Below are 72,089 nucleotides of genomic sequence, written 5' to 3'. Positions count from 1 at the left end.
GTAAATTCCCAGAACTAAGTTCCCAGAGTTCAGGATCCAACCAGAAGACAGACAAACAGCAAATAAACTGTCAAAACACTTAGCATAACATAATACATGAGCACAGGAGCAAAATTCTTCCCTCTTTGGTTTATGCCTTTATTCATCAGGAAGGAAAAAAAAAAGTGAAGGCTATTTTCAATGACTTATACAGAATTTCTCTTAGCTAAGGGAAACTTTGTTGTCTTGTCACTCTCAAGACTTCTTTAGGTAAAGATAGAGATAACCCAGAGATGTACAAAACAATCTGAGTGTGGGTAGAGTGTGTTATTCCCATCAGTTCAACCACTTTTGTCAACAAAACAGTGGGGTCCTTCCTGCATTTGTCACATCTGCTCTATATGCCAACAATGAAGAGAATATGAACACAAGGTTTTATCACTATTTTCCCTAATCTTCTTTTACTAGAACGTATTCATGTATTTTCACAGACTAGAGTCAGGCAAGATCTGTTGAGCTCTGAGTCACACTGTCACTGGTCTTTACACTTAAGTGTAGAATATAGAGTAAAAATAAATTATTTGCACCCAAATCAGAGATTAGGCATTAAACAGCTCAAAGTACCATATGCCAAATATGCTTCAGTGCCTGATGAACAGTTCCTGTGGGTGCTGCCCTTCAGACAGGCAAGTCACTATCCTGACCCCCTGGAACTCATAAGCTTTTGATGGGACAAGACAAATTAAATACAACAGGCAGGGAACTGTGCTTCAAACTTTCTTCATCATGCCTGAAATCTCATGAAGTTCATTACAGAAATGAGGTTCGGGGGTTTTATTGTGTTTTTTTTTTTTTTTCTCTTCACAAACCACAGAGAGACACAATTAGTTGTTGGCTAGGCAGACACTGCCCACAGCTAGAGCCTTCTTGGCAGAGAATACTTTCTGTATGGGAGTCAGTTAATTACAGCTTTGTTTAAATTTTCAGTTCATCTCTGCATAGTAGGTTAGTTAATTGTGTTTTGCAAGTGGCAATTTACAGTTGGAGACAACACACTTTTTCCTAAACAGAAGTCACCGAGCCTCAAGGCACTGTATTCAACTCTTATATAGCTAGTATATTCAGCCTGTATGGTCTATCCTCAGTGGTTAGTGTTGATTATTTCAAGCTTGTTGTACAGAAGTTCCAGGTTCCCTGAAACAGAAATTTATCCTCAGCAAAAGTGACAGTGTAGCAACACAGGCTTGGAACAAAAAGGGCAGAGAAAATAACCTGTGCCTGGCAGTCCCAAGGAAGAAACTTCTTTTTTCTGTGCTCATTACTCATGAATCTTGTCACATTTTAACTGTGAGAACAATGTGGGGATGTAAGTATGATAGGTATTCCCAAATGAATGGCATAGTAAGTCCAGAGTGTGATTTCCTGAGACAGTCTGCCCTAAATTAAAGCTTGGGTATCTGTCTGAAAGTAAAATGATGAGATCATAGGAGGTCTGAGAAGCAGCTGGATGGGTATATCTGTGTGTGTTGGCCCCTGGGAGAGACTGAGTATGCCAGAGCCAAACTGCAATTAGTCCAACTGAAGAGCAGAACTGATTTAACTCTATAAGATACAACTCATGCTCAAAATGAAACACCTGTGCTGAAAGGAGGCTTTCCATGGAGCAGAAAACAGACCGGATAAACACTGAAATTCTGTTATCCGAAGAATTACTTTTCTCTTATTCATGTGAAGAACTAAAGAGAGTTTTTAACAATCAGTTATGATACCTCCTCTTCCCTCTTCTCCATGAGATGTCATCATCCATCTCTTGCCAAAGACATACTCCTAACTAACCCTGGGCTCAAGTTTCTAAAAATGCACAAATGTTCAATGGAAATGGGGCAGAAATACAGATTCTCCCTCTCCTGAGTGGCCTTATTACTACCATACAAAGTCACATTTTCACATTTTATCTCCTTCTTATGAAGAACGTTTAGCAAGACTATGAAAAGGACAGCTTCAGTGATGAAGCCCACGGAAGACTAAGTGGCAGTTGTGACATTCACTAGGGTATAAGAGAGTCTTTCAGAAGGTCATTGGAGTCGAATCTTCCAAAACCAGGACATCATCTTTGGTGAGTGCCCTAAATTCTAATTTTTCCAAATGGGAAACTGGGTTTGAAGCTCCAGCAATCAAAATGTAGGTGAAAATGTAGGCATCTTTAAAGCACACCAGGAGATAAACTGGGGTTATAATGGCTGAAGTTTAAGACCTAGGCACTTACAGGTGGTATTTAGCACATATATTGGAGGAGTTCATTGTCTGATTTACTTATTTGCATGTGTGGAGGAGGATGGTGTTTGGTATGCAGGTGCTTCAGCTGTTTTCTATTAAGTGAATACTCTACACAGCTGTTGCCCGATGCCCTGCTAATAGCCAATATATGTTTTTGTTCTAGTTTACTGCAAACGGGTACAAAGGTGTCATGGCTGCTGGCTTTAGTCTTAATCCTTGAAGAAACAACAGGGTTTGTGGGAGGGAGGGAGGAAGGAAGGATGGATGGATGGATGGATGGATGGATGGATGGATGGATGGATCAGGGGATCACAGTGATACTCTTTGACTACAGACACCTCAGCTGGGAATACCTTGTCCTCTCTCAGTGCAATTTCTACATTCAGCAGGCTATGTCACCATTGCTGATCAGATGTTTTCTTCTTCCATTACTTGCTCTGTGAACTCTCTAGCATGCTTTCAGTGAAGCAGGTCTCCTTCATGAGCTAGGGCCCTCTGTCTAGAAAAGAGTGTATGTTTCTTAAAACAACTCTGTGATTAAAAAATGTTTATCACCACATAGTTCTGCAATTTCTCATGCATCTCTGATGAGCTCACCTGCCCCCTGTTCATTAATCCATCTCCCTCAGGCTACTCTCAGCATGCCAGATCTCTGGGGAGTTTTTTGCAGCTGCCATATGTGGGGGAAAGAAAAACAAAAAAAATCTATGGCTAAAATGTTTTCTTCTTCTGCCTCTCAGTGTAAAACTCCCTCCAAATAGCTATTCAATGCATGTCAATAACTGGTACGAAAAATTTATCTGACAGAGCTCAAAAGAAGAACAGTTTTAACAAGTAAGAAGGGAGAATGACATATGTTACTTACTTCCAGTCCTAGGCATACCTAAGAAGTTAGTTGCTAAAATTGAAATATATTTAGGTCTCTAAATTTTGTTTTTCTTTTTGGCTCCTGATGAACTCCAAATAGCTGACTTCATAAAAGATAAAGAAGTTTATAAACCCTATAAAACCTTAGGTTTATTGAGTTAGTGATGCAACTAAAAAAAGAAATTATAATGTAAGAAATCCAACTACATTAATATGTGTGCTTGCATTTAAAACTCTACAACACTTTTAAACCATATTTTTCTGTTAAATATCCAGGTAAATACATAATATTTGCTGATAAAATGAAGCATAAATGATCTACTGCCCTTTCTTTGAAATTTTTTGACTACTTTACAACCAGTTGACCTGACAGCCATTTCCATCTAATCAGAATAACCTATGAGCACTGCAGTATCTACAATCCCAGATTTGTAATCCAGTTAAAGAGTTGCTGTTTTGCAGCAACTGGAGATGATCATCAGGCTAGAGAAATTATCTCTTCTTACTTTGTTTCTTGCTCACTATCTTCTTGTCCAAGGTGTGTGAAAAACGGACTTCAACAGAAACGAGCTCAATCCTGGGATTTGTGGACTGGGGCATTGCTATCTTTATCTCCCAGACTGAACTGCACCAGTAGTAGCTACTTGCTTTATAGCTTTTCTATGTACTGGTTACAATAAAGAAGCTGACCCATAATTTTCAGTTGACACTCGTATGTACAAGCTCTGATTTTCTGTAATGCTGTTTACTTCAAAGAGTCATTTCAAGACAGAGTGGTAGAAAATACATATTTGCAAACAGTATACTGCAGAAGGTATTTATTATTGAAGTGGCAGAATATTTGCCATTATTGTCTGACAATTATTTGTGTTTATTTGTAGTAGAATACCAGTCAGTGTTTCACACTAACTGTGCAAATACTGGATATCACTCCTAGTGGGTGTCCACTAGCCAGGTGGTTCCTACCTCAAATGGAAGTTGTTATTGCTTTGCAGCTTTAGGCTCCTCAAGGTATGAGAGTGACTTGAAATGTTTTCCATACAAAACACATTGATAGAGCTGAAAAGACCATTTTAAGCCTGATGAACAGATCCATTTAGTGGAAACGTAGATTGCATTAAACTAAAACTAGTGATAAGAATAGTAAAATCCACGTATGCATAAATGGATATGAAATAAATTTAGGACACACACATAGAGTAAAACTTAAACAATGCTATGCACTGCGCTACTGTATTCATTATAAGATAGCTGGCAATTTTTGATTAAAATTCACAGCCCCTTGTAACACATATAGGAATCATTACACAAAATCTAGGGATGGATTTGTCAGGTCTTTTAAAAGTAAATATCAGCACTCCATTCTTTGGACCCTTTGTTGTGCAAGATAGTATCTATGTATTTACCTGAGTTTGTTTTGTTTCCTCTTTTGCTCTGTGTTTTGTTTGTTGGTTTGTTTGTTTTGGTTTTTGTTTTGGTTTTTTTTTTGTTTTGTTTTTTGGTGTTTGTTGTTGTTGTTTTTGCTAAGACTGCAAAACTTTCAAGAAAATTTAGCTAGCAGTTGAATCTGTGAATTAATATCTAGACTTTCTGCCTACATTAAAACCTGCTTCCTTTCACCTACTGGTGACTTCCAGCCTGCTCTTCTTTCTGCCCCCCTAAATCAGTCAAAATGACATCTCTGTTTTCCTGGTAACTCTTTCAATCCTTTATCTGTTCAGAGAGGTTTTAATTATATTGCAAAACTTAAATGATGTTTGTCTTTCCACTAGGTAGAAATAACACCCAAGGTGATACTGCTTGAGATTTGATGTTAATATGATAAGTACAATAACCTCAACAATATCCACAAAGGATATATTATGTGGCTTTAGGAGCTTGTTGAAATTTCACAATTTGCCTTAATGTTGTGTATTTGAATAGCACAAGCAATTAGATTCTTAAATAGCATTGGTAAATAAAAATAATATTAAAGATACAATAGCTTCAGTGGTATTGAGTTTGCAATTGCAGCTATTACAACAGCACACATATTTGCCAATTGAAAACTCATCTGTGTTGGAAAGACAGAGGATGAGAGAAAATCCATGATTCAAAGAAATTCCAACTCAAATGTCCAGGGTGTGTCACTTTTCCCTGTGTTTTCTCTGCTACATTATGTAGCAATTTGGAAAGGTTCATAAAAATCTCACCCATTTTGGAATCATAAAATGATAAATAAATGACAAGAAGACTGATGACGTTGAAGTTCGAGGATAGGAGCAGGAAAAATACAGCATATTTGAAATGAACTAACATTGTAAGAACTCATCTGTTGCCCTATTAAACATTTATATATTAAAATAACATACAAACTATTTGCACAAACTTTCATTCCCTTTTCCTTCTCTTTTCTACATAGTTTATATTAATAGTAAACTATACTATACTGTACTATACTTTATACCTGAGTGTGGGGTTGATTCTGTGGCACCTCTCTCAAAAAGCTACATAAATTTAGCCAAATACCCAGTCCCTAACACAAAAATTTGCATAATTACAGGACAGCATCAATAAAGTTTTAAGAAAATGAGTATATGATTCCCATGTACAAGAGTTCTTTATTTTGTTGCAAGCAGTTGTCCTAGTTTTGGATGAGACAGAGTTAATTTGCTTCCTAGTAGCTGATATGGTGCTGTGTTTTGGATTTAGTTTGAGAATAATGTTAATAATACACTGATGTTTCAGTTGTTGCTGAGTAGTGATGGACTTCTCATCTCACACTATGCCAGGTGCATAAAAAGCTGGGAGGGGGATTTTTTAAGAGAAAGCAAAACTAGCAGCTCTCTCTAAACTTATTAAGGGGTTCCTGCTACAACAGTTGACTGAAAAAATACCACCACCCCAAGAGCCTACCTCTCTACACGCACACTGCCACTATAATCTGAAACACCCTAGAAGACAGCAGTGCACTCCTCAAACTCTGACCAGGATCTGAACTGTGCAGTCAGGGCCTATGTCCATTTCTAACCTTTGCTGTTAGCAGTTCCCATAAGAATTTTCTAGATTAAATTTTCACTGTTACACGAAAGTCCCCCAGCACAGGTCATTTTTTTAATATTCAGTTGTCTGAATTAGACCAGACAAGAACACACAACTTAGAGAGTCCTGTCTGGTGTACTCATAGCCTCTGATGCAGGATATCCCCTTACCAAGGGCTGAAGGCAGAGCACTGCTCTGTCTTGGGGTACAGTGAGCAGTTTGAGAAGATATGATGCCTCCACAGCATGAAGGACATGCTGCCACACATTCAGATAGTCTTCTACAACCTCCCTTCTTCCCTGACCCCTGCATAAGTTAATCTCCACCAACTCTAGAGATACTGCCTGGTGCAGACTCTGCTCAAAGTACTAGAAATATAGCAGCAGTGTTGGTAGGCTCATACCTCTTTGCAAAGACAACGAAGGATGCAATTCATAAAGTCATTTTGCTGCTTATTTAACAATTTTAACACTGACTTGAGAGTTTTTCTTACTGTTAATTTAAATATTATTATGATTGTTCATATATATTATCAGTTCAGTACTTCTTCCAAATGTGAAATGAACAAGTGGAAAATTTCCTTCTGAAAAACTGCAGGTTGTAAAGCTGGTGTGGTAGTCTCTGCTTTATTCCTTTCAAATTGTCCATAAAAGAAAGAGATTGCAGGAGATAATTTAGAATCACACTGCTACTTAGGCACCTTGTTGGGACATCTCTGTGACTGTTTCTGCTTCTAATTAATGAGTAACAGCACTTAGAACTTAAGAAAGCAAGTCTTTTTGACTACATGAGAAGAATTCATGTCTAATACTTTAATGCAGAAGTGCACAATGGGAATGAGGTAAATCACAGTAAGTCATTTTGATCATAGCCTGAATGTCTGCATGGACATAAAACATCAAGCTTACAGGCCCACTGTAAAGATTTCTTTTCATTGCCATCCTCTTCTTTAAAGCATCTTTCATCTGGCATTACATTAGATGGGAGTTAAAAGCAATGCTGATATTTGTATCACCAACAGAAATCAATCAAATATAGTTTATTTCCAATAAAGAATTAAATTCTTATTTTAGATGGTCATATCCATCTTGGATCCATTAATCAAAAGTAAATGTCTAGGAAACCAGCTGAAATTAAATTAATGTCACACACTTTATAGCCACTGGCTAATATCCAGAGTGCTAAAATGGCAATGCAGAATTATAAAGGTGCAGGCATATTGTTTATATGCATTGGCTGAAATCCAAAATGGTTACAGTAAGTAGGAGAATAAAACATTAGTAACAGGACCCTCTACTCCTCACTTCAGGCCACACCAAGTATAACACTTTAGTTGAGAAGAGGTGATAATTATGAAACATAGGCACACAAACCTCCAGGAATAGATTCCTCATGATCCTGGTGCTCAAACCTGGCAGATAGCAGAGAAGAAAGAACAAGAGACATAGACACATGCTGACAGTCTCACAAATGGACCAAAGCAACAGTGGTTTGGCTCTTCTCCCTGCATTGTGACTTTCAGATGAGTAAGGGTGTTGATGGCTTTTCAAGGGTGCTATGCTGGATTGTATTTCACAAAATTACAGGCTGAGCACGTTAGCCTCTAACACAGTTCTGGTCCTCAGTAGGAGCCTAGAGATGCTGCATCTCAGAGAGGCAGCCAGTCTGATAGCTGGCCTTCGTGAGAAATGGTGCTTAGGAGGAATTCCCCGTCACCTTCAATGTCTGGAAAAAGTTGTCTGCAGCTTGATGAAGAGCTTTTCAAGACCTTTTATGCCTCCCCAACCTTTTTCTAATGTAACAGAAATGTAGCAAGGGCATGGACCTCATTTAATATGTTTTAATATTTTATTTTTTAGAAAAAAGAAGTCCTCAGATGTGATGCTTCACCGTGTTTCATGGCTATGCAGTGCTGACAATGCATAATGAAAAAAGCATGGGTAACCTAGGCAGCTTTCCAAAGGTGGGAAAGACATGTCATAAGACATTGAGATTCTTGAGATCTGTATCTGCATCTTAGGGAGATCATCCCAAACTCCAGCTGAGTACATAACTCACAGAAATTACAATGATTTTGTAGTCATTAATTTATTTTTCATATTTATTTGCCATTGGAAATTATTCCGCAAAAGCTTAATAATAGATTTGGCCCAGAGAAGCAGAATCAACATCCCATGGAAAATGTTGAGACACTGGAAAACAAGTTCATATTGATTCACAATAAACAAAACAAAATAGAAAAACCCAGGCGTTGTTCATAGGATGGGAATTCTAAAATATTCCATTTTGGGAGTTTGGTAGCTTGCTTGCTGCCCAGCTTGAAAGCATCACCATTTCTGATTTCTTGAGGCAGGAAGAAAACGGCGATAATTTAAATTAAAACAAACAAACAAACAAAACAAACAACCACCACAACAACAACAAACCCACCACACCACACTTTCAGGTTCCATTATCTATGAACCCATATACTTTACCTTCTTGATCATCACTTTTTTTCCTACCTTCAGGCTCCTCTGCAGGCAGCACTGCAGTCTTTACTTTTCCTCAATTAAAATGAGAGAAATAGACAAGAGTCTTCAAGGTAAGCTGCTGGGAAAGACACCATTTTGATATTCCTAAGAGAAAATTGCAATATTTCAGTAAAACTGTAATTTTCCAATACAGGATCTAATCTGTTCACAACCAGAGGTTTTTCATCAGGAAAATAACCCTCCAATGAGTCGGCTTTATCCCAAACAGTCTAGACAAGGTCTGCAACTAGCTTCTGGCTGTTAGATAGTTTACACACAATTCACTACCAAAATCTGATATGTAAAACTCAAACTCTGCAGACATAGATGTTACAGAAAACAAATAAATGAAAGTATCTCTGACAACTATCTGAACACTATCAACACTTTTGTATTTTTATTTCAAAGCTGCAATTCAGTTGTGTACACACAAGTATCTGGTGCACTTTGAGACACTTGAGGGTACCTAAGACATTCATGTGAGCTAGACAGAAATGACACAGGACTTGTGGAAACCTTCTGAAGCAGCAGCTCCAGACAAACAGGATATCAAAGAAGGTGTTGTTAGATACTGATGTTTAGACAGCTGAATACCACTCCAAACCTGCTTTCTATATATAGCTTTTAAGATTTGCTTTTTCATCTCTACCCCTAAGTGTATTCATGAGAAACTTGCCCAAAAGTAAACCTAGTTTAAATAAGTTCCAGCTCAATGACTTAAAACCAAGAAGATGAATTTTTTGAAAAACAATTTCTTCTGTAAACTGCTGCCTTTAAAAGGGGTTCTCAGGGACATCTGTGTACTGTCAGTACCCATACAGACTTTCCAGAAGAGCAGTAATAGTCAGTTTGATAGAGCAGTTGCTTAATATGCTGCAGAGGGGAGTTTATACACATATTTGTATGTACAGGAGGGAGATCCCACTCTATTTTGGCAGTGCAAAGAGGGATAAAGGCTTGCTCCTGAAGAAAATACATCTGGCTGACCACATACACAGTACAGCAGTGTTCAGCTAAGGGGAAGGATCGAATCCTCAATGATCACTTTTCAGAACAGAGGCAAACATTCACTGTCATTTACTGTTACTAACAGGATCACAGAGCATTGATGAAGAGAACAGTCCTTGAAAGCTGTGATGGTGTATCAATCTTTTGATTAATTTCATACCTTTATCGCTACTAACATAAAGGTAGTAATAACAGATCTAGTCCTGGGTTCATAGAAGCAACACCCAGACTGTGTTGCAAAAACTAGTTCAGAAGCCTTACAGATTTTTACACTATTATAACATCAGATATGTGCCCAGGACACAGCCACAAAAAGATTGTGGTTGTGTTTTCTCCATTTAAATAACCACTATAAGATAAAGAATATTTTATCTTTTGGAGAAAATATAATGAAAGAGAGATTTAATTACACACAGAGACAACAATGTACAATTTGATCATTTTAAAAGAAAAGCAGATAAAGAGGAGGTATTGTGAGACAACAAGAGAAGGTTCCTGCATTTCACTGGAATGATGTTAGGAAAGTAGTTCTTCAGAAACATGCAGTATCCTGGGGCAAGAGCTGTTTGTGATACATTTGTGATGACAGCAGTTTCTTAGAGACCCAGATTATAGGGATATGTTCCAGCATGCAGAAGACTTTAAGGCTTTAACAATATGAAAAGAATGGCAGTTGGCTCAACAGAGCAGAAATCCTAAGGGCAGCTGAAGTCAAAGTTAAAGATATTTGGGGTATGGACTAAGCAGCTAGTTCATCTCACATCCCAGTAGAGAGAGCACTTCTACGTAAACAGATGGTATAAACTCATGGCAGGGGCTCTTTATTATTACAACTTGCACTTCAAAGCTGCTCTGCTTAACATCACTGTAAACCTCCCCAGAGCAGCTCAGCTTCGCGCTGCCGTTCCCTGCCTGTAAGTTTGCCATGGCCCTGTCTCACATTCATTGACCCATAACAACAGGGACGTTCAGCTCAGCTCCTGACACAGCAGTAAATGAGCTTGTTCTCCTCTTCACAGCAACTGCTCATGCAGCCATGCTTTCAGCATTCCATTGCATTGCCATCACCTGCGCGTCTTGTCTTTCTGCCCCACTCTGCACGTGTCTCTGCTACTTCCCCTGCAAATGTCACTGCATCTGCCCCGTCTGGAGCTTCATGGGCCATCTCCACCTGCAGCCCCTCCCTTGCAGGAACAGTGCAGCACCACCACTACCATGTTCCTTGTGGCAGTAGCTCAGCACCTACTTTGGTCCCCTGGTGTCTGGGGAACCCCTGTTTCTTCCCACTACATGTACACTTCTACAGTCTGATAACTCAGGGTCATCTTCCATCCATACAATGCTACTATGGGAAAAGGCAGATTCACCAGTATTCTACAAACCTTTCAACCATATCTTCTTCCTGAATTGGGGGTAAAACATTCCTTTAAACACAAATGACATCACACCTAGGCTCCTCCAACGATTGTCTTTGTACTTCATAAAGAAGTAAACACATAAAAAAAATGTATGCACATGGGTCCAAGATGTTAATGACACTTTACAAACAGCTTTCTAAAATATTAAGGAGACATCCTTTCTTTGGGGACAAAGGTTTGCTGCATACCTTCAGGAGAAGAAGAAGGAGAAGGAGAAGGAGAAGGAGAAGGAGAAGGAGAAGGAGAAGGAGAAGGAGAAGGAGAAGGAGAAGTCATACTTTCATCTATTCTGGTCTTGACAGTCACATGACTTTGTTTCTTCTTCCTGACGTGGCATCTGCAAAAAGAGACCATAGATGAAATCAGAGAATGTTGCAAATATCACCCAGCCTCATGTAAAACCATAATCCCAGTAGGTGTGAGATGGAGTAGAACTAATGATTCTGTGATAGGAGTAGCCAAAGTTTCAATCCAGCACACAGATGTTGCAAATTCCGCATACAGAAAGAAAGTAAAAACTCCCAATCAAAGAATACAATGTAGTGTATCTGTTCATCCTGCTATCCAGAAACTCATATGACAGTGCTAGAGAATGCCAGACCTTTAACTAAGACTTTTAAAACTACCTTTAATACCATAGCAAATACCTACAAAGCTTTCAGTTTAACTCAAGCTGTGACGAATGAACTCAAATATGAAATGAACCAAGACTCATTTTTACAGCTTCTGTAAAGAGAAACATGCAAAAGAAACACTTGATGAGTTGCTGCTCTCTACTGGAGAAAGGATGTAAGAATGGCTACCCAACAAGAATCACACGGCACATGCATGATTTAGCTGCATCAATTCCCTGTATTGCAAGTTATACTAGTCTTATCTGTGAGTTGATTTATTAATAGTAAAGTGATTTTAATAGTGACTTCCCGAATTATGCCTACATAAGTAATTTCATACATGATTTCATATGCATGTTTATACCTATCTTAAATTTTTTATAGACCAATTTGCCAGAAATTTGCTGCTGCTTCTTCCTCCTTCTTCCAAACACATACATCACCATATTATGTCGTAGTTCATCTAAAACACATCTTTTCTATCAAGGAATGATCTGATTTCCCTTAGGGTAGCAAATTCAGGTTTTATCAAATAATCTAAAACCAAATCTGGTATATGTGGCACAGGATATAATGATTGACACTAGGGCACTGTGTTGATAACAAAAGAAAGAATTAGGAAAGGAACAAGCTGTCAGGGTAAACCCTATGTGTATGATTACCTTTGGGAACGTGCTTGAGCACAGGTTTGAAGAGACTAACAAAAACAGAAGATAGGGTTACTGAATGGCAATCTGGTTGCCTAGTTAACATGCTTTGACTGGAGCAAGAAACACTTCATTCTCATTAATGGCCATTGATAGAGCTAATGGAACAAGACAGAGATCAGTGCCCCCTCCCCTCCGAAGAGAGAGTTGTGAAAGTTATATCTTGCTAAAAGATAGTGTTACTAATCCCCTCTCTCCATACTCTAAGTACTGAATTGGGATTTAGCCTGGGTGAATCACCCTGAGTCTGAAGTCTGACAGGATGGAGGTGACAGTAGCGGAAGGGTGAAATCTATTCTGATGCTCATTTTGGGCTCATGCCAAAAAATGTCCTCTTCAAAGCATCTGCCTTCAGACTGTTAGATCACTTCACAGCCCTGGTGGGAGAAACACTGCTGTCTGCACCTGACTTGCAACTTAGGGGATGTGTACTTGGCCACTGTATTTATAACCTCTTGCCTAGGTTTCAGTGTAGTTCCAGGAGACAGAAACTGAATTTCCCCTCGTAAGCTGCAGCTGCTCCTGATTACAGAACCCACCTCTTCCCTATTCAGAAACACAGATGAGTAGGAACACTTTATCCTCATTCACTGCTCCTTCCACTGACCCACAAAGCATCAAGTCCAGTTCAAAGCCCCTTGTGCAGCTCTCAGAGATATGACTGGCTGTGGCTGTCACTAACTGCTAGGCTAATTGCTTCCACTTCCTGTGGAAAACAAGTAAAGACTAGGAAAGTCAGAGGACCAGTGTATGACTCAAATGGAGACTGAAGAAAGAGGAGGAAATGTGTATCTCTGAGTGTTTGTTTAATTGTTTATATCTTCTTTTTTTCCCAATACCAGAATCAGTAATTAAAAGGTTGTGTTAATTGGCAGTAAAATAAAATTCACCAAGTTGAGACTGTTTTGTCTCTGACATCTTGTACAGCTACCTATTGCGAGGTTGTAGAGAAAACAGGATCAGACACACCTCAGAATTGCACAGTAAAAGAATGAGAAGCAATAGAAATGAGCTGGAAGACGGTAAATTCTGGCTTAATATAAGGAAAAAATATTATGAGCACAGCCAAACACTTGAGTAGGTGCCTAGGAAAACTGTGGAATATCTTGAAGATACTCAGCTGGACGAGCCCATGAGCAACCCACTATAGTCAGACCTGCTTGGAGCAGATGGCTGTACTAGACAATATGCAGAGGTCCTACCCTATTCTATGAACACAGGAAAACCACATTTGCAAAAGCTGTATCCAAGATAACTACCCTGCTGGGATGGTTCAGCCAAGCATAACTAGCACTCTGTGAACATGACAAGACTACTGTCAGCATTAAGCAAGGAATCCAGCAGAACTGCACAGAATGGTGAGGATTTACTGTCTCAGACTCCTCCAGCTCATGGGACTGTGCTCCACTACTTAGTATGAAGGTGCTCTACGAAACCACACCGAGAGGCATCTATACAGATATAGAGAAATACAAATGACTTCTATTAAGAATATATCAAAGAAACAATAGGTAAGTATTTAAACAGATGCATGTAAATGTGTGGTTATTTATGTGTGTGTGCATGTTGTGCATGTGTGTATGTATGCATAGGTATATGATTTTCTTCATTCTGGTATCTTTACACAACTCTGACAGTAAAAATTTTAAAGATACAACAGGTCTTAGCATAAATGAAGCAGTGAGTGTGCATATCTATTGTTTATATCTATGAGAATCTCATCTATGAGAAAACACATACACTTAGCAATAAAGGTGAAGGGTGAGTTCTTGTCTCCCTTGCAGCCAGACTCCCTCAGGTCCCCCTTTCAGGTGGTCTGTGAATCACTTTGTTGACACACACTGTGTGTTAACACACACTTTGGATCAAATTTGGTCAGATGCTGTTTCAAAAAAGAACTAGAAAGAAGGCAGAATAGCTCTTTATCTCCCTGGTAGAGTCTGGGTAAAGCCCCTATTGAGAAGTTTCCATTTCCTCCCAGATCTATGAAAAGGTAACTATGAACAGGGAGGGAGGGGGCTGGTGAGGCTCTGCCATGGTCTCTCTTTGCTGATTAGCCAGTCTAATTTAGGAAGTAAGTGTAGTGTGGTGCATCTTATGTAAGCATAATATGACTGCCACACTGTTATACAGTGTCTAGAAGCCTCCAAGCAACGCACTAGTATTAACAGATTCATGAGTAGTTTGGCTGCTCTACAGCTATACTGCATCCTCTCCGATGCAAAGGCCAACATTTCGGCCCAGGAAGGTAGCCAGTCACTTGGCAAAGAAATGAAATTCATAATACCACTAATAATACAGCACATCTGGAGTGGAGACAAAGCACAGCACTCTCAAGAGACAGCTGGGGAGTATTCTAGTATACATTCAAGGTTTGTTTTTTTTTTTTTTATGTTGGCCCCTCACTCTAATTGAGAACAGGCTTGTGTTGAAGACCTCAGGTGATCTCAGCTCTTCACACATTTCTGCCTGTCAAGAGAAGGAAACAGACAGAACTGCTTCTTGTGCCTTCTTTCTCCTTGTGCAGAAAACATATTTCTTCCACTAAATGATTTGAGATTTGAGGACCCTTACAGTCCTGACCCGTCCTTGGCTTGGTCAATCTTAAATGTTGCTACAACTCAACACAGAGAGGTAATCATCTCTAAGAGAGCTCCATCCTAATTTTTTTCACGTCAAGCACTGGTATCTTGAAATGAACGTAGTAAAAACCCACATTCCACGCTGCCCTGTAGACACAGCATTCAGGGAAACCTTGTCCTCTGCCATTCCAAAAGCACCAGCAGCCACCTGCCCAGTCCATGGCCAGCTAACAGGACCTGTGCTCAACATGACAAATTGCCTTTGGGAGTTTGGCTTAAAGTAAATGTAACAATCTCCCCATCCTCCTTGTCTTTATTACTGCAGGAAAAACACTAGTAGCACAGAAGAGAATCACAGCTTCTGGCATTCCTGGCATTTTGATACTGCACACAGGTTTGGTTGTTTGTTTTGTTTTGTTTTGTTTTTCAGTAGAGTAGAAGTAATTGAAAAACTTTCAAATGTTTTAGTTACCTTATACTATGACCAGCATTAGACATTTCTCAGACAACACCCTGAGCAGGTTTCTGCTTTTGTTCTGGACTTGGTGAAACGATGATTTCTTATCATGCTTCACCCATATGGGATGTACAGGATGATGGAGAGCTCTAGAGTGAACACATTACATTTGTGAATCCCTGTATATACATACCAGCATGTTATAGGTCTCCTGACACATAAATCACCTGTGGACCAGATGCAGTTTGGTTACAAGAGTGAGGCATAATTTGGAGGTGATATCTTTAGGACACTAGAAGAAATCTGAGTACAGATTGGTTATTAACATGGACTGCAACCTGGTCTAACTGAAGAAATTATCTTCAATTAACCCATTTTTTCCAGAGATTTTATAAAGCTCAGACATTACAAAAAAAGTAATCATAGCATTCCCTAAGTGAGGCATAACAGCTATAAGAGCAATAGAGACTAATTAAAACCTACTTTCTAGAAATGGTTTTGAATTGAAACATATCTAATGTGTATGTTAAGTAACTATAGTCCACACACCTGGCTTGTGGGTGGGTATGTACATTAATTCACCACCTTAGAAATGTATTAGAAGAACAGTGTTAAGGTTTCAAGGTCAAGAATTTAAAAGATAGACGATGTAAAAAATGAGGTAGTGCCTGAAGAACTGTACTTCAGCTCCTTTGTGAGATTGAAATGTGATAAATTCTGGAACTGAGTGATCCTAGTCTTTTTATTATCTTTTCCTTTTAAAGTACTTCTCTCTCTCTCAGTGCTCAAAGTCTGGGGCTGGTCTGTACTCATTTACAGCCATTTTTCCTTATTCTGTATATGGCCTCAGGACATGCTTATTCAAATCCTGCTCTGAAGACAAATTTCCCCATGGGATTTCCCACAAGTAGCAAGTGCAAATCATCTGCCTGAGTCCTTCAGTGCTACAGTGAGGGAAGGTGAAGTGACACTTGACTGTCTAGTACTTCATGCTTGGTTGACAGCAACATGTCTGAAGGCTTCATGAACAAATATTGTTATCCCCAAAAACATCCTTTACCTCTGAGTACAAGAAATAGAAGTTAAAATAAAAAATATTGCTCACATGACAACCCAGTTTGAAGGCCCCAAATATTCAGACTTCTTAGCAAAGTTAGTATGCTCTGTATCTAATAACCAGGTTCTGAGATTTCATAAAATCATGGAATCATTTTGGTTGGAAAAGATCTGAGGACTCAGAGTTCCTGCAAAGCTGAAGCCAGGATGCAGAGCCATCCACTGTAGCACCCAATCCTGGGGATGATTCAAAGCCCTGAAAGATGGTGTTATTGTAAAGCTCCTCAGATCCACCCATTGCATGGACAGCAGCCACTGGGAGTCCATCCTGAGTCTCATATTTGGCAAAGGGGAGCAGAGTTCATGTGTGTGTACTACCATGTTTCTCACATCACGTCTGCTCTAAAATTGCCAAGTGAATAAAATGGAAACTTAATCATATGCATTTTACTGACACTCATGTGTGTCACCTCAGACTAATTTCAGTTCATGAAGTAGATAACAGCTGCAACAGTTTAGCGTTTCTAGTGTGGACCATTGCATTTTGCCAGTAAGTTGTAGAGCTGTGTGCTGGCAAGGTTCCTGGGTTCCCTTCCAGTTCTAGCAGGGAGTATTTTGTTGGCTTCAATTCCTCTTGCAACTAAAACGTGTCCACTTGTTGCCTTTAGGTCCTTTTCTCCTTTTCCGGCTACTTCTAACTACATAATTTGCCTCTGGTCTCTTCCTTATCACGCCTACCCCATTTGTCCTGCTATATCCTTGCTCTCATCAAACCCCTATCCCAATGCTCACCAAATTTACACTTAGTTCTCCTAATTCTTAAACCATAGCTTTCACCCTTGATTGAAGAAGTCAGTTACATTTTTAGTTCTGGTTCCTGTATCAGAAATTGTTTCTGTGCTGTATAGGAAAAAATCCTTGAATAAAAGCTAGCAGCTGCCTTAGAAATCACCTGGAAATAAGGCTACATGACAGTAGTTACTACACAAGCATATAAGGAGTAAATAAAGCTATTTATCAGTTCAATTCAGATTTATGGACAAGATCAGCATTATGCACAAGGAGGTAAAATCTTGCCCCATGTGAAATTTCTATGACCTTCAGTGAGACAGGGATTTTTTCCTGTAGTCTCTACTTTTAAGTTACTAAACACAAAAATCTGTAAATTAGGAGTATCTAAATGCCAGACAACAAGAATTAATCAATCTGTGCTCCTGCCTTCTGTACTGCTTTCCTTTACAAATCTGAGGTTCATATAAATTATGTTATGTACCTCGCAAGTGGAGTGTATGTTCCTGTTCTATGCCATTTAGAAATTCCCAGTAAATTCTACTCATTTTGGTAAGGTTACTTTAAGAGAAAGGCACTATTTGTTGCAAATCCACCAGATATGTTCTTAATCATAGTGTCTCTTGGAGTGAGAGTTTTACTCTACTTCCCATTTAGAAAGAAGAGGAAAAGTAAATCATCTTGCACTTCAAAATGGCTTTTTTAAAGTCTTAAAGTCATAACTCCCCACTTTTATTGCATATGCAACATATTTATACCCTCTTATTCTTGGCTTACAATATATTCATGGCCCAAGATAATTAATGCCTTCAATTCATACCAGTTTCCAGGCTCAGGCTTAAGAACTTTACCTATGCCAAGAGTTACCTATAATAAAAATCATTATTTTTTTACAGTGGAAAAATAAATTGCTGGCATTTAATACCTGAGGCCTAATTGTGTGTTCACTCACATCTATCTAAAACGAAGGAGTTCAATGAAATCAAAGGAATGATACAAGGAGGAGACCGAGATGTAATCTTGATCCTGCACTGATTTGTTACTTCAGTAGACATAGGACAGCTTGAAATAAGGAAGTCAGGCATGGTTGTCCTTCAAAATGTTGTTGTTTTTTTGTTTGTTTGTTTATGGAGATTGTTTTTGGTTTTTTTCCCTTTTGTTCACCATTGTTGCTATCCCCAGGCCATTAAATGCCAGATGACTGTTAAATGTCTAACCTCAGAATAGTTCCCAAAACAACCAGCACATTGACCGAAGACCTCAGCAAGTCAGCATCTATCTAGAAGGGCAGAAGTAGATGACTGGAAACCTTTTCCTCTGTTTTGCAGTTCGATCCATGACTTCAGCTGCAGCCAAGTGCTCCTTCCAAACAATCCTCAAAATCTTTTTCTGAAAGGAAAGTCACTGAAGTAATTTCTCCCCACAGGCAAGCATGCAAATCTTAAACAAGATTCTTTGTTTCCAGATGAAAGGAAACAGATGAAGGACTTTTGTCAGCAGTAACGGCTGTTTACATGGGCAGTTTTGTTCCAAAAGGTACTTAAACACCCCTTGTACCCAATAGCATGACAGAATCTTGTTCAAGACTCAATTTCCAGAACTTGAGCTCTACACTCCAAGCATATTGGGACAGCACTCTGCATTTACAAGCAGTCAGACCTGGAAGTCAACACCAAAAAATTATTTTCTTACCCTCATGCACACACACACACATTTCATTGTATCCCCAAGACATATTTTGCCTAACCTTACAATGACCCAAATTTCCAATGTGCTTCCAAAATTTGTTGTTTTCCTCAATCTATCTCTCTATCTACCAGCAATCTTTCAGCACTCTCTTCTCCTACTCAAACCAGAATGTAAAGCAAAGTTTATCTGTTTCCAAGATATTTTTTCTTCTGCCTCATAAAGTTCCTGAAAACAAGAAGCTCATTGTTCATTGTTATAACCTCAGCAGAGACCCTGCTAAGAGAGCTGCCACCCTCAAAAATCTGTTCAATTGCACGGTGTCTGAGGGATATACATTGTCATATTTGCAAAAAATGCACACAAAAATACTGAAACATATTTCAAAAAGAGAATTTACTTAGTTTTGTCAGAAGTCCTCAGACTTAATAGTCTGAAGTGGTTTGCAAACCTGATAACCTGAAGTCTTGAAGACCATTTTCTTCTTGGTAGAAGCAATTGTGACTTGTTTGCTACATATAGAACAGCATGTCAGCTGAACACAAAATTGCTATGAGAGCTAGAAAATCATCTGACAGGTGGATGGGCCTCATGCACAAGAGAACTAATGATGTAGATGCAAAGTTAGTGTTCTTGTAGGTAACAACTAAGCTCAGGTTTTGTATAGCCCAACCATGTAGACACCACCTTTGCCGTGTCACCTGTGGTGTCACATAGGGCATTAATCTAGAAAGTAAGGAATTAGGTATAATTTTCTTCCAAGTCTGAGGAGGCTTAAAGCCCCATCCCAACACTTAAAAAGCAGATCACCAATTAATAACCAGGGAAAGCAGAAGAAGTGATGTAAAGAGCAGTGTTGCACTGAATCGCTTTAAAAAAAAAAAAATCAAGACTCATTACCTTGAAAGCAACTTCACTCCATGGCATTCTGTTTAATCGTGACCACTCTTCCCTGTCATCTAGCTAGTTGTGTTTTCCGCCATGTCAATTACTTTCCTGTATCAAATCACACCAGGGAGAGCTTCCACATGATTGTTTCAAAATAACAGCAGGAAAACCTGGATTTTTTTCAGTTCACTGTCCATTAATATAGTTAGTTATCTAATAGAATACAAACATTGGACTTATCACAAAGACAGGGAACAAAATCAAAATAAAGCCACTGTGGTGAAACCTGTAGAAGTTGTGGCTGGAATAGCTCTGCCTTTGCCACAAAATATGGACGGGCAAAATCTCTGGGATGCTATCTATGTAAACTGATCCAGGCCTAATCCTCCTTTATGTGAATGCTCAATTTGGCAACATGAAAGAACTTAAAAATAGGTACAAATAACAATCTGGTTTTACTGCCAGGACAATATGACTGGGAAAAGAGGACCTTAGCATCAATGTGACCCTACTCCTAGGTGAACAGAGTTGTTTCTTTCACAACTGTTTGTAAATGCATGTTTACATGGCTCTCTGCAGGCAGCTGAAAGTGTTTGCCAAGGGCTGGACGTGCCCCCACAGGGTTTTAGCAGGGACTTAATCAGATTACTTGACTTTGCTCCAGTCTGAGATTCAGCAGTTCTGTTGTGTTTCAACTTTTGTTATGCTTAACTCAAGAAAAAGGTCCCACTTTTTAAATAACTTTGTTTCTGAAAACAACATTTTAACCTTCCTTGAGTCTTCCTTGTCGGTTTTCTAAAAAGTGCCTGTTACAAGGAGCTCTCTAGTCATACAGTGATAATGAGCCATCAGGCCTCAGTGGAAACCCCCACATTTAACTTACTAACACACCCCTGGCACTTCTCTCCCTCCCTTCCCATAAGCTTCCCCGTGCCAACCACACATGACATTTCTGCTTCTGCCCTGAGGGTACCACACACCCTGGTGCACAGGGGTCAAATGCAACCCCCTGGAAGGATTAAACGAGTGCAGGGTTTCTGATACCAGGCTTCTGGTTTGGGAGGTGTGAACAACTTCTCTCCTGCCGCAGCAGTGAGGATCCTCTGGGCAGTTTGGACACTCCAGCCCCCTCCTCACTGCTTAATCAAGCCACAAAGCCCCTGTCAGCGGGTGCATTCGTTACCTTAATCTGCAACATGTGTGGGAGGGCAGATTCCACACTCTGTAGTCACTACACCTCTGCTCAGGCCTGATTTAGAAAGTTTTCAAACACAGTCCTCTCAAATCCTTTCTTGGTTGTCCTATCTGCCAGCAGCAGAGCAGTGACATTTCTGGGTTAGTTCAGAGCACCGTCTCATTGCCCAAGTGTGCCCTCCACAGCCAAATTTACTGCCAAAAGCACTCAGTGGCCCAAGTCCTTAAATCCCATTGTTTCCCTAGAGCCTGCCTAAGCCTTACCCAAACAAAAACCATAGGGTCTCTGAGGAAAGGAGTGGGGGTGAGGGGCTTAGCATTAAAAGGGATGGGCATGGCAACAAGCTTTCAGAGATCATGTTTCCTCCAGACTGACCTGAAAGTACTGCATTCACTGCAGTTTGGATTAAGTGGTATTAAGAATTGCCCAACATACATAAGGCAGAGACAGTTCCAGGGCGCTGTTCAGACTGGCTGCAAGTGTGGCTACTGAGCTGTAGATATCTGGCCCAATGGGATACGATACATAGCTCCTACATGATCTGCACAAGCTTCCCAGTAATAAAATGATACTTGGGATCCATCAGCTTCCTCCGTTTACATAAAACTCTACCTCAACCTTACTTTAAAAGGAGAAGAAGGAGAGAGGGCATAAGGGAGGTTAAAGCATTTGACTCCAGGTTGTTGTTGTGACCCCCTGTGACTTTCTGAAAAGGATTTAAGATAGTCTTATCCTCTGCTCTTCCTCCACCACACGTGCATTTCCTGCTGTACACTGTAGGGTGCAGTCATCCCCTGTCCTAACATCTGGACTCTTCTAAATTTTGCACATCATAAGGACTCTACTTTTTTGAGGATGTTGCACACAGTTTGGGAGAAGGAGCAGGTACCTGCAGCCATGTGAGGATCCAGTGGCTGCTCTGCTGCCAAACAGTTCTGTATTAACATCCTCACCCTTGTGCCTTACCCTATGGCAAGGATTTGCTGGATGAATAAAGAAAACATCTTCTTACATTTGCTTCCCTGGACAGTATATCAGTATAGCAGCAATCCTAGTTTGTCTTTTACTTTGGAGTACCCAGAAAGAAGCCATTTCACCCATTGGGTGCCCTCAGCTTCACAGGCAGTGCATATCTCTGGGCTCATATACATAGACACGCAGACACACCAGACTCATTGTGTCCGTTGTCTGGAAGAACCGCCATCACTGTTAATGATGATGGGTAGGCAAAAGAGAAAGGCCCAGAGCCTTCCTCCTTGCCTTTTTAGTATTTCTGTGTGCGGGAAGTTCTGATTTGTATGAAGGCAAGAATGATTTCAAAAATGGCCATTAAAAACAAAAATCTTACTTAAAAAGAGTTTTTCAAAACAGTTTTGACTCATTTGGGAAACATCCAGTGTTTTGATTTGAAACTGTTTGATAGAATGAAGACAAATAGCACTTCATAATACTGATTTTTCCTCAGTAATATTCTCTACAGATCCCAAATTAAGTTATGTTTTCTTTTTCCTGGATTTCAATTCAGCAAATTATTTACTGTTTGATTTCAGGTGCACTAAGCCTCCTTTGTTCTACTGCTTCAGTTTAAAATAACCCTAGTCTTCATGCCCACAAACATGCCTTTAAAGCATATGTTTACACTGCAACCCCTGTTCACTTTCTTTCACAGGCATCTCTCGGATCACACAAATCTTTTGTTCCAGTATGTTTTCTGAGAAGGCTGAATGTTTGCATAGTTATTTGAATAAGTAAAGAACAAAATGTCCTTTAGAGAACTGCACAGTACAAGAAAACTACTTTTTTTTTTTTTTTTTTTTACTGTTTATTTTATTGTACCAGTCAGAACAGCACAAACAAGGATTAATCTAAGAGAGTCATAGCAAAGGAACCCAAAATACAGGGCCAGATTTGGTACTGAGTGTCAGTATAAAGTAGTAAGTAAGGGCACAACTATAAAGGCACTGATAACTGAAGGCACTGATAACTGAAGAGCTTCCTAATAATTGAAGATGGAGAAAAGTCCCATCTAAGTGACACAGAAAAATGAAGGAAGGAAAGAAAAATACTAAAGAATTGGAAATAAAAGTAAAAGTCAAATAAACTAGTCAACTGAAGAGTGTGAGCAAATCTTTAGGATTATGAAGCAATCTTTTTTTAATTTTTTACTATTTATTTTGCAAACTCACAGCAAGCAATCTTTAGCAACCGAAATGAAACTATATCAATTGTTTTCATATAACACATGGTTGAGCTGGAAGCCAGAAACCCCTGCCCTACACATTACAAAGATGTACTACTTGACTAGCTGGTATGTCATCTTCTACATCGTTATCTGATAGGTCGTCTTCTTGTTTTATAAAACCAGATTTAGCTAACTGAGAATGAAAACAGAGAAGAGTGAAGTGAAACCCACAGAAAATTATTTTTATATAGCACAGTTTCTTTGTTCTTATCTTGGTATTCTTATAACATGTGAGAAAGAAACTTTTCTGTGTTTATAAAACCTATGGTAGCATGTTTTTTGAAAGAAAAAAAACAGGATAACTGTAGTTAAAATAAATTAAGTTAGAGTACATTTTCAGAAGAGATCAGACAGAATTTTTGTAGGGAGGAAAAAGGAAATTTAAATCAATATTGAGTGGATGAACACAGGACAATGAATACATAGGTGAGTTTGTGGTTTGGTTTTTTTTTTGAAGACTTCTGCAATAACACTCTTCATGTAATTTTATGAGACACATATATAATTTAAATTAATATATATGTAAAAATGTCACATTTTGTATAATATGTACACATTCACATATATACACATGCATTCAGAGGCATAAGTATATAGATACACACTCTCTCTTTTACTCATGGCTAATTTCAGGTATTGAAAATAGTACCGTTTTCTAAAAGCTCTCCACATTTTTAAGCCAGGTTCATTCCCAAAGCTGATCCACCAAAACACTACAAGGAAAACACTTCCATGTGAGAGATATGACTGTGCAATTGTACAGCACTGATAGGATTGCTGTGCTAATTCTTCAGTCCTAAAATCAAGTGTCACAGGCATGGAAAAAAAAAACCAAAACAAAAAACAGTTATAACAAGAGTTCATTTGGCTAGTGTTAAAAGCAACCAGTATAAAACTGCAACTTGAAAAGCTTTTAAACCACCTTTCTAAAATAGAAAGGTGTATCAACTGACTCATTTTATAAAGTGCATCCCACTTCATGCCAGATGCAACAAGATAAGCAGCTAGTCATTCAGTTCTAAAATCTAAGTTGGAAACACTCCTTTCTTCCTACTCAAAATCATTAAGGGAAAATGAAAATAATTCATTAAACAAAGCTAACCAGAAAGATAAAAACCAGAACAGACTAAAAGAATTCCAAATACGACCCAGTTTAGATGAAAGGCCAATGAAATATGGAACCCAACCCCATATAGATTTACCTGGCTTAGCCTGTGAAATGTCAGTGTAATAGACCATTGCTGGAAAGATAAGTAGGGCCAAGGTCTGAAAAAGAACCTGTAACAATGAGAACTTTGTTAGAAAATGTTCTATTCTATACGTATTTATTAGCTGCAATTTACTTCCTTTATTAATAAAATCTTGCCCTGGATTCTTGACTGATGTCGTAAGAGCATGATGTCAGTTTATTCTATTCTAGTAAGTCTATATTTTAAACTACACTTTGAACAAAATAAAACTAAACCTATCTTGTTTTTTAAACTGAAAAAAGCTTCACCCAACTTCCCAGATAACTCTTGTTGCCACGTACAATAAGGCAGAGAAATTTAATGCAATGGACATTTCCAGATGGTGAATCAGTTTTTTAGTGATAACCATCAGTGAAATCTCCATAGTACTTCAAAGCGTGTGTGGAAAGCACTGGGTGTTTGTGTCAGGGAGAATAGATATTAGATCTCATTATTCCTAGTAAAACCACTGGAGAAGCATAAAAGGTGCCCTTTTAGTGAGCCCCAAATAAAGACAGAAAGCCTCTTCTTACAACAAAAAAATTGTATTCAGTCTATGCAGTAGGATATCGAGTGACCTGGATAAACTATTGCGCCTGTTCCCCAAAAACGTACATTTCTTTTACACTTTTGTTGAGGGATTGCTTAGAGGACACAGGTGTATTCCCAATTCAGCATGTATTATGGCTTTGAAAACAAAGGATCTTTCTCCAGGCTGACGAAGCCCAAGCTATGAATTTCTTGCCTAGCCATTTGAAGCAAATAAAAATAGGAAGAGGTTTATTGCAACATCTACTGTAAAGTACTACAATGGTAAAGAAGCCAAGATAGACATAAAGGAATGTCATCTAGTGGGACAATTGTGTTTAAGAGGGAAAACTACTTTAACAAGTTAAAACTATTACTCTGCCCTGAAGTGAGACCTGTGGAAGGACACTGGTTCCTTCACAATGTATTTGTATCTGAAAATACACTGGGGTCAAAATAAGTGTGTTTTCTGTTAGTTCATAAACCTGTAAATCCAACACAGGCAAGGGCACTGACACACCTGCTTCTGCTCCAGCTTCAACTGAAGGATCAGTTGAAGGATCTCTTAAGATCTGAAAAGAGGGCTTACATGAGTTTCAGCAGATGCTTGTAGTTTTTTTCTTTTCCTTTGTATAGGGATGTGTTTCATCAAGAAAACAGTATATGTAAGCAGGTTTCTATTCCTGCTCACACCGTAACAATACTCTTTTCAGTTCTAATTCCTTACTTTTGTACAACTCCCATTACAGCTACTATGATTAAGCAGCTACTATGAACAGTGAAATCCAAGATACAGAAACATTAGCACAATCAATAAAGTGGGAGAAAGGAGACAAAGAGAAGTCTGGCACTTTATTTATTAATTTTTTACAATCCAGGTTGAATCCTTGGAGGTGACAGAGAAACACTGTTTTGTTGACATCCCATACTCTTTTCCCTTGAAAACACTATCTGCTTGATGCAAAAATGCAGACACTAATAGAATAATCACTATGCATCAGGTATTATTTGTATTTCTGTAGTAAGTCAGATGTTACGTGTAGCTGCCCACATTTGCTATCCATAATGCTTACACTAATGTTGCTCAGATCATGGATTACATTAATGCAAGTAGATGATCACTTTCTTACCTTCTCCATATCTTCTAGATTTCTTCATGGCATTTTGCACACCTTTAGTTTCAGAAGGCCTTGCTACTAGGAGTTATTATTTACACCAATGTCTGAACTTCCAAAATCCTACAATTTTTGATGGACATCAGAGGAATAGTTTTGTTTTGTTTTTAATTAATGGACAGTTTTAAAAATGCTAACCTGATTAAAGAGATGTTAACATCGTTGTTAACATCTGGCACAGCCACAGAAGTAATCTGTTCTACAGAACAGAATTTCCTTTCTCTGGAACTTCAGCGGTGATGGGATTCTGTGACATCCTCATCATTCCTGTTATAAAATCTTGCTCAAAGCAAACAGAAATTAGACAAATGAATAGTAGGCTGGTTAGATTAAGTTGATTTATTTCCATACAATCTGATTAATTAAAATTACTGTGTCCTATGAGCTTTAGGTGACAAAACCTTTAAGTACTAATAGAATATTTCATTACATCAGCTTTCATAGCTGGAAGCAGTTGAACAATTTTCAGGTGTATAAGTGTGATAAGCCTGCAACTTAGTGTTCATGTTTACAAGCCAGACCACTTAAGATAGCACATTTCCAACTATGCTACATCTACAATAATGATTTATAGCATATACTAATGCATGATTCATACTATGTCTCAACACAATAGAAGTGATGGGCTATCACTGCATGCTGCTGCACTCCACTTTGTAGTAATAGTACTGAGAGCAGGCTTATTTAAATCAAGTGACTTAAGTCAATAACTCAAATCAAATTTATGTAAATTACTGATTTTATTTGATTTGATTTAACATCACCTTTATCAAGTGTGACAGCCTTGGTAAAAATCTGTTCAGATCTCAATGTCTTTATGTTCCAAGCATGAAAATTTAAAATGTGAAAACTTCAAAATTTTGAAAGCTGGTTAACAACATTAAAAAATATCTACAGGTAATGAGTACTATATTTCTTTGGAAAATATAATCCTTTGAAATGTCAAGAAAACAGCAACAACCTTGTAAAAATCTAGTAACTGTAATTACCATTTTTGGCTCCTTTCAGTTAGGCATGAAAAACTAATGTCTGGTTTTGTCCTTTTCTGCTTTTGTTTGTTTGTTTTTGGTTTTGTTTGTTTTATTTATGTGGTTTGTTTGGAGGCTTTTTCATTGTTTTTGTTTGGTTTGGTTTTCTTTAACCACACAGTAGTCCCTGGACACAACAAACACAAAATAGATCATTTTCTGCCTCTTCTTTGACACTTCTATAGTGAAACGGTCCCATGTTTTATTAGTTCCTTCTAAGTACCCGGGTTTGGGAAGCTTATGGCCTCAACTCCAATATCTATTTCCAGAGCTGACATGCCCTATTTCCCTTCTTAACAGGAAGAAGTACAGAGGTTTTCAGGACCAGCAGCGGGATGTGTCTTTTCTCACACAGGCTGCTCTTACCAGCACGTAATTGTCCAGTCAGGGCTAACATGACAGGAATAATCTGTAAAGAGGACATGTCTTATTAAAGTTATGGCCACCCACTTTGCTCCCTTACTCTATCTGGCTTCCCACATATCTTGCCTGTCAATCCTTTCTTGTGCTAACAGGAATAAATAACAAGCAAACATGAAGTGGCAGACATAGCATTTCCCTCTCACCATAGGAGTAATAAAAAATGAATTTTCAGACGTGGAACCAACAAAAGATCCCTGTTATTAAGTTTGCAATTGATTTTACAGGGACTACAATGGGAAGCTGAAATTCACCTTTCCCTTACAAGCCAGCAATAGGCTTGTCCCAATGAATTGGTCACTATTTGTGATTTTTTAAGAGGTGCAAAAAGACATTTTTCTACTGTTTTTGGTTTCTCTGGTTACTTAAGCAAGTTACGTATTGAATTTAAGTTTTTATGGTTCATAGCATCACATTACACAAACACAAGCTTGTATCAATGCACCACAGCCTTATGACTTTGAGAAAAATAAGTAGAAAGAAAAAACCCTTTTGATGTAGCAGTTGCAGAAAATTCCTCCTGAGGACACTCATCTGAAAAACCGCTCTCCATTTGTAGCAAAGACAGGCTTGCCAGGGGATATTTTTAATGCCTTGGATAGTTTATATGTAAATATTAATTGGTAGATCCTACACAAGCAAGTGCAGCACTAACTTTTCACTTGCTAATACTGAGTAATCCAGTGTGTCAGCACCAGTTGCAGAGGCTTCTGGAAATTTGTACACAGTGGGTTCATTACTTCCAACCCCCCAATTCACAGCAATATTGCAGGCTTCCAACAATTTTCACAATGAAACTATGAAAAGTAGAACTTGCAGCAGGCATCCACATCTGGACTTTCTCAAAGTAATTGCATGTAAATTGGCCAGGGGGAGAGTATTTAACTACAAAGCAACATACTGTGAGGTGATAGTAAGCATTCAGCTTAGGTACTTGAAACAAGCACGCAATAATCAGCAGCAATCTGTCTTGCTCCAGCTGTAGATTCAAAAAGAAAGATTTAAGGAGTACACTTAGTCTTCTGTACACTAGCACAATCCATATGTGAGTATAAATATGCATATATGTATATATACATCCCTACACATACAAAAGTCCATTGGACTGTGAAGCCTGCATGAGCAACTAGCCCAGCAAAAATGACATCCCAGCTTTGCAAACGGTGTGTGTAGGAAGTAAATGTATTGTAGCTGTATGCTCTCAGATATAAAACTCAATGTTTGAAATATCAAATCTAAATACCAGGGATGTCATATAGGGACAGCAAAGAGCAAGGGCCTGTTAGGTTGACTTTGCAAAAAAGCTATTGAGGTGGGAGGCAGGTGATAGGGGACTTCTGCATCCATGATTATTCGTCATCTCTTCACTGTTTCTGGCTCTAAGGGCTGAGATGTGAAGGACCGTGGGTGGCAAAAGAACACACAAACCCATGGCAATGGCAGTAAGAGGAGCTTTAATGAGAGCAATATTAAGTGCCTTTGACACCTATTAGTGAAACGATGATAAAAATAGTATTAGGTCAGGCGAATCTGTAGAGAACGTTATTATTTATACCAAGACAGTTGAAGCAACTAATAAACTATTTTGTTTCAGCTGTTTGGTTTGTTTCAATTGTGATGGCTAAAATAGACAAAAATATAATTGTCATCATTTCAAGCCATTAACATCATTTCAACTGACATCATTGCAAGCCACAAATATGCTTCAAGTGGGCAGAACTGAGATTACAAATTCAGGTGCCTGAGTTTAGATGGCAAGTTTTGGAAAAGGTAAAAGACTCACTCAAGGTCACATTTATAATTTTTGGTGGAACTCAGATTAGACTCAGGATGGTTTGGTGTCTTACAGTGAGTCACTTCAGCAACAGTTTAACTTCGGTCACAGTGTAAAAAATCCAATTGTTTTGATTTTTTTGTTGGTTTGGTTGTTTTTTTGTGGTTTTGTTTTTTTGTCAGATTTAATAATAATGTGGAGATACCCTACCTTCTGTCAGGAGAGGAGAAAATTTTTTGCTACTTAAAAATTGCTAATGAAAGAAGAATGCGTCTTTAAGAAGTCAAAAAGAACTTCTCAAACAGATTTCACATTAAAGTAAGTTAAATTATTTAATAATCTTATTCAGAACCCATCTTATCCTTCTAACCTGTTCTCCTGAGAGCACAGCTTCACCAGATGCCAAATCACTCCATGTAAAAATGTATATCAGATCTTAATAATATCTCCAGTTCAAAACCAGAGATACACATTTTCTTTCATTGAGCATTTAATGCACTTTTCCTAAATAAAAAACATCCTCTTGGTACATTGTTAGACTAACGTGTTTAGGACATGTTGTTTTTTGTTTTTGTTTGCTTGATTGGGGTTTTGGGGGTTTTGGAAGGTTTTAGTTTTGTTGTTTGGATTTTGCGTGTGTTTTGGTTTTGTTCAGATTTTTGGTGGGGTTTGTTTGGTTAGGGTTTTTTTTGTTAATTTTATTTATTTTGAAGGCTACTAATACATGCCTGACCTCAGAAAAATATTTTCTCTAATTAGAAAGTGCTCCTAGCTAGAGATGTCAAGTCATACTTTCAAATAAGGAATGTCAAGTTAACCCAAAGAGGAAAATCTCTTAATCCATAATTTGAATCATATCAGATATTTTATGTAACCAAATATGTACTTAAACCAAATTGCTGTCCAATTCCAGGAATATCTGATTATTTACTGGAAGTGAGTCCATAAAGAACAATCTGACTGCCATGTTTCAGCCTGAGCAGTCCTTACTATGAAGAAAAGCTGCACATGCATACAAGAACAAAAAATGCTTTCACATCTTCCCACAAATCCCAAAATAAAATTATAAAATAAATAAGATACATTGGGAATTTGTGGGGAAACTGACACACATAGTTTAATGTTCTGCTATAGCCAGCATAAAGAGTCCTAAACTTTCCAACTAGCTTGGACTTTCCAAACTCACTGTTGTTTATTTGCTGATAAAATATGCTATTCTCTGACTGAAATAAGGACAAGAAACTTCAAGTGGAAAATCTGTGGGTCAATGGCAAAGAACATTCTGTGCTTCAAGGCTTTTATGGCCAAATGGGAGCTCTGGTTTAAGGGCAGAAACGTTGTACAAACTGTGTCTGGCATCTCATAAAACTTGAAATCTTTGGGTAGGATAAGACAATTTCTTCCCAGAGTCCCACAAGAGAGTCTGAAACCTGGATGTGAGGACAGGTTGTGGTAGGTGACTTTGAAAAATCATTGCTATTAATAATAGAGTATAATAAATAGTCTTGCAAGGAAAGGTGTACAGTTACACGGAAACAGCTGAATAATATTAAATCAACAAGTCAGTCTTGTGACTTCACCGGTCCTAGTATTTGTGAACTCGCGTATCCTGGAGAAGACCTATCATGTTTTTCTCTTGTTTTACTGGGATTTGGGGACCAGGCACCACCCCCATTCCTAGTCCATTCACTTCCACCCCCTCAGCATAAGGCTAGAGTGTCAGAAATTCATTTAACTGAGAGGCAGGGCAAGGGCCATTTTCTTTTTCACCCTCAGATTGCACTATGATCTCCAAGGGCTTATTTAGATCCATCCTTGGTTATTATCGGCTCCAAGAGGAGTTGCTCTGGCCCCCTATGGACCTTCAACCCTACTTTTTACATAGAAGTAATAGCTTACACTCTATTCTAGAAACAGCTAAAAGACTACAGATAATTTCATGGCAAATATTTGCTTGAGAAAAATCAAGAACAATCAAACCCAATATTTTTCCTTTTAGCAGCAACAGGCATTTTACTAGCACAAGTAAGCAGTAGCAGATACTCTAAATGTATCTCTTACTGGGACAAGGTTTCATATAAGCTTTCCTTGACAAATTAATCCAGATTAACTAATTCATGTCCATATCTTAATCTGCCTCATATTTGAATGACTCCATATGAGAGTCACACACCAGTGAGTATAACTGGGAGTGTCTGCACTAAGGCTATTTTCAATTAGGTCGTTGCTGGGACTTGGGAGCTCCAATGTGTGGCCCTTGGGGTTACACAGACCTGAGCCTCTCTCAGAGCCTTTCCTGGGGACTTGTATGAAGATCCTTCTACCTCTTCATATCCAGAGGGGAAGGAGAGAGTTGTTTAACCTGTGTCCTCCTTGGAAAGCAGCCAGCTCACCAGATCAAGCAATAGGATTGCTTGGCTTTCTACCTTTTACCTCAGGCTACATGAGAAACTCCACATATGAAACATACTTATGCTCACATCAGTGGTTTAAATGAGTGAACAGAAAAGGCGTTAAAGAAAAAAACTGGGCAAGAGCTTTTTCAAGGCACACTGAGGAATAATTAGCTTGTTGTAGTTACTAAGCAACATGAGCATTGGTATCTCAGGATGTTTCTTTTAACATGATCTAATGCATTTTCCACTGGAGCTGTTTGCTAAAATTCAAGGCAGATATGTGAATTGCATGTCAGTTCAACAAGGGTTTGAGAAACCTCTGATGAAATCTGTAGATAGTTGCTTTCTGAACTTTCTGAAGGTCCAGCTCTGTGTCCCTTGTTGCCACTAGCATTTTGTTGCAGTGAACCACCTTAGGTTACAAAGTTTTATTGATGCCTATACATAAAGAACCACATAATGAATTAAAAGGACTATTGTATGGAAAACAAAAAATAGCCACTATGAGTAGTCAGTAACTCTGATGCTCCTTCATCCTGGATCACTGAGTAAAGTAATTCATAGATTTATTTCTTAAAAGTGTACAGAAAGTTGCTTTAGAACAGAAGAAAAGAACAATTAGTTAACAAAAAGCACAAGGTGAATTTAAATGCCTATTTTTCTGTAATTTGGCATCATTTAAATGTCTCACTTAGTGGAGTGCACATTAATATATTGGGATGTCTCCTGTGGACTTTTTTTTTTTTTTTCTGGACAGTTTAAGTGAAATAATCAGGGTTTAGTTTCTTAAATATACATTGGGAGAAGGGTTTCTTTTGTGCTCCCCCCCTTTTAAATATTTATCATTTCTTTTACTGTAATTCAAACACGTAGCTTCTGAAAAAAAGTCCAAAGTTAACCAGTGAGAGACTGTGAGCCCCCACCCCCCCGCACACACACACTTTTGCTAGATTTTTTTTTCATTTACTAAGAAGCAGTGTCTAGTCAGGAAGCTGCAGATACCAAATAAATCAGTTTAAAAATGGATATAGCAAAAGCTTAGACTTGCATTTAAGTAGGAAGCAGCTGCACTGGGTCAAGATGTCATTGACCTTCATTATTTGTTAATAATGTTCTGGGGAATTCACTGCTTTCATAACAGTGTCTGTGAAATGACGTGTGGGAACATTTCTCGGATGCTTCAGTGCAACATCTAGTAACTTGCTCCACAAGATGCACACAAAGAGACAGGATTTTCCTGAAGTGTCTAATGCAGGGGTGTCAAACTCATTTCACTGGGGTCCCCATCAGCCTCACAGTTGTCTTCAAAGGGCCAAGTGTAATTTTAGTACTGTAGGAATGTAATTTTTTTGCACCCTTGGTCTAAGGCAAGTGTGTGCATTCTGGCCACTGCACGTGGTGGGGAAATCCTTCACAGAAGAGGCAACAGCATCATGAAACAATACAGATGCCTGTGAAACAGTCATATAATTAAGCCTTAAAACAAACCCCAGCAAACAAACAAACAAAAAACAAAATAAAAACCCCAAACAAACAAACAAAGAAAAACTCCCAAAAATACAACAACATAAAAAAACAATGCAACAAACAACCCCCCAATAACTCAAAGCCTATGGAGCCTTATTTCAAAAATTTGAAGGTGCAACCTTCAAATAAATCATTGCCAACTTCTGATAAAGTAAATTCCCATTAAAATGGGACAGCGTGAGATTAGCATTCATTTAATCACATTGGTCTTGAGATTGTTTCACCAGTTCAGTTACCAGTTCACTTTAAATTAATGTCACACAGACAAGGTCTAAAATGCTGTAAATTTACAGGAAAAAAAAAAAAAAATGCACATTTGTCATAAAGAGCACATTGTTGGGCTTCATCTGCACATAATCCTGCACCAGGTGAGCTGAAAGTGTATTTTTAGATTAATTTTGTTAGCTGTGGTATATTAATTTTGTTAGCTGTGGTATTGTATCCATAAATCTGTGACCTGCATCTCATTTATTCTAGTGGTTTTTTGCACTACTTTGGCAATAAAACGCAGTCTTGAAACAGGAAGCAAGCACAACTGAAGTCAGTGGAATACCTCATATGCTTACAGCACTTCAACACCTTTGAGGTCTGGATAAAAGTGCAAAGTGATATAGACCAGGGCACCACTGTGCTACACACCATGTACATATACATGGTTCTGGCCTGGTGTAGCATAAAAGAGATGAAACAAAAGATAACTACAGCTGAAATGAGTACCACCAGGAAATAGTACCAGAAGAGAAATTGTTCTCTCTGCTCAATCCAGCTAAGTAACAACTAATGGAAAAGGTGATAGAGGAAGAAAGAGAAGAGATGTGACAAAACATAATATATGGCATGTAACCCCTTCCACATCTGAAGGACAGGCCAGATAAAACACAGGCTCATCTGTGCTCAAAATTGCACAGTTCAGGCGTCTTTAAGTAGGCTTGAACATGTTTTCTTTGAGCTCAGAAGAGACCAGTTGCAAGAGAGAAAGCAGTGCCCTAAAGGGCTCTGGCAAGGCAGCATCTGCGGCTCAGCAAACCTTGTACTCTCTATAGTAAAATAAACTCTATTTCCATACTCCCACCTTTTACATAAGCTGTGAGCACCTGGGATTCAATATCTGTCCATACTGTTGCAAAACAGTAGAGGAAAAATATTACTTTATCAACAGGAAAAGTTTATGGTTATCCAATGTTAAAAATTTCTTCGGCCAGTGCTAATAATGTAGCTGCACTATTATGTTCAGGGTAATGGCTAGACTGACAACAGGTTCTATCTTTGAAATAAAAAAAAATAAAATTACAAGACAGAGTTTGGAAAGATTATGCTAAACTTGGGGACCACGTAACACATCAGGATATTTACATCTCCTCTAAGCAGACCAAAAAAGGAAACATTTTCACGAGCATTTCTGTACAATCTATTTTTTCCCACCACCTCCTATGTACTATAACAATGCATTTGGTAAAGTAGGTGTTCATCCCATACCTCCTGATCAAATTTTGTTTACTGTCTTCTTTCCCAGACTTCATATTAGTAATGATCTCCATAAAGATGCATTCAGTCACTGTCAAAAATTAAGCGGGGGTGGTAATGGGTGTACTGGGGAAGGAGAAGCTGAGTTGGCAGCTGTGTCCTCCAGTCCAGCAGCACATCACAAACCTTTACCTTTCATGGAGCTTATCACTACATCTTGACCTTAGGAAGGAAATGAATCAGAGGTGAGACAACCCAATTCCAATTAGTCACACCCAGGTCAGCTGTAGCCTTGCTTCTAAATCAGTTCTGAATAGGAACCAATTAAAGATGGAAAAAAACAAACAAACAAACAAACAAACAATCTAAGTCTGTATAAGGAAGTAGAGTCTGCCCTCTATGGCTCAGCCTCACCTGCCTACCTCAAGCGGCTACAGAGAGCCCTGTCTGCCTTTGTCACTAAATTGGAAAATGGCAGAGGCCAGTTCAAAGCCATCTGACATGTGCTGGGATTTCATGGGCCTCATTAGTTGTTCAAACAGGATGACTGAACCACTCCCTTAAACAGGTCTGCTATTTGCAGTTCTTCTTCCGCACCCTAATCCCATTTCTGTTCAGGATGCTGGATCGGATCAGCAGGTAAAATGCCCTTTGACTGAATCCTTAGCTGGAAACCTCAATGTAATATAAAAGCTACTGTCTTGAATGATTTGATCTCTTAAGTCACATAAAAACAGTATAATAATTTCAGAATAAAAGTTTATAATAACCCACTGTGGGGGCTTTACATGGTACTTCATAGCATCTGAAGCCTCAGCGGAGGATCTTTAAAGAATTAAATGTGTTTGGAGATGTCCGAGGATTTGAAATTTTTGGAAGAGAACACTGTTTCTTCCTGTGATAGCTGATCACAGCAGCCCTGGCACATGACATAAGTAACATTGCTAGAGATGGAAGAAGTTATTTTTTCACAAAATTCAACAAGTAGATGTCTGATTTTTAATGTCAAAAAAACTCTAAAACTTAAAGCTTTTTTGCATTCAGCTGCTAACAAAAATAAAAATGCTAGTAATGTCAAATAAGAAATAATTTACATTCTAAATGGGGCTAAAATTGTGGGCACTGAATGAGTTATTTTTAGTGGCCAACTTTCTGGATTGACCTGCAATTCACAACAGCCATTTTCACCCAGTTTAAAAGAACATAATGTTCCAGAAGGTGAGTATATGTGCAACAAAAGATCCAAAGGGAATTTTTGATATCTTTCACTGATTCATCTCTGAAGCATTTCATTTAACGCACTAGTTTGTTACATTCTGACTGTATTAGGAATACAGTAGTGTTTTAAGTATCATTTTAGTATTTTATACTCTTTTCTTGCAAAAGACATTCAATAACATTTGCTGAAATCTTAACCTATCATCAGTTTCATGATCTACAGAACAGTCAGACTACATGTTCACACATGTTTTAATATTCTTTACCTTGCATGAACTTTACCAGGAATCTAAATCAGAAATTTGTTTCTTGGTTAGCAATTGATAGGAGCGACTCTATATCCCTGTGCTACCTAAAACTACAAATGATTGTTTCTCTAATTCATTGCCCAGTAAAAAGATGATGTGACAGTTCCCAGAATGCCTCTACGTCTATTTTAGGAGGTAATAAGAGAGTATATGAAAATGTGTAGAGATGTAGAAATGTTGATAAGGAACAGTGACCATTGACTGGGCCATCAGTTGCACTCCTGGCCATGTCAATACCCTTAAATGTAAGAGTGTGGGTGAGGGAAAATGACCACACATTGGTGTCAGGTGGTACCTTCTAGCTGTTACCAAGAAGTGGGCGCTGAGGCAGCTTCCGTAAGCTCACCTCCTGTTTATCCCACTCCTTTTTTTATTTTTGGAGTCTGCATTACTTGCAGTAGTAGCAGGGGATGTTGAAAAGGAATTGCCACATTCAGGGCAGTTTTCCCCACTGACAAGGGTCATGCTTGCCAGTTATGAGGACTAAGCAGACTAAGCTGGGGGAGAGGGGAGAGCCATAGGTGTCTGTACCTCCTGATTCCTTGGGGAGACCATGAGGAGATGTGCTACAGGTCAGTACAAGTCAGAATTAACAACCTTAAAGGTTAAGCTGGAGGCAGAAGACGGTGCTCTTTCAGGCAATTGTAGCATCAAGAAAGAGTGACACCTGCTTTTTGAGCTTGATCCTGTAGAAAGTGAAGATGAAGCAATGACTCAACCAGACTGAGCACCCAAAATGATGCCATCACCATAAGGTGAGTCACAAACAGACAACGTCAGCATACTTTGCAAACCACTGCCTGCTACCACAAATATTTAAAGACTGAAAATCAAGGAATGAGTCTTTCTTCTGATTTTTAAGGAATCATTTGTATCTTTTTCGTGTTTTCCTACAGGGTGGAATATCATCCATTACCATTCTCTCTGACGCTTTTGAAGTTCTAACCATGTGTTTGAATTTGAGCACACACAGACAAGTTCTTATGAAAAAGACATCTGTCACCATTTCCTAACCTTATAAGCAATGCAATTCCTGCTTTCAAAATTGCCAGGCATCTGACAGTGAAAAGATCCGGCAAAGGCCATGCTGTACTTTATAGGAGGAAGTGAAATCAGTAACTGCTACAGTATCAAAAAGCAAGTAAATTGAGAGGGGCCACATCAACCATATCATATTCAGAGTATAGAAATCCAGGAGTCTAAATTTGCTTCAAGTTCTCGTGGGTAAACAAGTTTGGGGTTGATGTTAAAAGTTTTCAATTAATTCAATCAATCATTTTGCTGTAAATGTTCCTGTAAAAGGTTTAACATTAAATGGAAAATTGTCTTCTCTAGAGGTTAGTATTTTACAGAACTCTCTTCCTGCTATATTACTTTCATTACATGATTATTGACTCTATTAATTTGATGTCTTGGCTACTTAAGAGATTTCTTCTCTTTTCCACTTCATTCATTTTCAGACAATTACAATTGTGGTTGTTACTTGCTCAAATTCCTGATTAGCATATCTGAACTTAGTGATACATTTGCCTGATTTTGCAGATTAAGATTTAATTGAAAAATTAATAATTATATTCAGAGATGCTTTCCATTTCACCATTTTGAGATGTCTTAGATTTCTAGAGAAAGACCAGCAGAACAAGAGGGGCTGAGAGCTGCTGGGAGTTACATTTAGGTCAAACCTTTTGTATCTCACATGAACAGTCTCACGTAGCTGCAGAGCCATTCTGAACTAGCATCAGCCATCAGTGTTGTTAGCCTTGCTACTAGTTGAACTGAAAGAAGCTTTTCTGAAAACTTCCAGGGAAATCAAATACAAATCCTGTTGATTTCACCAGAAAAAAAAGAAGTGTATGATACATTAGATAGACATGTTTCATACTCTTAACAAGCTGATGGGAAAAGAAAGGGAAATTTCATTTGATAAATAAAGAGACTGAAAGACACATGAAGCTGAGTGGTTTATTTGTAAGAAGGGGTTTCTTTGTTTAGCATATATGTGACTGTAACTGTCTGAGACCCTTGGCTGGATTAATTTTTCTTTTAAATAATCCCAGATAACAAAGCTACAAGCTAAGAACCTTTTTTGTACTCAGTTCTGTGAGTTAATCCACATCCAAACCTCCAGGCAAGTGCTGAAGCAGAACTGGAAATAGGTAAATACTCAGGAAGACCTACAAGACTGTAGGAAAAGAATGGAAGAGCATGTGGGAAGGCATGAAGAACCAATCAGTCTGGGCTGATCCAGAAAAGTACATGATGTCTGATTATGAGGCAGTGAGGCATTGGCAGGACAGCCTACTATTAAAAAAAAAAATAAAAATAAAAAAAAATCTGGAATGTAATGAATGGAAAAAAAAAAAGCTCACAAAAGCTGACAGGCACCTTCTGAAAGTGACCACAATGCTTTAGTTGTATTTCTACACAATCTGCTGAACAGAAGAGAGAACTTGGGAGAGAGATGAATTAGTGGAGCTGTAAATCTGATATACCAAATTACTTTCAGAAAACAAAAGGACACCCCACAGCCATCAAAAAAAGCGCAGACCTCTTAGGTCATAGCACTGAATCTTCATTACAACAAAACACTCTCACTCCTGTAAGTAAGAATATCCCTGAGCACTGCACAGGTTCTGTCCATCTTACTACAGGTTGTCCAAAATTGATTGCTTTCCCTGTTGAAATGCTCAATGAAAACAATTTGTTTAGCTACATCCACCTAAATTTTATTACAAAAGATTAAGTTGTACTAAGTTAACATAGCTAAATTGTGATAAATTTGGGAAATGTTTTCACTGAATCTGTGCAACTGATTTAAAAAATTTTTATTCTTTGCTAAGAATGCAAAAAAAATTTGGTTGAAAATATTCTTACTATTGATCACATACAGGAATTGTGAGGTCTTGCTGGACATATTGGTTGCTTCTTGTGTCTACATCCTCATATGAGAACTGGGATCTCTGGATAAACTGTGTAATCCATAAAGTGTGCACATGCCCCCACAACCCTTTCCTCTGTGCAGCCAGAGCCTTAAAAAAATCATAGAAACATTTGGTTGGAAAAGAGCTTTAAGATCCTCAAGTCCAACTGTAACCCTAACACTGCCGAGTCCACATTGAAGTCGTGTCCCTTAGAACCTCATCTACACATCTTTTACACATCTCCAGGGATGATGACTCAACCACTTCCCTGGGCAGCCTGTTCCAATGCCTTACAACCCTTTCCATGAAGAATTATTTTCCTAATATCTAATATAAGCCTCCCCTGGCGCAACTTGAAACCATTTCCTTTCATCCTATTCCTTGCTACTGTGGGACAATAAAGACTTCCAATCTCAAAAATTATGTTCAACTGTTCCAACAAAGCTAGGACAAAATGCAACTGTTTGAATAAGGAAACTTCTTTCCTTTCCATCTTACCCAAAGCTTCACTTCAGAGCTGCTCCTTGCTGTGTGTAGGTTCCCTCTTCCTTTTCTTGTCTCCTACGTCACTCTCCCAGTGCAGGTATCCTGCTTGTCTCCCTCCTTGCCTGCTTCAGCCCAGACCATTCTGTCAAACAATGTACCCTCAGCTGCCCTCCGAAAAGAGATCTTTCTGGGAATTTAAGTTGATACAAAGTGGAGAAACCGTGGTGCATTGAGTGAGCAGCATTCACACTGCCATGTGTCTTTGACAGAGTAAGTTAATATATTAATACAGCAAAATAATCACAAATTCAAATAATCTACAGTCTACTGGAAGTTCCCCATGTATTTTTCAAATTAGTTGTGTTCTCAGACCACAGAATAAAACAGTAATTTATCATATAATTCATTTTCATGTTAATTATTTCAGTTTGCAAATGCATGTATTTCAGTCTGTAGCCAAGTCCTGAAAAGAAAAAAACTCATCTCATTCAAAACCATCATTTTTCACAGTAGTAACACATTTTTTTTTTAAATGATCTTTAATCTGCATATGACCCAGTACAAATTAAATCTTCTTTCCAGAAGTTGTAAAAAATACAGTTACGTGTTTACACGTATGAGATTCTGAGAACCTTATTTTGATTCTTTCTTGTTTTGAGTCTCTCAATATACAGTGTTTTGGTGGTTTTGGTTTTTGGGGTTGTTTTTTTTTTGATGGTATTTTTTGGTGGCTTGGGGTTTTTTGGGATTTAGGGTGTTTTGGGAGTTCGTTTTTGTTTGGTTTTGTTGTTGTTGGTTTTGTTTGTTTGTTTGTTTTAAGATAAAGAAGTGCTTAGTTGCCACTGGAAAAGATTAGAATTGACAATCTAGAAAGGAAAAAAATTGGAGATATATGTAATTCAATAGAATATGAAGAACAGTGCATACCATTAAAATTTTAAAGTGGAATTTAAGCAGGGTGTAACTACCAAAGCTGAAAATCAAAGACACTTAATACTTTTGGTTTTAGTAAAGAAATTCACTGTGTAGTAATGGCTACATGTGATAAGAACCTTAATTCACTTATGGAAACAAGCTGTAGGCAGCTTTAGCAAACCAGCAACCCTTTCCATCATCTTTTACTAATCACCTTGTGCACTTTATCATTCTGTATTTAAAATGTGTCTCAAATTTACTACTGCCTTGGCTCGTCCTAAGCAAAGCTAAGTCCTTTTTATTTCATAGCAACTTACATCAATACTCTTAATGAAACTGCTTCTCTTTTGGATGTACATAATTAAGGCGTGGTCGGTTATCTACTTAGTGAAAGAGAGGAAGCAGAACTATTTGTTGAAAAATTAATCTAAATAATATTTAAATATTTAATTCGTATATTTGCTGTATTTTAGATTCACACCAAAATTCAAAACTAAATCTAGGTGTGTACTTATTTCGATCGTATATCTCATTACATTAAACTGTATTTCAGTCTGTTATAAAAATAAACATTCTGACATTTTTGTATATATTTTTTTTTCATTTTGTTTCCATGAGAAAGCCTTACAAAGATGGTTTTCCCTACCTTCAGACTGTAAACAAGAATTAAAAAACATGGTTTTCTGAGAAATTTAATTTGGTAAATCAAAGGGACTGAAAGGTACATACACACACAAAATCAACCATTTCCCACAACTCTTCTGAGTATCTCTTACAGGTGAATAAAGCAAGGCTCAGAAAAATTATGAACTTCACCAAAGTTTAACAAGAAAAATTAGAAACAGAATCCAGATGAAACAGATTCACAGTTCCACAATCAGAATGACAATTTTTGTTTATAGGGTTCATAAACATCATTTAAACCTCATATCACTTTTGTAGCCACTCTTTAAGCACCTCTTTGACAAAAAGATGTCAAAAAAACTGCTAAAATTCAAGGCAGACCGGCCTGCTTTTTGTCCTTTCTTACCACATAAAGCTCTTGCATATGTATTTCAAGAGTCGAATCATATGTTTTATTGATAGCCAAAGCCGTTTTCTTTCATACATTACTCCAGACCAAGAGTACATGCTTTTCATTTTCTCCCACAGACATTGAAACTTCTCTTATTTGAGGTATAACTAATTATTGCTTCTTACCGTTTATTGAACTAGCTTGTATATTGGATGGCTATCATTGCAGTCCAGAATTTTTTGCTATTTAAAACACTTTGGATACTTTGAGGGTGGTCTATCTATAGGCTTACATATATCTTGTCTACAGTGGTATTATTTAAATCTGACGTTATGTTTCCTAACTCTTTGCCTACAACCTTTCTCATTTGGTTAGATCGCTATTTGCTTTCTCATAAAGGGAACAGCATAACAGAATCCACTTTGTATAGGGGATTTTCACTGCTGGTTTGACTAATCCCACTGAAGACCGTGATAACACTCCCACCAATTTCCCACCCTGAAGGCTGGCTGCAGTACAGCATCACGCTCACACCCACTGCCAGTGGAAGCCCATGCTCTGAAGCAGCCCAGGAAGCAGCAGAAACCAGGTGGATTTCGGTCCCCAAAGCCATTAATTCAGTTTTGGAATCAGAACACCCTTATGAGAAAAGTGCAAGATATTGGTCCTGTTTCTTGACTGTCAGGCAGCTAATAGCATCTGAATTCAGTCACAAGGGAGCTATTATGCTACCTTGCAATTAAGCTTTTAGTAATAGTTTTCTTCCAGAGCAGGAAGATAAAACTATCTGTGTGAGAATTCCCCCAGAGTTCACTTCAGTGCCAACGAATATGGTAGGCCACTCTTATCCATTAAATGACTGAAGCTGGACAGATGTAAAGAGATCAAGCAGCAAAACCATGTATGGAAGTGACCACAAAGTCGCCTTGCTCTTCTGTCAGGAGTCAAACAACTTGGTCTTTTTATTGTTTGTCCCTCCAGACCCTAAGGACTTACCGATAAAGCAGCATTGTGACAGTCTCACTAGTCACATTTCATCATAGGAAAGGAGATGGATGAAACATTGCCCCACTCAGAGGAGGAACTGTCATGAAAGTGGTTCTGGGAGCGCCAGCTTTTGTTATGACTATCTTGTGTGAGGCATCTAGCTGATAATCTATAGCTGTCCCATCTTCTTCAGCAGTACCACACCAATTAACATCAACTCACAGTTTTACCCATTCATTCCGCAGCAGGATTTTTCTCCATCCAAAATGCTATCTGGAGTTAAAGTAAAATAAAATATGAAGGCCATTGGGTAAGGTGCACCTCATATAAAATACAACTTTTTAGTTCTTAGTCACCATCCTTGTTCAATCAAATAGCACTTACAAAAACTACTTGTAAATTATATTTATATTACAGTAGTATCTACAAGACCTAGATGAGAGAAAGATCCCCTTGTTAAGACAATGTATATATGCATATACATATGTATAACTAGGAGATAAGATGATTTGAAACTGAGACACAGGTTCTATACACAAAACTGACACCTTTTAGCATGTGGCTATCAGGTTCTACCACTGTTCCTTCATAACCAAGATGATGCATGGCTCTGTCAGTTCTCACATATTGAAACTTGGCAAGAAGGTGACTGAGCAGGTTTTTATTGCAGGAAGTGTAACTTCTTAAGTCTGCCTCAAAAGAAACCTCAAAAATTAGCCATAGCCAGCAATACGTAGAATTTCGAGAGTAAAAATCCCTGGTAATTGTCTTATAATGTCTCTGGTAATTGTCTTATAATGTCAATGACATACCATCACATGGACATTTGTGTATTCTTGCATTCTTGGTTCTAAGCCAAACAACTACTGAGAAAGGCCAAATAACAGCCATGAACTGAATAGCGACTGATGGAGACAGAGATGAAACCTGGTAGAAGTGTTTGGAAGTCTCTACATAATAAATGGGAAAAGCAGCCATCACTAAGCTGAAAAGTGAGAAAACAATTCTCATAAGGCCTATTAAAAGATGAATAAATTAAAAGTCTACCAGAACAAATCAATTAGATAATGAAACTCTGTAACTAGATCAAAACTGAAAGGAGGAGGAGGGAAAAAAAGGGGAAAATGAGATCAAATAACAGCTGTGGTATGCAAGAAGCTGCAGAAAGTAGAACTGATTGAATATCCTCAAGTTAGACCCAGAATGTGGCAGCATCTGGCAGAAAGAGAGAGAAGGGCAGTGGGAAATCAGAACAATAGGAACAGTGAGTTTGGGAAAGCTGTTTGAACGATGCTGTGTACAAGCACACCCAGATGGGTGACTGTACAAACATATTCAGGCTAAAATGTACCCAGCCAATTTTGGAAGCAGAAAGCAAGCCTGACCAGAGGAGTAAGACAAGAAAGAGAAAGGCAAGGAATTAATGAGATAAGAATCAAGAAGATAACATCAGGAAACAAGGATGGAGGTACTGTTAATATTAAGTGGGACAGTATTCAAGCCCAGAAGAATCAAAGTTTTATAGTGACGCTATAAGAAATGCAACAAATATTGGACACTATAGATTTAGACTGACTTGCCTCAGAGTATCACATTTGTTGTTGCATAGTCTAATCTCCACTACTATGGAAGTTTGTGGGAAAACATTCAGAATCTGTTTTCTGGCCTCTTCTTATAGAAAGTATGTTCCTGATGAGGGGAAGGTTACCATGTCACATGTTCAAGAATCATTTTCCAAAGAGAGATGTAGTCCCAGTTTCTCAAAGATACTCAGATACCATTTAGGTGCATCAAAGAACCTCTTTCGTAGGTGAGGCTTTCCAAATCCCACAAACGTTTTAGTGAAATTAAGGCCACGAATGGTTAACTATTTTAAACAGGACTTTGTATGAAAACTACCTAAATTACTTAAAAAAATCATGATAAATAATTCACAGAGATGACAATAAGTTCTGACTTTCTAACACTGTAAGGATAGAATGAACTTTTACACTTCTGTAAGGAGTTATCTGGGCATACAGAATGAGCTGGAATAATCTTGAGGCATGATTTCCTAAGAAAATGAAGCTAACACAGTCATAGCATAATAGCTGGAATCACCTCTCCCCTTTCTCTCCACTTTACTGCCTATTTTTATCCAAAATTATAAGAGGAAATGAAGTCTCAAAGACCCAAGGTTCTTACAAGTTTCAGGAACAGCAGGAGAAAGAAAGAAAGAAAAAAGCCGAATTGATGCCCTAGTGTGTGAGGGGAACACATAAGCTTGAGCTAAACAGTTAGCACTCCTGTTCTGTGAGTCTTCTCACAGGTAGGTCATGATCAGCTGTAATATACATTACTCCTTGCCCAAACTGTGAGAAGAAGATACTAGGAGGAAGATGGGGGTCCTGGCTTACCACAGCAGGAATAAGAATATTCTCATGACATCCCAACAAGATCTTTCATAAATGAGAAAATGTAGTGAAAAAATAAGGTAAAATGCAGGATCTATAGTAAAGACTGGTTTATTTTCTTTTGTTCCACCCTAGTAATGTCTGTCTAAAGTATCATGTTGTTTTTATTCCTTGGTTAAAACAAAATTATTAATTTTAATTGAAATACCATCAGTCAAACATGCAGGTAGAATAGGTCAGAGGGATATCACCAGAAAATATTTAACTCTAATGTTAGAATTATGTTATTTCACAGATCGTAAAGTAGAAGTTCCAGGTAAACTGACGAAAAGAAATGAGAAAAAGTGAAGCAGCTGGTGAAAGAGAGGGGAGGGGAGGGAAGTGGAGGGGAGGGGAGGGGAGGGGAAGGGGAAGGGGAAGGGGAAGGGGAAGGGGAAGGGGAAGGGGGAAGGGGAAAGGGAAGGAAAGGAAAGGGAAGGAAAGGAAAGGAAAGGGAAGGAAAGGAAAGGAAAGGGAAGGAAAGGGAAGGAAAGGGAAGGAAAGGGAAGGAAAGGGAAGGAAAGGAAAGGAAAGGGAAGGAAAGGAAAGGAAAGGGAAGGAAAGGGAAGGGAAGGGAAGGGAAGGAAAGGAAAGGAAAGGAAAGGAAAGGAAAGGAAAGGAAAGGAAAGGAAAGGAAAGGAAAGGAAAGGAAAGGAAAGGAAAGGAAAGGAAAGGAAAGGAAAGGAAAGGAAAGGAAAGGAAAGGAAAGGAAAGGAAAGGAAAGGAAAGGAAAGGAAAGGAAAGGAAAGGAAAGGAAAGGAAAGGAAAGGAAAGGAAAGGAAAGGAAAGGAAAGGAAAGGAAAGGAGGGACCCAATATGAAACAGGCTATAACAAAGTACATGGTGTGTACCCTGCATGTTACTAGTGTAAACGGGAGCTCAGCATTTAGGCCTGTGAGTTCCCATGATTTTAGCACAGGTTCATTATCATTTCAGCATCAGACTTCCGCAATTTCAAGTTTTTTTATATTTGACACATTGCAGCCTGAATATACAAGCTAGAGGCTCCCACTTACATCTCTTACATATGGAAAAAGAATATTGCAAATGTCAGGAAATATATATACCCTAAATTGTTATTTTTAATGTAGCAACTTGTGTCTTCCACTATCATCTTTTTGTGGCATGAGACATGGTGTATATTCTCATTAGCTTAGTGTTGGAGACTAGACTTGTGCAATCTTTATTTCTTCATCTGTTGCTGTCTCATCACAGGGTCTTAAGTTGCATATTCTCCTTTGTGCCTCAGAAGAAGTCAGTGGTACAAGGAAGTGTACAACAGGCACAACAGTTGCATTTGACGGATGAGGGAAGAAGGTTTACTCATGAGCTGGGGCAGCCCAGCATTATGTAGAAAGGTAGAAATCTTGCTCACAGAAGAGGGATATCAGATATAGGCACAATAAAGAAGTATAAATGCTGTGGAAAACTATTAGGTGTACTCTTGGTGAATTATTAAGGCATTTATTATAGCTAATGTATTCTCCTATATCAAAAGAACCTGCTACCACACAAGAGTATTTAAGCACTCTTGTTGAATGCAGAATTGGATTCTCTCAAGTTCCCTGTTATGCTTATTTCCTTTCTCTTCATGTGGAGTTTGCAGGACTGATTGTGAAATGTGAGGGACTAAAGGAACAGGGTTATTGCACAGTTACATGCAACGTTCATGCCTGGTGTGAACAGTGAGGCCCTACCATGGTTGCCTTGCTTCCACTGTCAGAGCTTCCTGAGGGCTGTGAAGTTGAGCCAGAGCAAAAATTGTTGCAAAGAGTTGTTTTCAGCAGGAAAACACCAGTTTACTGTGTGAAACCGTATATTGTAAAGGACATGTTTCACTTACTATTAAAACTCTGAAAAATCAGTCTCTGACTGAAAAATGAGAACCACATTTTCCACCATGAAATTGCAGAAAAATTACAGTGATAAATATTCCTTTTTGGTTTAGGGAGTCCATTTAATTTACTCGATTTTTTTTCCTTCTTCCTTTAAGCATCTTTGCTTCAGCTTCAAGTGAGTGTTACATGTGAACTGTTCAAGGCACTGGAATTCTAACAACATCATGAAAAAGAGACATAAGGTCTGGGTATGAGGAGGAGAAAAGGCAGATGTGGCTTGAGAAGTGATGAGGAAATATTCTTTCAGGACACGGAGACTCAGGACAGCTAAGTGACATTGTATCCCTGAGAAACAGAAGGAAATTCCACACCAGCCAGAGAACAGCATTACTGACTCACTGGAGCATATAGGACTGACCAGCAGGCATGCTGGTATTTCAGAACAGGCAGACTGAAGTCATGAGAATATGAAACACCATCTGAGAAGAGGCATTCTGTACAAAATGCAAGGAAATCTCCATGGAATCAGCTAGGAGGCATGTCAGGAGCATGACCAGCAATGCTGGCTGGAGTTCAAAAGGTTCGGCTCCACATCACAAAAAGCATCCAAATGTCATAAACATCTTTGGTTCTGTGTATGTATTGTAAGCTAGTTTTATATTAAAATTCCATGATTCTCACCCACTCCTTTAATCATGACATGATGGCCTCTCCTCACACCTACCCATGAAGAGTTCTGCTCTCATTATGACTCCCCTGTGAAGTGTTACCCTGACAGATGGAGAGCCGAAAACCAAAGGCTTCATGCTTAAGGTGATGCTACAGATTAGTACTAGACCTTACAGCTTCCCAAAGTGACTCTAACTACTAACTCAGACTTCTCTCACTGAAAGAAGATGGGTACTGTTTTTTTTCTTGTTTCCTGAATATTATCACTGGAGAGCTTTCACAAACCTGCTATAGTGAATTAACAGAGCCAGAAAAGTGGACTTGGTCAGGGTATTATAGCCCCCTTTTATTGCATTTGAAATTAAGGGTGATTCAAACATTATCTAAATGACAGATGAAACAAGTTTCTGTAGACCCAGATAGCAAACGAGGCTTTCTGAGCAGGCGGTATGGTATCTGATAAAAGAAAGGAAAAAAGCCCAAACAAACAAACAAACAAACAAAAAGTAAGTCAATATGTGAGGCTAGATCTTGATAAACCATCTTAATCGTGTTAGAATAACCTTCCCAATGCTTGATTCTCTATTCCTTCATAATGACGAATTCTTGCATTACCAGCAAATACAATTTAATAATAACCTTCACAGCACAGAGTGTTTCTCCTAAAATACTGGACACTATATAAAAAAGCCACATCATAAATTCAGCTTCTCCGAAATATCAGTAACTTGCTGTAGGAAAGCAAATATCTGTCCTACAATTTCAAAGAAACACTTGAAACAAGAGTTGGCTGAAAATTCAAACCAATTCCTTTTCCTGAGAAATATCTAAATAAACCCCCAAATACTGTTTTCATTCTGGGGCAAAATGAGAGAGGTTTTTCCCTCTCAAACTCCTGCCTCTCCCCAAAGAAAAGAGGCATATGGATATTTAACTCCCAGTACCATGAAGGAAAACTGTTGCCTTCCGTCTCTTTCTTCTACACTACAAGTAACCATCTGTATCTTCCAAGGCTATCCTTGGAGACATATTCTGCCAAACAAATATGAATTTGAATGAGCAAAACCCTGATCTCAGGGTTAGAATAGACAGAATCAGAGTGTTGGCAAAAAGGACACATAACCACGGACGTAGTTATATGCGGTGCTTTTATTCCAGCGCTGGGAAACCAGGGGTTCACACCCAAAGCTGGCTTCGACCACCGATCCAAAACTCACTACATTTATACAACTTAGTTACATACATATTCATCACAACTCTTAACAACCATTAGCATATTCCACACCTATTCTAACACAAACTGTCTATCTAGCCGATGCTAAGTAACATTCGCGTGTTTTCGGTTATTTCTAAGTTACCTGTTTTAAGAGAATATATCATAAATCTTTGTCAACTAGAAGAATAGGGTACGGTTATATAAGACCATGCCTGAATGCACATCTCCCTGGACACAGTCTGAAAACTTCAAAATAAGGTAAAAATCTTGGATACGGCATCTTAGATACAGTTTACTAAACCAAGAATCTTAGATACAGTTATATAGTTTACAAAACTAAGAATCTTAGATACGGTTTGCAAAACAGAAAACTAATTCAACCATAAGAAAACTAATTTCAACTATTTGATGCAAAACTTATTTCAACTATAAGATGTAAAAACTAATTCAACTATAACAAGAGCATAAGAATATGGACAGAATCAGAGTATGAGATAAATCACAGTTCTCATTTGTTTGGTTTCTTTTTTTAAATAGAAAAGGACATGGCTACCTGCAGGATTCTTCCTGCTGTCTTCGTTCAGCCTGGAAAGCTTACTTTAACAGTTTGCTGAATGGCAATGTAAGTACTTACCATAGAATCAGAATAGTTTGGGTTGAAGGGACCTTCAAAGGTCATCCAGGCCAACTCCCCTGCAATGAGCAGGGACATCTTCAACTAGATCAATTTGCTCAGAGCCCTATCTAGCCTGGCCTTGAATGTTTCCAGGGATGGGGCTACCACCTCTCTGGGCAAACTGTTACAGCATTTCACAACCCTCATTGTAAAAAAATTTCTTCCTCACGTCTAACCTGAATCTCCCCTCTTCTAGTTTAAAACATTACATCTTGTCCTGTCATAACATGCCCTTCTAAAAAGTCTGTCCCTGTCCGTCTTATAGGCTACTTTTAAGTACTGAAAAGGCACAATAAGGTCTCCCTGGAGCTTTCTCCGGGTTGAACAACCCCAACTCTCTGAGCATGAGCACAACTGGCTCATGGGAAGCTGTGTGACTGAAGTTAACCATGTACTTGAAATCCTATCAAGTAGGTCCTCTCAAAATAAATTAAGAGAGTTGTGCTCTGGGGTTTACATATTAAGCAGTTTCTTTTACCTTCTTGAGAGGATGAATCCTTTAACACCATCATCTGCAGTTGCCTGGCAGGAGATGATGGCCAAGCCTCTGAACTTCCTTTGTGGGGACAATGGGAGGAAACAGTCCAGCACTTCTTTACATTGACGTAGGTTTGTTGAAGTACACACTTCAATGATACAGCCATTTGTGGCACCATTGTGCATGGATAAGTCCGTAGATAAAAGAAAGCCAGGACATGATTTCAAGTACTAACCATACTATTTAAACTGTTAACAAATTTTCTCCCAGACAGTGCCTGGGAACAGTGGGTAACAAACGAGAGCCAGCAGGCAGAGTGCAATCTTTTCAATCTCTTTGTGAAAGGAAGAAAACCCAGTTGCATGGATGCAAGTTGTGCTCTTCCGTTTTCCATAAGAGACGGAGAACAAATCCCATATATTTTACAGAGCAGCGCAGCTGTAGCTTCTTTTGTAGACTGCAATCTTGTGAAAGGACAATGTTAGCTAAAATAATTAGTGAGAAAATGATCTAGAAACATTTCTCAGGCCTCTTCCAGGCTTCAGTTATCCAAGGTGAATGTTGCACTTGTCCTTCCTACCCACCCTCCCATGCTGCCCGCAAAGGGAAAGCTGTACAAGCTGAAATTCTCATTTTTATGTTGTACATTGAAAGCCTGTATGGAAACCTATAATCAGAAATATGTCTAAGGTAGTTGTAAGAAACTTAAAAAAGTGAGAGTGTAGGAATGAAAGCTGAATCCAGCTCTAGTAAAACTAATTACTGGTTGATTCTAGGAATATCTAGTTAATTTACTTCTACACCTAGAGTTGTAAAAAGTTTTCAGAGTATGAAGCCATAACCAGAGAGTAGAAGGAGTTGTATTCAACTCAACACTAATGCCTATGACTTTAATTAGACTAATAATATTAGGTCTGGATTTTCAAAAAATCTTTTGGACAAGTCCTGCTAACTCTTTGGGGCTATATAACATGTATGTACCTCCCTCCACTTCCTTGGAAATCCAACCCTTATCAACTCACTTATCACTCTGGTGTCAGACTTTCGGCATTTACCACAGGCACTTCCTGGTGCTTCCTATCTTCAAAAAGAATATTTTCTTGGGTACACTGCTCTTAATTCCTCTAAATATAAAGGATTTTAAACATCATTCTAAGAAAACAGAGGAAAAAAAGGGGAAAAAAAAACCCCAAACTTTTTGCATATTGAAAAGCTGACATTAGCCTGAACTACTTACTCCAGTCCTACTAATTGTTGCTTCATGAACTGCCATTGTTGTTCTGCTTCTTACTGAAAGTTATAATGTATCTCCTTTTCTACCCAAAATCCATCTGCTCTGGCTTCTTTGACTCCACTGAATGTCCTAGGTTTTTGCTCTCTTTGGGGAGATTAAACAGCAAGATAGGAGAAAAAACAAAACAAAACAAAACACACCAAACAAACAAAACTAAACTAAACCAAAACACTAAAAAACCCCCAAAACAAACAAACAAAAAACCACTCTAAAGCCACTAAGGGAGCCTGAGACATCGAAAAAGTGAAGAGGTGTCAGTGGAACAGTTCAGCAATAATTTTAAAGACAAATACAACAGAATGGTCAGATAATAATTCAACTACAGATGTTTTCTGTTTATGGGAGATGCGATGGGGTACCAGGACTTCGGTTTCCAATACTGGCTAAGTATTTCTGGAGGAAAAAAATTCATTGACTAGACTGAAACTTTAAGCAAACCACAGACCATTGTGTGTAGATCCAAAATCTTTCCAGGCATGTCTTACAGGGGGAGTTAACCATCCATGTAGACAGAGTCTGCAGGAACATGGAAGAACTGAGATTTATCTTCAATCAGAAAGATTGCCAATATCATGTTGACAAGCCAACACAGGATCTGTCCTTTTTATGCTCAAGCTACTCTCTGCCCTAAGCCCTTTAGTAGGCAGGCACTGGAGTCATTGCACTAATTTTTAGTAGACTAAAGAATAACAGTACTACAATACAGCAATAACACTGTAGGGAATTACTACTTGCATAGTTGGCAGCCTTCTGTAAATATACTGAGACACAGGTTCTTCCATGCAAAATTGCATACTTGGTATTCAGTCGGTCAGACTTACACTCTCTGTCATTGAATCATACACTGCTTTGAAATCAAGGAAATATCTTTCTAAGACATCTTACTACTCAACGAGAAGCTCTAGGCTCACTGTGGAGCATGGCTTCATAGCATATGTTTTAAACAAAGTCAGAGCAGGTATCTGAAGACTCATTCCTTTCCTGCATTAAAAAAAATCGAATCTCTCACTGCCACCAATAACACCAGAGTTAGCCCAATTGCTGTTTTCTGTATAAAAATCCTTTCCTTTTCTTTTCCTCATGCTTAGGCAAGTTGGAGGCTGTTATTCCTATGATTTGCCCTTTCTCAGCTCACCTTGCCACCACCAGTCCTCTTTCTCCCAACAATGGGAGTGGAAAAGGAATCTGTGCACAACAATCAGCAGACTTAGTCTTTCAGCAGCTTAGCTCAAAGAGCCATGAAACCCAAAATGTTCTCTTCCTCTCTAGCAAAAGGAAAAAAATAGAAAATATGTCTATTTATGGCTGCTAATTCAAAGTTCAATGAAAATAATCTTGCTTGCTTCTATGGGTTTTGGATGAGACCCACAGATCTTTATTTTTAGGTATGAAAGAATCTTTTGCTGGCTGCTTAAAATATACCATGACTGACTCTTCATCCACAGGACAAAACTCCTCTCCTGCCTTTGTTGCACTTTGACAATGAAAGGTCCTTTTTAAGTTTTGTCCGGTACAAATTTGTTTTTCCCAACACACACTAAATACTTTGTTAGAATGGTTTTCTGGAACAACATTTCTTTCCCTTCTGTGATGAAAGGCTTCTGTCTCTCTTCTCATAACATTCCCTTGTATAGCTGAGCATCAGAGTCTACTGCATTTATTCTGTCCTCTGGCCATATAGCTGGATGTCTCTGTGTGAGTAGACCATATGAGCCATGTATGCCAGTTGTAATGTACTCTGCAAACCACAAAGTTAAAAAAAGTGTGCTATCTTGCTCATATTGCTGTCACTACCAGGAATCTTCTTGGGCTTATGTTATGCTGGATTGGATCAAAAGCACCAGGTCAATAGCAGTCCTAAAAATTAGGGCCTGTTTTCTTTTCATTAATTGTTTAAGGAATTCGTTGTGTACTGCAAACAACAGACAATGAACTTTATAAAAAAAATTCTTATATCGTTTATTCCCATACATGAGAACAGACTTTCCCAGCCAAGTAAATAAGTATAAATAAGGTGCTGCTGTGAGAAGTCACCCGAGACTTTAAAACTAATCCATATTCTGCCTACCATGGCTATCTTGCCAAATGGAAATTAGACACCCTGGGACAATTTTTGAAAACAATGACCATGAGCCCCCAGAGTAGCTAAATAATATCTGAATGGATTTAAAGATTTGTGTAATTATAGTGGACAAGAAATATCTGAGCAGAGTGGCAGATTTCTGTGGGACATGAAGTGCCCATATTCATAGCTGCTCGTGATTATATATCCCATTCTTCCCCTCTTCAGACTGAGTGCTTATGTGCATCAAGAATTTTTGTTCATTAAATAGGCTATTTCATATAAAACTGCACCAAAAGTGGAAAGCACAGTTTATCCCAAAGTAGATTATTCCAATCTGGTGAAAACAGATAAACCAAATGTTATAAAAAACTTAATATCAAAATAATTACACAATGTACCAGGGTCTTATGACTGGAATAAAAATAATTTCAAGCATCCTCCCAAGTTAATTGTGCTGTTTATGCTGTTAGTGGAAACAAAGAGTTGGTTTCCATGCTACTCAGCATCTGTGGATCCGTCTCATTTTCAACAGTGGCAAAGAAAACTTCCCTTCTCGTAATGCCAAGCTAAAGTCAGCTCCCTGCCCAGTCTTACAGCCCTTCAGCATGTAAAAATACGTTTTTTCTTCTGTACACATTGTCAGACCACATTCCTACAGACCAAGAAAACAGCATAGAAGATAAATAAAATATAATTCAAAAATACTTTCATAATGAACTCTTTAAAAAATATTTTACACCAAGCATGGGGCTGAAAAATTCCTTTACAAATAAAGTATTGGTTCCTTTTCTTATTAAAGAGATCTGAGCATTAAACAGTATTTTCTAGAGTTTCAAATCATATTTTACCCGTGATGAAAGGATCAGAGAAGCAATTATGAGTGAGCAATTCTTGACATCTTTCTGGAATCTCAGCACCAAGAAAACTGAGATTAATATGTCTGCTCTAAAAAGTGCCAGGACAGCTGGAAGCTAGACAGAAAAAAGTTATCAGGTTCTGAATAAATGAGGACACCTGGTCAGTTTTGTCTTGGAAATTATCATTCTCATTTTAATAACAATAAAAGAAATCCAACATATCTCAAAGGCAGATAGTTTAAAGACCTAGACCCTAAGTCTTTAAGACTGGATGTCACCTCAAAAGGACATCAGTAGCAAAAAGCATGATCGAATGCCAGGGGACAAGACAAGATCACAGCAGCCTCCTGCCTGCAGCTCCCAATTTTGCTGCCACTGGTACAGAAAGTGAAGGTCCTCTGCAGGAAAGCTACTGCTCTGCCTCTTCCTCTTCCTCCCTCGCTCTCCTTTCTTGACACAGCTTCAGGGGGAGCAAAGACTCATGTGAATTGGAAAGGCATTTGTAATGTCTCTGCTCATCCCAGTCACATCACCGGGGGTCTGAATCCTTGAGGCCAATAAAGAAAAAGCTTTCGATCCCTAAAATACTTGAATTTTTAATTATGTTCACATTCATTTTCAGGAAAATCCAGATCTACCTGGTTTTAGGTGTACTGTACTTAAAACACTGGGAGAATGACAAAGTCCCACTACTGGTGGATATTTGAGCACAGAGGGAAGTGATTGCAAGGAAACACTTAACTTTCTTCAGTGCAGCAAACCCATGCACTAGGTCCTGGAGCCCAGGCTGTAGTGGGTATTTGACAAAAAAGACTAGTAATATCATAGTGATTTACAGTTCACCTCCACAAAAATGGTAGCCACTCACTCCACAGCAGGAGAAAACAACAATCCATATGGACTGCTATTGCAACCACAAAATTTCTTTCCAATAGGATGGTGTTACTTCTTCATAGCATGGATAGCACTGACTTCTTCCTTTCCGCTCCTGCTGGGAAATCCTCAGCAGGACCAGGAACTTTGTTCATAATATTATTCAGATTTATGTCAGATCCCCACAGAACCAAGAGAGCACAAGAGAAGACTGACTGTAACAGTCTATCATTTACATTCTTAATTATTATCAAGTGGCTTAAATTCAGAAAAAAAAGAGAAGTCATTTGAAAACATTAAAAAAATATAAACTGGAAAGCTAGTCAAGAGGAAGAGTTATTCCATCTAGCACACAAACATGACAACCAGGGACAATATGAACTGGAGCCATCTCAGATCGCCTGTGGGTGCCCTGCCAGTATTAAGAGCAAAAATAGGACTCATAACCAACATCTGACTTCCAAGACTCAAGGCTGCATAGGCTTCTGCTGGCAGCTGGAAAAAAAAATCAGATATAAAAACAAATATTAGCTAAAGCAAAGGACAATCTCAAGGACACTGAAATATTCCTGATGTCTGGGAGACCACTTATTTATGAATAAGGGCTTTCTGGATTTTTTGCAGAACTGGGGAGTTATCACCACTTACCAAAACTCATTGCACTCAGAGGTACTTAGAAAGAAGAGAGGGGTGCTCCTTGGTTCAAAAATAAAAGTATAAGCACATGCAGGTGAACAGATGGGAAAGGATTGTAATGGTCTGCTTCATCTGCAATCTTTACCTGCTGCCAGGATGAATGCAGCTAAATATCTTTTGAAAACAAAACAAAACAAAACAAAATAAAAAAACCCAAGCACCTTCCTTGAGCTACGCTTTTATTTTGGGTTATGGGGGGAAAAAATGCCATACTGTGTTGGCACTGGGTCTTCTCCACTTAGAAACATTAAAATTCTCAGAAGCAGGAGCCACCCATACTGAGACTGCAAAAAAGGGAAGGGAATGGAAACAGGAAAATTTCCACATAACCACATAGTTAAATAAGCATATCAAAACAGCACAACAGGACTCTGGTTAGCTTCATGTTCCAGGGATCACTTGTACCTTCACCCTACTTCAAATCCCTATGTCCTGCTTGGAAATCTAGTTAGGTCAGATCGTTATCACTGCTGGAACAGTCCAAGTCACCCACAGAGGACAAGATCTCCAGGTAGTAAGCAAGAAGGTGGCCTTTAAACATCTGTTCTATGTGGTAGGAAAATAAGGAAATAACAGCAGTCTCATCTCCCCTGACTGATGCAAGCCTAAGAGTTCATGCTAGAATCTGTGGAGATAGTAATACTTTTTTGTAGTACTCAAGGCAACATTTTCCTGGAAAGGTGAATAGCAGCAAGGCCAGATCATAAAAATGGCCAAAATGGAAGACAAACAGAGCTCTGGAACAAGCAATCCTTTCCCTTGGACAACACTGTAATACCATATCTCTTTATCTTACCAAATATGTCACAAATAAGCTTTGTATTTGAAAAAAAAAATCCAGTTTGATGTTCTTTAGTGCTTTGACTGAGTCAATGCCACCTTTGCATTTGCATGAACCCTTCAGTTAAAGAAATGTTTGATTTCTAGGTAACTGTACTAAAGCTAATCTGGTCTGTTTGGAAAAGATCTCGGTTTTTCCCTCCTACTAACATTTCCACATCTTTCCCTAGGGAATCTTCTGAACTTATTTTTCTCTGGAGAACTTTGAAGGCAGATAATCTTAAACCACATCCTCTGGCAAGCTACCACCTTGTTAGCTACCAGGATGTTAGCTATAAGTAGACTTTCTCTCAAATGACCTAGCACAAATTTATACCTGGTGATGACAAGGATGAGAGCTTGCACTCAGAAATACCTAACTGAGCTGGAGTTGGAATCTTATTTCTTCTTCAGATAGTAATGTTCATCTTCCTAAAGCAAAGTATCCTGATATTGTGCACTGGGATTAGGGGACAATCATGATGATCTGAAGACAGAGCTGGGTGATTTTATATTTAATTTTCTTGCCTGAAACTCTTGGGGACTCCTTAGATGGAACACTAATACAGCAGATACTTTGTGACTAACAAAGAAGAAGGTCGAACGACCCCAGGAGTACTTTGAATATATGAGAAGAGGCAATAAATGGAGAAGAAACACAGGGAACAGACGGGGACTCTGAAGAGAGAGGCTACAAAAGAAACATGTCTCAAAAACAGTATAAAAAAAAAGAGTGACTGTGAGAAGCAAGAAAGAGTGAAAAAACTTGCTGAATTTCATTTGTAAGTTGATCTGAAGGACGATTTGCCAAGTCCTGCCAATGTACTTAGGAAAAATGGTCCCACATTTCATTCACATTCCTCCTATCCTTTCACAAATTAAGAGAGACACAGAAGGTATGGCACAAATGCCTAAATGACATAAACAGGCTGAATAAGCTCCATTCCCTTTCCAACAAGCTTAATCTGAAAGAACAAGAAGGCATGTGGGCACTGTTGTAACTGATGTACCTGGAATATCTCCACCATGAATGAACTTGAAACTTCTGTGGTATAAACACACCATATATACCTGCAAAGGATTCTCCACATACAGGGGACAAGATGCCTTCTGATGCCTGTACCTCCTATTCCCTTCATGATACATGATGTGGCAGCAGTGCTAGTAAAAAGTTAATTCACATAATTTCATCAGAATACCTTAAAGAACTGTGTGAGACTTTCAGATGATGCTTCAGTTCAGGTTACTCAGACTGAACACGGAACAAGAATAACCAATCACCCACTGAAGACATCAGACAACATCCTATTTGGGAGGAAAATGTCCTGGGACAAAAGAAACCCAAACCAGATTTCTCCTCTAAGTATGGCAAAATTATTTCTTGATCCATAGTATTCAGTATAAGAACTCCCCATGGGTCCAACTGGGAAATAGTTTCCTGTCTTACTAATACATTTGATATGGTGACTTTCATTTTTTCTTTCCTGAATTAGGATAAAGCCCTAAAGATCTCAAGAAGGAGGGGCAATCTTCTGCAAGAAAAAGAGGTCTTTTTCAGGAAATGAAATATTCTATTTCAACCTAAAGACAAAAAAAAAAAAAAAGGAGTTTAAACTTGAAAAAAAAATGTCGTGTGAAGTGGTTTTAAAAAGGGAAAAAAAATCCTAAAAATCCTCAAAACTGTTGAGTTATACTACACACCACCTTGAAACTTTTTCCTCATAATATATTTGAGTCGTTTTTCTCTGAAGCTGAACTTTTCTGTAAACTGAAGCTAAACTTTTCTGTAGACTGTTGAAGTTTTTAATTCAGTGTTTTTCAGAATTAGGGACAGAGGTCAACAAGTGTTCTCTAAAGTGTGATGTTGCCAGGCCAAATATGGAAGAAATATCAAGTGCTTATGTTTATGAATTCCAATGACAAATGCACAAAATTTTTTTTCAGAACAGGGTGAGAATGAGAAAGAAGTAAAAAAAGTATATATTCATTTGTCAAAAATTAGGAAAACTTTTATTCACATTTTATCCTACACAACTGGGGTGTTTTCTACTTGGGATTTTACTTTGAGAGTTGATTTTTAAAGGTTCCACCAAGTAGAAAGTCTCCATGGATGATTTTTCAATATTGCATTCAGTCATAAAATCACCTTAGTGTGAATTCACTGGCCACTCTCCTGCTCTGGTGTTCTGGGAGTCACCACCCCATGGGGGGAGTCAAGAAGGGACAAGAAGAAAATCACGTGTCACTTAAGATGCCAAGCTGCAGGTCCAGAATTTGAAGTACTTAACAGCTCTAGTTACTTCTGTTTAAAAATATGGTCACACAAGAATTTCACTTTTTTTTTTTTTTTTTTTTAATTAAAATCTTAGTTGAATGAAAAGACAAGCTTGACAGAGGTACTCAAGAGTGCTGCTTTGCTTAACAGGCTGTGGCAAGTATCCAAATTTCAGTCAGAACAGTGGCAATCTCATATGATGCCGAGAAGTACAACTTCACTCTGACAGAACGTACTGCAAATTTTATGAGAGATAATTTAAGCCAATTCTTGTAACATCTATTACAGTACCCCTCAAACTGTCTGTGCCTTTCCCAGTTGATTCCCCATATTGATACTTAACAGCTTCCAAGTTCTCTGCTGTTTCCACCTTTAAAAAAGGCCTTTGTTCTGCACAAATCATTGCTGGCACCTTTACATCATTAACCTTTGCAAAACTTTCCTGTTTCAGCACAAAAATAGATGCTTAATAGCGTAACAAGAATAAGCTGACTTGATGCTATATCTTATCTTACTCAGTGAAGTGCTGGTGGAGAACTCTAACTGGCTTGATGAAGTGTGCAGAGGAAAACTGACGTTTTCAATATTCTGCATTTTATCAGCTTTATAAACATCTCAATTAGAGCATCTGAAAATCAAAAATGAGGTGAACATGAAGGTGATAGTACAGAACAGGGTAGTTGAGATGATCCAAGGAGAAAAGTGAAAAGGTATGCAGGAAAAGGGACCCTCTTATATTAAAGCAGCTGATAGAGTTTAGCTCTAGCTAGATTCAAAGTAAGGAAAGAAGGAGCCACACCTGAGTGACCACACCCTTGTCAGTTAATTTGGTTGAGACATGAATAATAAAACCTGTTTAAGCATCTTAAGCTCCCAGTTTAGGAATTTGCTTAAAATGAGTATCTAATCTGAAATATAACTTATTTTGCAAGGAAAGCCAGAAGATTTCTTTATACTCTTGATCCTCCACCAAATAAAATGGTAAAAATAAAAATTTAAAAAAGGAAAAACACCATGGCTATACACAAATAGCCTATCTGTCATGTAGATCAGCTGGAGGTTTTTTTAATCTGTTTGCTGCAGAATCTTATTTTATCTACCTGAAATCAGGCATAAAAACAGAACCAGATTAACACAAAGGAAAACAAAAAAAAAAAAGGAAAATTAACGAAGAAAAAAAAGTTTTAGCAAGTGGCTTCTTCCTGTCCATATACTGGAAAAACAATAACTTTCACAGATTTTGGGATCCTACAACATATTCAGCAGTCTGCTAGCAGCCAGAGAAGGACGAATGGCTGGCAACACAGAGCACCTTTACACGAGGCTTCTGCACCTTAAGAAAATTCTGTCTTAAACGATTTTTTTGTGTCGGCTTCTCGAAATAAAGGTGATCCGTTTTTTTTTAGACCTCTTTGAGGCAGAGACCTCAGCGATCCTCAGTGCCCCTCTGAGCCCTAAGCTTTGGACCCATCCCAGGGTCACAACACGGAGGGACAGGGGGTTACGTGCGACACCCCCGGGAGAACCGCCCCGCAGAGTGACTGCGTGGCGCCGTACAGTCGCCAGGTGGCGCCAGAGGCCCGCGGCTGCCGAGCGCCCCGCAGCGGGCTGCCTCCTGCTGGCTGACGGGGAGTCTCCGGACACGCTGACACACGGGCGGACACACGGACGCGCAAACTCAGCTGGCGCTGGACAGCGTCTGCAGAGCAGGGAGCACCAAAACAGGTGGCACTGCTGCACCCTGGTCAGCGCTGCCCACCGTGCCCAACCCGACCGCAGGATACCCGGGGACACCCTCTGGTACATGCAGGGTGACAGGACTGCTTAAGCAAAGGTGTCAGTAACACAAGGACCTGTGATCCAATATGTATATAATCAAAAGCCTCACATTTAGCCTTGAGAAAAGGACACTGAGGAGAGAGCTTAATGCTGTTTACAACTACCTGAGTGGAGGTTTTATATTGGAGGGTGTTGGTCTCTTCTCCCAAGTAGCAAGTGATAGGACAAGAGGAAATGGCCTCAAGTTGCACCAGGGGAGGTTTAGATTGGATATTAGGAAAAAATTCTTCATGGAAAGGGATGTCAGGCATAGGAAAAGGCTGCCCAGTGAAGTGATGGAGTCACCATCCCTGGAGGCATTTAAAAGGCATTTAGACGAGGTTCTTAGGGACAAGGTTTAATGCTAGAGTTAGGTTATAGATGGACTCAATGATCCTGAGGGTCTCTTCCAACCAAAATGATTCGATGATTCTATGATTTCTACAGAAATCTTTACATGTCTTATTTCCTTACATGCTATCTTGAGCCAACTGCATTTTCCCAAACCAGAATTTCACCACACAGCCACAATGCCTGCTCTTTCTCCCACAACCAAAGTCCTAAATTTGGGCTATGTCTCTTCCACCTTCTTAAAATCCACCTGCTACCTTCCTCCCTTTTATCTAGCAGAGTCTGAATTCACTCCTCTCCACATTCCTGCATGTCCCAGACCTATCTGACTCCCAAATCCTGCCTTATAAGCTGTGTGTACCGCCTGCTGTGGAATTTACGCCTGGCCAGCCCACTCTCCAAGCCCTCAGGCCACCTTGTGCATCTGTCACCCGTTCCTAATCCTGTGCAAGCCTGCATTCCAGGCTGCCACAGCTCTGGCATCTGCCTCTCAGCGGGGGATGCCCTGCACCCTCGCAGCAGAGAGAACAGCTCTGAGGTCAGAACCACACCTGCCACCTCTCAGGTTTTTAGGGGAAGACACACTGCATATCAGCCTGATCGTCTGAACATGGTGGAGTGTGGCAGAGAAGGGGGTCCCAAGCCATGGACAACGCAGCAGGAAGGATGCTGGATGGCCCTGCAGCTCTCCCACTCGAAGGCACACGTGCTAGTCTGCAGGCTGAAATAGCTCTCTGCCTTTCCTTTCTCATGGAATTTGATTCTCCTTCCTTGCCATGTCCTTGTTGCCCATGGCGTGCAGAAGACAAGGAGGGGGCTGAAAACCCCAAAAGTCAGCAAGTCTCATTTGAACATGCATTATTGCAAATAGTGGGAAAAAATGAAGGCCTGGACTTCACTACTGCTGTAGCCAGGGAGTCGCTTTCAATCCCCATGGAATACCTTTGATGGGGACTACTTGTATGATTAAGATGGGACTGTGACAGGTCTTAACTGGTTTCCATTCCCTCTTCTTCACCTAAAAAAAATCATCAGTGCCCCATATAGACTGGTATCCTTTCTCTGGCAACAGGCAACATCAGCTACCTGATCAAGATTGTTTTGCAGTTTAGTCATCTCTGGTTCATAGCAAACTCCAAGCGGTTCAAGGGAAAGTCTCTATTTACATCCTTTTCCATAGATGACATCTGTGCTGAGTTGAGGAAAGAAGGAAGGATTATGCTTTTAATATCTTAATATATAAAATAAGATAAAATAATATCTTCATGACAGGATCTTAAGACATCCTTCACTTTTTCATATGTTTACATAAAATACTCATCTTCCTGATTGCCAAATCTTTTCAAAGCATTCCAGTAACTGTCCAGCTACACTGCTGCTTTTGGATACTAGCATTTAATGAATTTTATTTTTTACAGTCATCAGAATGTGTCTAACTGGGAGGAGATGATACAGTCAGGCTGCGTGGTGCAGTGCCTTAGCAAATCCAAGGTCAGAGGTACTAAGCTATTGCAAGTCTAGAGCAGGCTAGCTGGCTGTAGTTTCTGAAAGCGCAGTCAATCAGAATAGACTTTGAGCATCTGGGAGCAAATCAAGCCATAAACTTGGAGAGATCACATATGCCTGGATCCCCATGGGCAATGCTGAACTGAGCAGGGCAAGGCTTAAAAATAAAAAACAAAAATAATCACACATGCACCCCTTACACACACCTCAGGATGGCATGAAAACCAAAACAGCTTAAAAGGCTGTTGTCAAGGCATTGGGGGTAAGGGAAGTTTATTTAAAGAAAATAATAAAAATAAAATGTTTCTTTATTTTAATGTGGAGGCCTAGGATTTAATGGCAAGATATGTGTTATACTCCCTAAGGGTTTTCCTTCCTCCCTCCCTCTCTTCTTCCTTCCCTCCCTCCCTTCTTCCCTCCCTCCTCCCTCCCTCCCTTCCTTCCTTCCTTTTTTCCTTCCTTCCTTCCTTCCTTCCTTCCTTCCTCCTTCCTTCCTTCCTTCCTTCCTTCCTTCCTTCCTTCCTTCCTTCCCTCCTAAAGTGCAGTCAAACAATCAGTATGATCTCAGATTAGTTTCCTGTTAGTGTTTCAGTACAACAACCTATACATTTGCAGTAAAAGAGATTGTGTCTGTAGATTCAGGAAGAATATTAAAAAAAACCAAACAAACAAAAAAAAAACTAAAGACATCAGGACAAGGCAAATCTGTTCTCAGTATTCTCATTCCCAGTTTACAGATTTTATATTTGTTTTCTTCTCATTCCTCTCATTTTTAATTTAATTCAAGCAGTATTCATCATGCAATTTCAAAAACATCTCATTAAAAAAGATATCAAGTGATATTTGTATCAGATTTAACCTACTTTTCAGGTATTTTGACAGGGACTCTGGGTTTAATGTAGACTGCTACAAAATGATTGCTTGTTACCAGAGAAAGAAAGCTTCTTACAGTAGGTTAAAACTAAGGAGATAGGTCAGCCTAGTCTGACCAACTGCCCTTTTAATCAAAGATTTGCTCAGGTTTTTTTGTTTTTTGTTTTTTGGTTTTTTTAATTAATTTGGTCTCAACAAGAAATACATGACTGATAGACTGTCAACATGCCTCAGTACAGGCTTTGTTTCAGCAGCTTCCATGTCACACCCCAGGACAACGCCAGAATGATCCAGCATCAGCGGGGGAAGAGAGTGAGGCTGTTCAGTCTCTTGTCCACCTCCCCTGTGGCTTTTCTGACAGCAGAATTTCTGTTAACTATGCAGACTATGGCATGGCTGCACCACAGGGTCCCAAGAACACTGATCAAATCAATTTGTATGAGCCGGGTATTTTTAAAGGTGTGACGTGGAGGAATATGGTGGCTCAGAGTGACACAGACCATGCTTGAGCCAGTCCATCACCATTTTTTGAGAAACTGTGCAGAGAGTTTAACAAAATTGCAGGAGAACAATCTGCCTGGACAGTCACCTTCACCCTGTACTCTGCACAAGTGTCATAATTTATCCTCAGCTCTAAGAGAAACTGGCTTGAGAAATTGACCTAAGGAATCAGATGTAACATCTTTTCTTCAATACTCCCTTCACTCATTGTGATGTTAAATAGACTTCTCTTATGATCTATCCTTCCAACATCATTGTCCTCCTCCTAGTTTTTTCCCTTGTTTTGTTCTCCAAGTTAGAGTTGCTTGCAAATATGATTGTTCACTTTCTGCTCTGAGGACCATTCTTGTATTTCTCACTGCATGGAGTAGATGGCATGGGGAACCTTCCGTTCTCTGCAAGGGGAGACAACAGCCATGGACTTCAAGAAACAGGAATCATAGACTTGTCCAAAAGCTGAGGAAAACTAGGAGCTGGAAGAGACAGAAGCAGTAGAATGGTTGTCAAGGATAGGAAGCAAGGAGGAGAGAGAGTACAAACTTACAGGAAACTAGTAAGAAACTGGAGAGGGACAAGGTTGAAGATCAAATGATGGAAGAAAAAGAAGCAAAGACTGAGAAGCAAGATCAAAAGGCAATGAACAATATGGAGGAAAAGACAGGCATTTTTAGCCTTTAACAGAAGCACAGAGGCTAAAGTTTATTCATAATCCGTAGTTAAGATCTTATTTAAAAGCTCTTCCATCTACTGATGTAGCTGAGCTGTAAGTGGGAACAGCCAAAAAAGATGGTGATTGTTTCTGAAAGAGAAAGGGAAGTATTTCATATTTGCATTTGGTACTTCTTCAGTAATCCTCAGGGTCTTAAGCCGTCCTTATCTAGATAATGTATGAATATGAGTTAGAACTGTATATTAGATACACAGAAAACCATCACTGAAGAAGCTACCATAGAAAATGTTGACAAAGAAAAACAATGGCAACCTCTAGAAATGTTTGTCTACTCACTAACCCTACCACCTTCCCCAAGAAAAACACGAAGTTTGAGGAAACCAGAAACTTTCCATAAAACATAATTTCTAAATTAATCACCAAATTTCCATCCAGAAACCCTAAGAGAATTTTAAGATTATCTCACTGACGAGGGAGATAAACTATATATAATTCATCTCAGACCTTACAAGCTCCAGGAGAAGATTCACTGAGCCTGAAGAAGTTTTGAAGTCAAGCCCCTGTGCTCATGTGAAAGGTGTGTACAGGCCAATAGAGGGCATAAATATTTCCCATCATTTGCACAACTCCTCAGTGTCCATTTCAGAAGCAGGTTATTGCAGGACAGATGGGGCCAGTAAGCATAGAGAAGGGGCCAGGGTCATGGCACAAGGATGTTTGTTAGCAACATGATTCTATATTCAGTCAACTACTTGTCAAGATCAGTAAAGGGATAAAAAATCCAGCTGAGTTAACACCAGGCATGTGTGAAGCAAGTAAATAACAGTCCGTATGGACATGGCAGTGTATTGATACCGTGCCAGCTCCTAACACTATAGAGGCTATAGGCAGGTATATAACTGCCAGCATAGCAAAGCTGGTTCTCCTAGCACATTAATAATCATCTCACTCTTCCAGGAGTGGACGATTAGGAGGATGCTTTGCTGTTATGGCAAGTAACAGCCTTACCAGTTTCTGCTGCATTTCTCTGGGTGACAGTAGTGATAACCATCCCCAGCAAATGTACTTTGCAAAGGAAGTTTAAAGCAGCTATGGATTTTTTATTTATAAGTCCTTGTAAAGTTTGCTTGCAAAATTAAGTACTTCCTCCAGACACAATTATATTTTCCAAATTCCCTCCTGTTTCAAAAATAAAAAGGTAGTTTGTCATACCACTTAAAGAAGTTTCAGGTCCCTACCTTAGCCTGACAGTGCCTTCTTCATTGTCCTCTTATAAGCACTTTAGATTTAGCACTATACACATTCTAATTTACTCCTAAAACAATAGTAATAAAGTAAATACATTTATCTGATAAATTCACTTCATTGTGACACCACATTGTGGTTTATTACCTCTCTTTTGCATTGTTTTTCTTCCTCAGAAGGACACAATACCTGGTCATTTCCATACACATCTGCAGGACCAGGACAATAAGTGACAAAGCCTTCACCTGGAATCACAGAATTTAGCAAACCCAGCTGAATTGCTCTGAAATCTGCACATGCTGGCCCAATCTCAAGATATGCGTGCACATTATTTATCTTGAGTGAGATTCAACTATTACCCAGAATAAAAATTATTTAAAAAATTGGCCAAACATGGATGTAAGCATGTCAGCTTTGATACTAGATGCTGTAGTTTCCTAGAAATTAATCCTCCATTAAAACAACAGATGGCCCTGTGTGTTCCAGGGGCTCACAGCACACATGAGGAGCTGGGTGACTGATGGACTTATGAATGACTGGCTCTGCATAAACCTTAAGTTGGATTAGTATAAGCTCGTGCATGTCAGAAATGGTCTGCAGTATTGACATTTAATGTCAGCTTCATGGAGCCAGACTTCTTTTAGCCCCACATAAAATTGTGTCACGTGTATGGGACAGTGTAGGAACATGTAGGAATAAAGACATTCTGGCAGCTTTACTGACTGCTTTGATGCTTTCAGCCAGCAGCAAATGAAGTCCCTGCTGATTCATCCTTTAAATCAGTGACAGCTACTTAATTAACAGGACTACGGCCAAGCTGCTTAGGACTGGCACTTACCCTTCTTAAGGAAAGGAAAGTTGTACAACACATTTTGAAGGGCATCTCCCAGTAAACCCATGGTTCACATTTCCAGTGAGTCAGGTGAGGTACAGTAGCACAGGTAAGCACAAGTCACGTCTGGGCGGCCTGATTGGAACACAGATGGCTCATAACCCTATCCCATCCAACTCCATTCAGCACACAGTTATTCATTCTCATACAAAGCCATAATTCTCCACAGATTTTCCCAACCAAATGGTTGTCTATTACCTAAAAGCTTTTGCTCTATACAGAAGTCGTAAAGGGTCAATCAGCTACAAGCTCTTCAAAGACCATGACAGCCTCTGCTATAGACCATTAAAATCCCCTTTGCCTACCTTTGAATAGTCATCACCTGAACAGTTCTTAAATAACATATGTGAAGTCTGTCAGTTGCATGAAATGCATGAATAAGGTACAAGTTACCCAGGCTCCAAAGATACCTCACTGAGGAAGGGGAAAGCCATGTACCTCATCCCAGACCTTACAGGCTGCAGCAGAAGATTCACTGAGCCTGAAGATGTTTTGAAGTCAAGCCATAAAAAGCCCCTGTGCTCATGTGAAAGGTGTGTACAGGCCAACAGAGGGCATAAAAATTTCCAATCATTTGCACAGCTCCTCAGAGTCTGTTTCAGAAGCAGGCTGTTGTGGGACAGATAGGGTCAGTAAGCACAGAGAAGAGGCCAGGGTCATGACACAAGGATGTTTGTTAGCAACGTGATTCTACATTCAGTCAAGCATTTGTCAAGATCAGTAAAGGGGGCAAAAGGAGGACTCATGAAGTTTACAACCCTGGGCTGAATGAAAACGAATTGTTTCCAGATATTTGTCTTCATTCTTTTTAAGAAGCCTATACCATAGAATCATACACCACCAGGTTAGAAGGAACCTCAAGGATCAAATGTTTAAATACTTGTACTTAGAATGGCTTTGAAAGCATCTCTGAAAATACTACTACTCAAAAAGAAACTATAGTAATTTTTCATGCATTAATGTCTGGCTGTTCTTGTACTTCATCAAGAAGAGCATGGAATTAACCTTAGCTTTTACGTGCATGAGAAGAAATATTCTCACCCATGCTCCTTCTCTTCTTGCTTTCCACGTGCTTATAGGGCAAACAGGGGGAAGTGGGGGAGAATAGCACTTTTTTTCCTCTAAATACTTTGCTGTAAAACACAGAATCTCACTTTCTGCCACAATTGAAAAAGTAAAAACTTTCCATCTGCAACTCATACAACTACATATCATATTCCCTCCCAAGAACAAAAGCCAGATACATTTCTTATCCTCATCACTCTGTAAAACCTTATAAAATACTGGCCACAGGTGCCAGTAGAGCACTCCAGCCATAGCATTTCCCCAACAAGAGGGAGAAAAAACAGAAAGAAAGGTAGAAACTGTGAATGGAATGTGAAGCACTGAAAGAAAACAAAACAAGAATGTAAATTTACATATTTCAAAACATGCACCAGCCCAAGGGACACCCCATTGCACAGCGGCACTGGGTGTGCTTTTACAGCTACCCACTGAGAGGTCAGTTTGGAGAGCAGACCTGTTTGCAAAGATTTACTTGATGCATTGCAGGTTTCACCCAGAGGACAGTAAGTGAGTGAGCTGCTCAGAGAACCCCTACAGTCACTGCTCTACCATCGGAAGCTGCACTCAACACAAGCTGAAAGCCTTTGGGAGCTGTGTTTGTTAGCAACGTTGCAGGGAACATGATGCAGGGGAAGAGGATTGGTGTGCTGTGCCTGGGAACTGCCATGCTGCTGTGCGGCTCCCTGCCCTGCCAGCCTTGCTTGGAGCTTGTTTGCAGCTATTTTTCAGCTACACTGAGCTGCCCTGAGCACCACGTGGGAGTATGCTGTCTCCTGTTGTAGATACCTCGCAGAGGGCCTTTCATCTTCCTGAAATGTTGAGGGAAAGAACACAGAGAACAGTTCTTTTGCAATTTAGAAGGGTGGAAATGTAAGTTACCAATTTATTTAAGAAAAAGGAATCAAAGAAACAAATTTATCCTGCCTAAACTACCATAAAAGACAGATACGGGAGGGCATAAAGCACCACCAGAAGTTTAAAGCTAGTCATGCCAGAGGCCTGAAAAAAACTGAAAATAGAGGCAAAAGCTAATCCATTTTATGAACTATCAGCAGGGTTTATTTTTATTGCAAAGAAATTTGCTGGTGGCAGAACACAGACTGTCCCGCTGGCTAAATCCCACATATTTCAGCATGAAAATAAGCTGTAGTTACCAAAGCAACGGAATATCTCAAGACCTGAACTCTGGCATTGCACCAGTCACATTGCTATAGGAACAGGGGACTGGTGGACTTGACCATGATATGTGACAGCTGACCTCTGATTTGTAGAGGCCAAGAGTCTGTTTCCCTTCACACTGAATATCATCCTAGATTAACTTCTGTGCTGTTCATAGCTGCATATTTTGAGAGACTTCTGGCACAGAGGATACGCATGTACATTTTAGAGAGGACATATAGTTACTACAAGCCCTGCCAGTTGGATAACAAAACATACATGTATTTTTCTGTAAATGAAAAAAGAAGAACACAATTCTTTTTTTTTAATTTATTTTTTAAATTAGTTATACAGACACTTTGGTCTTTATTAGTGGAAAATGCATGTACTTCAGAATACTTAGTATAAAAAAAAAACAACTCTGGAAGATCCAAAGGTGACTACCTGCTGTTCTATTTAACCTCCTTCACTCATGTAATTAAGAGAAAAAATGGTAAGCAACTTAGGATGAAGAGAAATTCAAAGAAACTAACAGTTTATAAACAATCCAGCTGCTGGAAATAATTTTACTGAAGTATTTGGTGGATATTACATTAAGGAAAAAAAAAAATCCAGAATAATTTACCATGATCAAAAAGGAAGAGGAGGAAGAAAGATAGGTAACAAATCTTCAGTATTGATTCCTGTCTTTTTAGATTGTCTGTTAGATTTTCTTCACGCTCACCCTTTCATTCTTTATTCTCTTTCCTATATATGGGAAAATTTTCCAGTCAGAATGTGAAAATCCATTGCCATATTGTTCTTCATATATCTCTTTAAGACTTAGCCCTTGCTCTATCCTTTCTAGACAAAGGACAGACAGTTGGTGTACCATGGCTGCTGCTCATTATACTAATCTTAATCAGTTCACAGCTATCGTGCAGCTCTCCTGTCATTTTGTCTCTCACTGTACATCCACACAGCAAGAGCTCTGTGGCAAGGAATATTTCTTATCATATATAAGCACTGAGCCTGGCATGATGGAGGTCTAATATCTGACATACCTAGATGCTATCAGATAAACAAGGAAATCATTTGACACAGCTTTTGTCACTAACATTAAATCATCTGAAGCAGTTTGATTTCTAAGAGCTCAGCAGCACAATACTGCTGTTGTCATCTGCTACTTTTGCTTGCACGAAGTGCTCTATGTCAGTATGTGAGAGGCTCAGATGTTCCAGTGTTTTCAGTGGAGTCAGACTTCACATATCCAAGAGCAGGTATTAGCGAACAATTAATATTTGGGGTTTTAAAATTTGTTTGTATGTCAGAATCTTGCATGGAAGTTTTAAAATACACACACAGAGCAAAATATTTTTTTTTTAATAAAAGAGGCAGCAAATGTTACAAAGGCCAGACTTTGAGCTAGGACCAGGAATTTGAACCCTTATGGGAAGTAAAATGTTTTTACATCTCAGTTTAAAAGGCTTAACTAAAAATCACCTTTGCAGCATCCTGATCTTTGTGACAAGCTACTTCAGCCTGACCTCTTACCTTGGTTGGCTCAGACTCATGTTTGCAAAGGGAGTATTTGCCCTGCAGCTACTTGTGTTAGTTATAAACCGCTCATCAGCTCCTGTGCAGTGGCTGTAATCACCTGTGATTGTCTGGAGAGGGGACAGTTTGCTCAGACAGAGAAAAATCCACTTGCCTTAAAATTTCTCAAGAGCTATGTCCACGATTTTTATAGTGTATTGGTTCAGAGAAGACTGAGACTCTCAGCCATTCATTGCATGGTTAGTCTTTTTGCCTTTTACTGTGAGTGGCTAATGCACTACTGAGTGAAAAAACAGCTTACCTGCAGCTTGATTTTACATGGTGCTGTTCTGAGGAAGGGGAGCAGCAGATGCTCGCACTCACCTTAATAGGAACTGAAGGCACCATCTACCAATAAAGCTTTACAAATGTGACTCAGTATCTCCCTCAAGCACCATCTTCAGCTCTCCAGGAAAAGGTAAATCTGTCTGATCACGACTAGAGAACCAATGGATTCACAGCACAATCCAGAGCACAGTGAAGTCAGACTGAAGTTTTCACAACAGACCAGGATTTGTCTCCAGTCAAAATCCAACACGTGAAGCCTGGACTCACAAGTCTACACCACCAAATGATCCCCTTTCTACATCATTGGCTGACTAAAGAATTAGAGGCAAATGACTGCCAGAATCCAATCCATAACACTGATATCATACTTGGAGCACCTTGTAATGAGTGCAGTGCTTTTAAAATAGCTCTCATTTAGAAATGTACAGTCACTATTCAGTGGAGTGTTAGTAAAACAGACCCTTTAGGTATTAGATCCCTCTTGAGAAATATGAAGCCTTGGTTCCATTTGCATTTTACTCATAAGAGCCACTCTGCAGAGTAATGAAACCCTGTCCATGTGCTATTGCCAGATCTTTAAAAAGCATTGGCAGGGCTACTTTTTTTTTTTTTTTTTAATATATATTAAACAAAGAATATAGTCTTGTCGTGGCCAAAGTGAACAAAACAAGTTTCTCAGTTCAGCCAGTCCATGAACGAAACACATCACCATATGGAAAAGGGGAAGACACACTGTAGAGCTCGTCTATGCCTTTCCTTTGAATGGAACATGTCATAGTTCTTGAGCTCCAGGATAACACCAGCAGGAAATCATGCAGAAAAAGTGTATCTATACCAAAGCACAGCTATTCTTTTTATTCAAACTAGTATTTCCCCACCACCTTCCACGTAGCCGATGGATGTGAACATGTGCACATCGTGGATTCTTCTCTCCCATCCTTACACTGACTCTACTGTGAAGGATGACTTTGTGTCCCAGTAAAAAGCCAAACAAGCACAGAGGTCAGGAATATCATTCTCTCAACTAGGGATTCAGAACATAGGATTTATGTGGCAGAAGTAGATGCAGCAGAAGCAGATGCAGAAGCAGCCATAACATTTCTGGGCGGGAGTTCACACCAGGATTATTTTTTATTCAAAAACCAGAAATAAGCAAATAAGTCTTCATAAGAGCAAAGAAGACACAAGCAGTACCTCCTCTGGCCTGAGGGTAAAACATGTGCCATTCAGCTTGAGAAGAAATTTGCAGAAAGATGATTCAGACACAGT

This window comes from Nesoenas mayeri (genome assembly GCF_963082525.1).
Source record: "Nesoenas mayeri genome assembly, chromosome: 1".
NCBI lineage: Eukaryota > Metazoa > Chordata > Aves > Columbiformes > Columbidae > Nesoenas > Nesoenas mayeri.
The sequence above is the reverse complement of the archived record's forward strand: the minus strand, read 5'-3'. Positions refer to the sequence as shown.